Source organism: Pelodiscus sinensis, chromosome 32 (assembly GCF_049634645.1).
Source record: "Pelodiscus sinensis isolate JC-2024 chromosome 32, ASM4963464v1, whole genome shotgun sequence".
NCBI lineage: Eukaryota > Metazoa > Chordata > Testudines > Trionychidae > Pelodiscus > Pelodiscus sinensis.
Window position 1 is genome coordinate 5934433 of NC_134742.1, and position 70358 is coordinate 6004790.

Consider the following 70358-nt stretch of genomic DNA (forward strand, 5'->3'; position numbering starts at 1 on the left):
GAGCGGTGGGCAAGGCCCTCCAGGGGGACTTGCACCCCCAGATGCTCCAGGGGGACAAGGAGGGACCCAGGTCGGGGCAGGAGTCTGGCTGCAACATGGGCCCTTAACGTCCTAAGGTCTCCCCTGAACTGGGCCTAAGTCTGGCTCAGGCCTGGGGTTGCCAGATGGTCTCAACAAAACTACTGGACACACTTGACATGACATCACAATCGACATTCCGTCTCCCCAGGGAAATCCCGGCCATTCCCATTGTCTCATTTCTATTGTCTCCATTTCTTTCCCACACAGAAACCTCAGATTCTGGCCTGTCCGGTTCCAAACCGGACACTGGACACCCTGCTCAGGCCCGGCTCGGATTTGGCCCTCCCCAGGGGTTGCTGCCAGCCCACAGCCCTACCGCTTCCGGCCCTGCGGGAGCCGCCTGCCCACCCCAGGGTCCGGGGCCGGCTCAGAGGTCACTCACCTCCCATCCGGGAAATGGGGGGGGGGGGTTACAACCGGCTCTGTTGTTCCCTGGGCCTTGGCTCTCCCCTAGGACACCGTGGGTGTGATGCAGGAGCTGACGCGCTGCGGGGGAGAGAGGTAGAGCCGGGTCAATAGACCAGTGCCCAGGCTGTGCCAACAAGCCCCCCCCCCCCCCGCCAGGTGTATGGAATTTGAGGGTCCCTATCCCAAAGCCAGCCAGGCCCTGACTTCAATTTCCATCCCCTTCCCCTGTCCCGGATGGAGAAAAGGCCCAACACAGCCCTGTCCTGCCGGCCCTGCCCCAGGGTCCCCATGCCCCCCTACCCCAGTGCTAAAGGAAGACTGCCCCCACACCCCTGCTCATGCTCACCTACCAGCTCTCCTGGCACCTGTGTGGGGCTGTGCCTGCCGGTCCCCCTGCAGGGCCAGCTGGAGGCCTGGACCCCGGCCGTGCAGAGCCTGCAAAGGAAGGGCAGGGGGGTCACACCCGGGAAACCTCCTCCCTGTCCGTGGCCCCCGGCTCAGCCAATCAGCAGCGAGATTGGGAGAGGGGGGCGGGCGAGAGGTCTCCGGGGACGTCCCAAGGGCTGGCCCAGGTCACCCCCAGCAGGGTCGGTCTCAGAGCAATTCCAGCCCCACCTCTTTGGGGGGCTCCTCACACAGCCAGAAAGGGCTGGGGGGTGTCTCTGAGGCTGCCCTGCCGTGCAGCTGTCAGGGGATCTCCATGAGCTCAGCCCTTCCCTAGCCCCTCCCCTCCATAGGCCTTTGTGGTGTCATTGCCCCCCCAACCCCAGTCAGGCTGATGTCCTGCCCCCAAGCACCCCCTTAGGACACACAGAGGCCTTCCAACCGGCCACAGCCCAGCCACCACTAATGGGCACCAGCCATCAGGGATCATTGGGTCCAGCCCCCTACCCTTCCGGCAGGACCAAGCACCGTTAGAGCATCCCTGACAGGTGTCTGCTCTGAAATATCTCCCGAGTGTAACCCCCCTCACAGGAAGTTTTTCCTCATGTCCAGCCTAAACCTCCTTTGCTGCAGTTAAGCCCATTGCTTCTTGTCCTCTCCTCGGAGGCCAAGGAGAACAATTTATCTCCTCCTCCCTATAACCCCATTTTAGGCACTTGAAAACTGCTCTCGTGTCCCCTCTCAGGCCTGGTATATACTGCTGTATCACAGAAACACGCCCCCCCCCCCCCCACACACACACCTGCCCATCCCCGCCCCCGCTACATCCAGGGAACACGTTTGCTCAGCTGGAAGTGGAAACCTACTCTTTTGGAAGCCCAGTCTTCCTCCTCCCATCAGGAAGAAGGGAGCTTCCGAAAGAGGGCTTTTTGTGACATTTGGCCCTAGAAATGCCTCTTCAAAAAACAAAACAAAAACAAAACCCCGTCCTGGAAGAAAGGTATTCAAATTACGGTTCACAGTTTCCTTTTTTTCTCTTGAAATGCGATGCCCAGAACTGCACACAAAACTCCAACAGAGGCCAAATCAGCAGCGAGACTCCAACTGAGGATTAATCAGTGCACAGTAGAGCAGAAGAATGACTTCTCGAATCTTGCTCACGACATGCCTGTTAACGCCTCCCAGAATCATGTTTGCTTTTCTTGCAACAGCGTCACACTGTTGACTCCTGTTTCACTTGTGGTCCACTCTGACGCCCTAGATCCCTTCCTGCAGGACTCCTTCCTAGCCATTCAGCATGTGTGAAATGGGTGGTTCCTTTCTAAGTGGAGCGCTTTGCATTTCTCCTCATTAAACTTCATCCTGTTTACTTCAGCCCATGTCTCCAGTTTGTCCAAATCAGTTTGAAGTATGACCCTGTCCTCCAAAGCACTTGCCACCCTTCCCAGCTTGGGGTCATCTGCAAACTTAATAAGCAGACCCCTGTGGAACCCCAGGTGGAACCTCTGTGGAACCCCAGGTGTTAGGCACTTCCCGCATGGCTGGGAACTGTTAATAATGACTCCTCGAAATCGGTTTGAAAGAGAACAAAAGGCTGCAAGTGTCCTCCGTCGGTAACCACCCGCTTGGCAATTCGGGAGCGAGACTCTGGGAGCTAGGAGGTGGGGGGTGGGTCATAGCTGTCCTAACTCCCCAACACCTCCTCCTGCTTGGTGGGGCAGGGAAAGGGAAAAAGACGCAGGAGAAGGCGAGACAGAGAGAGGGAATGGGGCAAAGGGGAACCAGACTGAGCAGGCTCCAAACCTTTCCGAGGCTCCTACCTTGTCACCTGGGACAACAGGACCAGCTGCAGGGAAGGAGAAAATGTCGACGAGGCTCCTGCCCCCGCCCCTTGGTCCCACTTCTCCATCCGGCCCTGCAGAGACCCTGAGAAGGGGCCGTGCTGCTGCCAAGCCGCAGGAAACTCGGCGTTTGCCCCTGCCGTGCACCTCTGTCCTGAGTGCTTGTTGCCAGAGACTCTTTGGGTACGTCTACACTACAGCGCTAGTTCGAACTAACTTAGTTCGAATTAGTTAATTCGAACTAAGCTAGTTCGAACTAACGCATCTAGAACTAAAAACTAGTTCGAACTAGCGTTTTGCTAGTTCGAACTAGCAAGTCCACATTGAGTGGACTCTGAACAGGGCTTAATGATGGCCGGAAGCAGTGCCGGCAGGGCATAAAAGGAGGACTTAGAGCATGGAGATACTGTCTCAGGCTAGCCGAGGGCTGCGCTTAAAGGGTCCCGACCCCCACCCCGGACACACAGTTCTAAGGGGTGCCCCGCTTGCAAAGAAGTTCTGGCTTGGAGTGCCCTGAGTGCCCACACTGGGCACATCACAGCACTCGGCCATCAGCCCGGCTGCACTTGCCGCAGGCTGCCATCTGGGGAGAGGGAGTAATTGGGGGGCTGCAGGAGAGCTTCCACCCCCAGAAGCCCGCAGAGCCAGCCCAGTCCTCCCCATCGGGGGCTCGTACCCCATTCCTCCCTCACCTCCTTCCACTTGCCCTTCCCTAGCCCCCCTTCTTATTGATGTACAAAATAAAGATAACCTTTCTTCCAACATTGACTCTGTCTTTATTGAAAAAAACTGGGGGAGACTGGGAAAAGGAGGTGGGAGAGGGGAAGAGAAAGGCTGGGAGAGGGGAGGGCAACTAACATGATCAGGGGTTGGGAACAGGTCCCAGATGAAGAGAGGCTACAGAGACTGGGACTGTTCAGCTTAGAAAAGAGGAGACGGAGGGGGGACAGGATAGAGGTCTCTAAAAGCAGGGGTTGGGTGGAGAGGGTGCATTCAGAAAAGTTCTTCCTGAGTTCCCATAAAGAAGGACTAGAGGACACCAAAGGAAAGGAATGGGTAGCAGGCTACAAACTAGTAAGAGAAAGTTGTTCTTGAGAAAGCAAATAGTTAACCTGTGGAACTCCTTGCTGCAGGAGGCTGTGAAGGCTACAACTAGAACAGAGTTGAAAGGGAAGTGAGATAAAGTGATGGAGGTTGGGTCCATGGAGTCCTATTAGCCAGAGGGTAGGAGTGGTGTCCCTGCCCAAAGTTTGTGGAAGGCTGGAGAGGGATGGCACGAGACAAATGGCTTGGTCACTGTCTTCGGTCCATCCCCTCCAGGGTCCCTAGGGTTGGCCGCTGTTGGCAGACAGGCTACTGGGCTAGATGGACCTTTGGTCTGACCCAGTACGGCCATTGTAAGCTCAGGGCTCAGTGTCGGGGGTCTCAGTGGACCCCCTTGATTTTCATGCACACCTGCTCCTGGGTGGCCAGGCTGGCAGCTCTCCTGCCCTAGCCGGCCACTTTCCTGTGCCTAGTGCGGAGATCGTGGACGAGGTCCACGATGTCCGCACTAGCCCAGGAAGGTGCCCGCCTCTTGCGGTCCAGGGCAAGCTCCCGGGAGCCGCCAGCCTGGTCCCGGCAAGAGAGGGTGGGCTGGGGGGCATCGGGTGGGTGGCTCTGTGCCGTGCCAGGTGCAGGGTCTGCTAGCTGGGTGCTGGCAGGCTTGCACCTGGCACGGGCACCGTAGCCAGCCCGTGCCCCTTTAAGGGGTCCGGGGCCGGGAGGGGGGCATAGAGTTTCCCTGGTGTTGGCCAGAGTGGCCACCAGGGAAACCTGGGGAGGGCTAGCCTCCCACTAGTTCGAACTAAAGGGCTACACAGCCCTTAGTTCGAACTAGCTAGTTCGAACTAGGCGTTAGTCCTCGTAAAATGAGGTTTACCTAGTTCGAACTAAGCGCTCCGCTAGTTCGATTCAAATTCGAACTAGCGAAGCGCTAGTGTAGCGCATAGGAAAGTTAGTTCGAACTAACGTCCGTTAGTTCGAACTAACTTTCTAGTGTAGACATACCCTAAGTGAGGTCATCACTGTCCCCCAATAGGCTGTGGTCATACAATAGGCCCTTTGTGATGTCACTGCCACCTCCCACCCATCCTCTGCTAGGCTGGTGTCCTGGCCCTGGCACCCCAGAGGCTGCTCCCCATCCAGCTTTATCTTCCGAAAGATCCCGTCTAGACTGGCGCTTTTTTCCGGCAAAGCCCCAAGCAGGAAAAAAGCGGCAGCCATGTTCATGCAAATGCCATGGGGAAAATTTAAATCCCTGCGGCATTTGCAATTCGGAAGTGTCTCATTAGCATCCCTTTTCCAGAAAAGGGTGCCAATGTAGACACAGCCTATATGTGTCTGTAACCCCAAGGAGATGACCTAGATTCCTGGGGCTCTGTCTGCTGGCAGCTCAGGGACAGGCGCAGGGAGTTTGCCTTGGCTCCCCCTCGCTACCAGGGCAGAGTCTGCCCAGCAACCCATAGGGAGTGAGATGCCCCTCCCAGGGAGTTCAGGAGGGGAAGGAGGAGCCATTGGCTGGAGAGTCTGGAGCCAGCCAGGGAAGGGGAAGCTGGCTGTGAGGGAGCTAGTGAACCCCAGGCCTGCATGCAGGGTTCCCCCTGAGAACTAGCCTCTACGGACGGGAAGGCAGGATCCCTCAGCTGGGTGTTATGTCTCCACTGTTGATTCCCAGTTTGTGGAGTTTGCTGGGAGGCTTCCCCAGCGAGGCAGAGCTGGCTCTCCCGCTCCCTGGGTGAGACCAGCCACCATGGTCAGCTCTTTCCTGTCTGCTGGTTCGGGGCTGCTGCCTGCTGTGTGTGTCTGAATGCTGGGCTAGGAGATTACAGCTTGAATTTTGGTGCAGTTGTGTGGCCTGCACCTTGAGCCTGGCACCCCTTTGTGGTAATGGGAAATTCCGGGATTGAAGCACCCTGATTCTTGCCTGAAGAGGATCCCTGCCAGAAGAGAGCAGCCCCTCTGCAGTGACCGAGTCATCTCTGAACCAGAGCCTCATCCATGGAGTGTGTGAGTGCAGCATCTTTTAGTTAGTAAGGCAGGGTACGTCTACACTACAACGTTAGTTCGAACTAACTTAGTTCGAATTAGTCAATTTGAACTAAGCTAATTCGAACTAACGGATCCAGACTAAAAAACTAGTTCAAATTAGCGTGTTGCTAATTCGAACTAGCATGTCCACATTAAGTAGACCCTGAACCAGGCTTAAGGATGGCCGGAAGCAGTGCCGGCAGGGCATCAGAGGAGGACTTAGAGCGTGGAGATGCTGTCTCAGGCTAGCCAAGGGCTGCGCTTAAAGGGTCCCGACCCCACCCCGGACAGACAGTTCTCAGGGGTGCCCCGCTTGCAAAGCAGTCCTGGCTTGGAGTGCCCGGAGTGCCCACACTGGGCACATCACAGCACTCGGCCATCAGCCCGGCTGCACTTGCCGCAGGCTGCCATCTGGGGAGAGGAGGCAATTGGGGGGCTGCAGGAGAGCTTCCACCCCCAGAAGCGCGCAGAGTCAGCCCAGTCCTCCCCATCGGGGGCTCGTACCCCATTCCTCCCTCACCTCCTTCCACTTACCCTTCCCTAGCCCCCCTTCATATTGATGTACAAAATAAAGATAACGTTTCTTCCTACATTGACTCTGTCTTTATTGAACAAAACTGGGGGAGACTGGGAAAAGGAGGTGGGAGAGGGGAAGAGAAAGGCTGGGAGAGGGGAGGGCAACTAACATGATCAGGGGTTGGGAACAGGTCCCAGATCAAGAGAGGCTACAGAGACTGGGACTGTTCAGCTTAGAAAAGAGGAGATGGAGCGGGGACAGGATAGAGGTCTCTAAAAGCAGGGGTTGGGTGGAGAGGGTATATTCAGTAAAGTTCTTCATGAGTTCCCATAAAGAAGGACTAGAGGACACCAAAGGAAAGGAATGGGTAGCAGGCTTCAAACTAGTAAGAGAAAGTTGTTCTTCACAAAGCAAAGAGTCGACCTGTGGAACTCCTTGCTGCAGGAGGCTGTGAAGGCTACAACTAGAACAGAGTTGAAAGGGAAGTGAGATCAAGTCATGGAGGTTGGGTCCATGGAGTAGTCTTAGCCAGGGGGTAGGAGTGGTGTCCCTGCCCAAAGTTTGTGGAAGGCTGGAGAGGGATGGCACGAGACAAATGGCTTGGTCACTGTCTTCAGTCCATCCCCTCCGGGGTCCCTAGGGTTGGCCGCTGTCGGCACACAGGCTACTGGGCTAGATGGACCTTTGGTCTGACCCAGGACGGCCATTGTAAGCTCAGGGCTCAGGGTCGGGGGTCTCAGTGGACCCCCTTGATTTTCATGCACACCTGCTCCTGGGTGGCCAGGCTGGCAGCTCTCCTGCCCTAGACGGCCACTTTCCTGTGCCTAGTGCGGAGATCGTGGACAAGGTCCACGATGTCCGCACTAGCCCAGGAAGGTGCCCGCCTCTTGCGGTCCAGGGCAAGCTGCCGGGAGCCGCCAGCCTGGTCCCGGGAAGAGGGGGTGGGCTGGGGGACATCGGGTGGGTGACTCTGTGCCGTGCCAGGTGCAGGGTCTGCTGGCTGGGTGCTGGCAGGCTTGCACCTGGCACGGGCACCGTAGACAGCCCGTGCCCCTTTAAGGGGTCCGGGGCCGGGAGGGGGGCAATAGAGTTTCCCTGGTGTTGGCCAGAGTGGCCACCAGGGAAACCTGGGGAGGGCTAGCCTCCCACTAGTTCGAATTAAGGGACTACACACCCCTTAATTAGAACTAGTAAGTTCGAACTAGGCTTAATCCTCGTAAAATGAGGTTTTCCTAGTTCGAACTAAGCGCTCTGCTAGTCCGATTCAAATTTGAACTAGCGGAGCGCTAGTTTAGCGGCTATGAATGTTAGCTCGAACTAATGTCCGTTAGTTCGAACTAACATTGTAGTGTAGACATACCCCTAGTGAGAAGGGCTTTAAACTAGTTTTGATGGGGACAGGTGGCCAAAGCCCACAGGCAAATGAAAATCATGGAGACCTGGGAGATGGGTTGGAAATGGGAGGGAGCATGGGCTATAACAGCAGAGAGAAAGGAGGGACCAGGCAGAAGTGGGGGGCAAAATCCAATCGGTATCTTAGATGCCGGTGTACAAAGACAAGAAGGACGGGGAATAGGCAGGAAGAACTTGAAGTGCTAATAAAGAAACACAAGGATGACCCAGTTGGTATCACAGAGACTTGGTGGCATAATACACACAATTGGAATATTGATACCGAAGGGTACAGCTTGCCCAGGACTGACAGGCAGGGATAAAAGGGAGGAGGTGTTGCCGTATCTATTAAGAATGTACACGGGGCTGAGGTGGAGATAGGCATAGGAGACAGACTTGTTAAGAGTGTCTGGGTTAGGTAAAAAGAGGTCAAAAGAAGGGTGATGTCATGCTAGGGGTCCACTCCAGCCCACCAACCCAGGCAGAAGAGGGGACTGGACTTCAAAAAAGCAGACTTGGCTCCCTCAGGGAAGTGATGGGCAGGATTCCCTGAGGTGCTAACATGAAGCAGAAAGGAGTCCAGGAGAGCTGGCAGGATTTTAAAGAAGCCTTATTGAAGGCACAAGACCAAGGCATCCCGATGCACAGTAAGAAAAGCAAATATGGTGGACAACCAGATGGGCTTAGCAGGGAAATCCTTCGTGATCTTAAACACAAACAGGAAGTTTATAAGAAGTGGAAACTTGGAGAGATGACTTGGGAGGAGTCTAAATATACTTGAGAATTCAAGGGAATCGTCCTGAAGGAAAAAGCACAATTGGATTTGTAGTTAGCAAGGGATGTGATGGGTAACAAGAGAGGTTTCTACAGGCATGTGTCACGTTCCTGGATTTTGAGGGGAGCAGCCAGATCACTGCTGCACCCATGGGGGTGTTTTTGCCCCAAAAGTGGTATAAAGGGGGCCATGTGAGGAATTGAATAGAAGCTTACTGTCTGCTAATCCTATGTACGCTATTCATGTGATTGTACAATGTCTGTGTGAAATTATAAGCATGTACAGTAAACTTCTGATAATCCGATACCTTTAGGACCCAGGGGATGCCGGATTATCAGATATACCGGACTATTGGAAGGGGGGGCTATGAGGGGTCTGGGGTGGGATGGGGGGAGATGCCACTCCAGATCTGTCTTAGCCCCCCCTTCCCATGGTCCGGCTCTGCTCCATGCGTCCCCAATTCAGCTGCTGCTGGTCAGTTTCAGCAGCAGCTGAATTGGGACGCCTGCAGCAGAGCAGCCGGGGTGCTGCCAGGTTGGTCCGGTAGCGCCGCCCCTTGGCGCTGCGAGACCAACCCGGCAGCACCCCAGCTGCTCTGGGGGATGCCTGGGGCAGAGCAGCTGGGGTGCTGCCGGTTGGTCCCGCAGCCCCAAGGGGCAGCGCTATGGGACCTACCGGGCAGCACTCCAACTGCTCTGCCCCCAGCTTCCCCGATTCAGCCGCTGGTCAGTTTCAGCAGCGTCTGAATCAGGGAAGCCGGGGGCAGACCAGTTCCAATGGTCTGGCTGCCCGGAGTACTTCCGGGTTCCTGATGGTGCCGGACCATCAGGAGTGCCGGACCATCAGATGCCGGACCAATGGAGTTTTACTGTACTTTGTATGGATACTGAATATTTCTCTGAATGTGCTTGAGCATTGGGCAGAGCCTGGCCTATGGACATGCTAATTAGGGAGGCTGTGTGGAACAATGGCACTCAATAGGCCAAGGACACACCTCAAGAATGAGGCCTGACACCTAAGGGCTGCCAGCAGGGAACACAGGGATACTGTGCCAGGTGAGCTGCTGCAGCCAAGAAGAGCCCAGGAAGGAGGTATATAAATATGCCATGTGGTCCACTCCATCTTGGTACTCAGCTCAGCACTTCATCCCAGAGGCAGCAGTGCAGGGATTGAAGAGCCAGAAAGAACTGTGGACCCGTCCTGATCCTAGGATGTGCAACAAGGACTTCTAATCTCTGCTAGAGCCTGCATCAAAAACTGGGAGATTCGATGCATGGAACGTATTATACTTTAGCAACCTCACTCTCATGCTTTTCTTTCTTGTAGCAATAAACCTTTAGACGTTAGATGCTAAAGGTTTGGCTCAGTGTGATTTGTGGGTAAGGTCCAGAGGATAAATTGACCAGGGATCTGTGGCTGGTTTCTTGGAACTGGACAGAACTTGTTCAGGGTAGGTGGGATTGGGTTCTAAGACCCCTCACCTGTGTACGAGGCCCGGGGCCATGTGGGGCACGGATATCGCTGGGGTGTAGGAGGAGTTTTGCTCGTGAGGCTTCTGGCAGGCTGCTGAAGCGCTTTGTGGGAGTGGTTTGTGGCCTGTTTGAGAAGGTCTCCAGTCTGGGGGCTGTAAGGAGCACCGAATTTGAGCCATTCCCCCTGAGCAGATGCCTTCAGCTGTGCCCAGACATGGCCCGGTCCGTCACAGCATGTTAGCAATTAGAAGGTGCTCAGAGATGGCGTGGGGCACTTACTGCATGAGGGAGGTAACCTAATGACAGGTGATGTGGGAAAAGCTGAAGTACTCAATGCTTTCTTTGCCTCTGTCTTTCCAAAGAAAGTCAGCTCATAGATTATTGCACTAGGCAAGACAGTATGGGAAGGAGATGGGCAGCCCTCCGTGGAAAATGAACAGGTTAAGAAATATTTAGAAAAGCTAAACATACCCAAATCTATGGATCTGGATTTAACACATCCGAGGATACTGAGGGAGTTGGCAAATGTCATTGCAGAACTGGCCATTATTTTTGAAAACTCATAGAGATTTGGAGCGATCCTGGATGACTGGAAAAAAGCAAATGCAGTGTCTATCTTTTAAAAGGGGAAAAGGACAATCCAGGGAACTACAGACCAGTCTGCCTTATCTCAGTCCCCAGAAAAAGCATGGCGGGCATCCTCAAGGAATCCATTTTGAAGTACTTAAAAAAGAGGAAAGTGATCAGGAATAGTCAACATGGATTCCCGAAGGGCAAGTCGTGCCTCACCAATCTGATTAGCTTTTACGATGAGGTAACTGGCTCCATGGACATGGGGAAGTCAGTGGATGTGATATACCTTGACTTACCAAAACTTTTCATTTGATCTCCCACAATATTCTTGCCAGCAGTTCAGGAAGTGTGGATTGAACATATGGACTGTAATGTGGATATAAAGTGAGCTAGATTGTCGGGCCCAACAGCTAGTGATAAATTGCTTGATGTCTGGATGGCGATCGGTTTCAAGCGGAAAGCCCCAAGCATTGGTTCTAGGGCTGCTCCCGGTGCTCCTGGTCTGCTGGGGACCGTCTCCAGCAGACCAGGGCCACCAGGAGCGAAGCCGCGAAGCTCTGGCAAAGCCTCAGAAGCGCGGTACCCCGCCATGGCTGCGGCTTCGCTCCCGGTGGCCCTGGTCTGCTGGAGACGGTCCCCAGCAGACCAGGGGCACCGGGAGCAGCTTTTCTCACCCCGGAAGTCGAGGTGGTGGGACCGCTGCGCTCTGGGCGGTCCCGCCGCCTGCAAGCTCCGGGGCGAGAAAGCCTCTTTTCCTCTTTATTCGACCCTGGTGAGGCCACATCTGGAGTATTGCATCCAGTTTTGTGCCACCCACTACAGAAAGGATGTGGACACATTGGAGAGGATCCAGCCAAGGGCAACCAAAATGATGAGGGGGCTGGAGCACATGGCCTATGAGGAGAGACTGAGGGATTTGGGCTTATTTAGTCTACAGAAGAGAAGAGTGAGGGGGGATTTGATAGCAGCCTGCAACTTCCTGTAGAGAGGTTCCAAAGTGGATGGAGAGAGGCTGTTCTCGGTAGTGATGGAAGACTGAACAAGGAGCAATGGTCTCAAGTTTCTGTGGGGGAGATCTACGTTGGCTATTAGGAAAAACTATTTTACTAGGAGAGTTGTGAAGCACTGGAATCCGTTACCTTGGGAAGTGGTAGAATCTCCATCCTTAGAGCTTTGTAAGCCCTGGCTTGACAATGCCCTGGCTGGGATGATTGAGTTGGGGTTGCTCCTGTATTGGGCCGGGGCGCTGGACTCAATAACCTCCTGAAGTCTCTTCCAGCCCTAGGATTCGATGATTCTAGGTGGATGAGGCTGTTTTAAAAGAATTCACAAAAACATCCCAAAGCACAGGATTTGGTGGTGATGGGGGACTTCAACGATCCATACACATGTTGGGAGACTAACACAGCAAGGCACAGATTAGCCAATACATTCCTGGACTGCATTGGAGACAATTTTTTATTTCAGAAGGCTGAGAAAGCTGCTCTAGATTTGATTTCAACAAATAGAGAGGAACTGGTTGAAATTTGAAAGTGGAAGGCAGCTTGGGTGATAGAGATCATGAAATCATAGAGGTCCCGATTCTAAGGTAGAAAAGAGAAAAGCAAAATAGAGACAGTGGATTTCAGGAAGGCAGATTTTAGTGATGTTCACTTCAGTCATACTAGGGAAAAACAATGGTGTTGCCACACAACTCAAGCAGGGCATCCCATATTTAACAGCACAACCCTGCATGGCCCATCGAGAAGACCTGGGTTTAGCGGATGCGTGGAACCAAGTGCCAATGCTGAAAAAAGGAGAGACCCTTTTTAAGACTGTTTATAGGGTCTTTTGCAGCTCCTCAGTCCAAGGAGGATAATTTGTGGAAAGAGCAAATGTCACAGAAAATGAGACTGTATCATTGAAACCTCTCACTGAAGTACGGTGGCCATCTAGACATTTGGCTGTGTAATTATGAGCCCCTTCTTAAATATTTGGAACAAGAAATCTGACATTAACAAAGTGCTGCCTGAATAAGCTCTCTGACAATAATTGCCACGTCACTGCAGCTGTATTAAATGATGTCTCACGCAAATTAGCAGAACTGACCAGACGCTGGCAGAAGTGAAGCTGTAACAAGTGAAGCTGTAAAATTAGCAAGGGCTCAGATCCACAGGATGAGAGGGCAGGATATCGGGGAAACAGTCTTTTGGAGCAACAGTGTGAAAAATCGAACCAAATCAAGCACAACCGATGAACATTCAGCAGTGAACCTGTTCTATGTTTCATCTCCCTGCTGTGTAAGCCTCTGCATAAGAGGTTTCCAGAGAATGAACTAAATGAATGGGCAGCTTTGCCTCACTTTCCACACATCAATTCAGGGATGAATTTGGCACTGAAATCATTAGCAAGCGAGCTAACAAATACAGAACAATTTGGGGCAGTAGTCAAGTGAAATCATCAGCCGAAAGACCACAGAGGAGGAGGAGGAGTTCATTGCAAACCAGAACAAGGGCTACAAATAAATCATTGCAGAGAAATAATGAAGCAAAGCTCATGACAAATTTGCAGGAAATGGGGACTTTATGGTGACAGAATGTAGGACAATGCAATGCAGTGTCACAACTAGTGGATACACGGGCAACATTTCAAACTTCCAGTGCTGTCTGTGAGCCTGGCTTTAGTCTTCTCTAGAATATCCAAACTATCTCTGTATAAACTTTTGTCATTTTGGTCTTAAGTGTGCCTCGGTGATCACTTACACACACACACACACCCTGCACAGTGATCGATATTTGTCACACACACGCAGTGATCACATACTCACATACACACTGCAGGCCATGTTCAGCACACACAGATATACACCAGTGATAACATACACACATACTCTACAGGCCACAGTGTTCTCACAAGCATACTGACATACACACACATTGCAGGCCACCATGATCTAATGATCTCTCTCTCTCTCTCTCTCTCTCTCTCACACACACACACACACACACACACACACACGGGCAGCCCGTGCCTATAGGCATACTAGGCAGCTGCCTAGGGTACCAAGTTGCATGGAGCGCCAAATTCTAAACTCTGCCCCTTCCATTTCCCATTCCCTTTGCTGTGCCTCACATACACACATACACACTGCAGGCCATGTTCAGCACACACAGATATACACCACAGTGATCACATATACACAGTCTACAGGCCACTGTGATCTCACAAGCATACTGACATACACACACATTGCAGGCCACAATGATCTCTCTCTCTCTCTCTCTCTCTCTCTCTCTCTCTCTCTCTCTCACACACACACACACACACACACACACACACACACACACACACACACACACACACACACACACACACACCTGTGCCTATAGGCATACTAGGCAGCTGCCTAGGGTGCCAAGTTGCATGGAGCACCAAATTCTAAACTCTGCCCCTTCCATGTCCCATTCCCTTTGCCGTGCCTTAGCTGGAGCATGGCTTCCCTGCGGCCAGGAGGGGGAATGTCCTGGGAGTGGGAGCGCACGGGTGGGGTGGGGGTGTTTCCCCTGTGCCGTGGGGGGGGGGGGTGAGCTCCGGAGGAGGAGGAATACGTGGGGGGGGGGTTCCCCTGTGCCGCAGGAAGGGTCGTCCCCAGGGGAGGAGGAATGCGGGGGGGTCGGCCCCGGGGGAGGAGGAACATGGGGGGTTTCTCTCTGGGGGGGTGGGATCTTGGGGGGAGGCGGGTGCAGGGGACTCTGTCCCCCGGCTGGCACCCTGTTCCCTCTCCCCAGCCATCCCCGGGCCCGCAGCCACCAGCCCCAGCCCCCTGGCCCAAAGCCCCCAACCCCCTGGCCCCAAGCCAGAGAACTCCATCCCCAACCCCTGTCCCCCAGCCCCAGAACTCCAACTTCATCCCCAACCCCCTGGCTCCTAGCCCCCAGCCCGCAGCCCCCGAACTCCAACTCCATCCCCAAACTCCCAACCCCAACCCCCTAGCCCCCAGCCACAGAACTCCATCCCCAGCCCCCCTCTCCCCAGCACAGAACCAAAACCCTCAGTCAATACCTGCCTTTGGGGTGGGGGGGGCGCCTACTGCATTGATCTCCTAGGGCGCCAGTTGGTGGCAGTTAGTCTAGGGCAGCCCCCCCCCCCCACACACACACACTCTGCAGGCCACAGGGGTATCACTCACACACCCAGAACTCACGGTGAGCTCTCTCTCTCTCTCTCTCTCTCTCTCTCTCTCTCACACACACACACACACACACATATACACACACATGCACATGCCTGCAGGAGCTGCTGCAGGAGCTGGTGCGGGCGGTCAGCACGTGCTCATGAGGGTCCAATTGAAAATCACGTGACAGACAGACAAGAACTGTGATTAGTGCTCTTCTACATACAGCAAATAAATGAAGTGATTTTTTTGTGTTAAAACCAAATGATTTAGTTTTTGTTTCACAAGTCACAACGACAGAGACTCTCTAACACTGTTGCCCGTAGAAAGATTTTTCATGTGCATCAAGCCAAGAGACATAATCTTTAATTTCAAGCATAAACTGTAACACATTTTTTCATTTAATATGTCAGTACAAATGATAACAGATTTTGTTTGCTATGCCAAGAAATAGCAGTTTTGTGTTATGCCTCAGAGGAACAGGACACCTGTAAGATACCAAATGGCTACTGAAAACAATGTATTTGATTTCATAGTAAACAAACATTTAAAGTCAGGCACCTTGCCAACGATCCCTTGTTGTAGTATTCTTTCTTCCATAACATTTTAAATATATCTAAGGTATTTGTTAGTAACTGCTGGTGCCACAGTGGCACAAATCCAAACAAGCGCACACGACCTCATTCTTGGTGCACAAGACAAAACTTGTTGCTGGAGAATCTTAGAGGGATCACTGGTCCCATCTATTTTCTATGATTCTCAGCTGGGCCTTCTCTCAAACCCCACAGCTTTGTGCTCAGAATGTTGGGACTCTGGCTACAGATAGGGGCCAAGCTGAAAATGAGGAACCCTCTGTTCCCATCAAACCCAGTAAAAGGAATAAAAGATTGTTAAGTAGTGGGGACGAAGCCCTGCAAGGACAGAGTATCAGCTGCAAATGTGTTTAATTCCTGTCAAGTATTTCAAAATCTGGATTTTGTTAGCAGGGGGAAAAGAACCAGTGAGCATTCAATGAAGAGTTTTACACACTATTTAGAACATCGAATCAGAACTGAGGTCACCAAAAAATTACAAAGAAAACACACCGAGACTCGTGACAAAATGAGGTAGCAGTTTATTTCAACCCGTTACCTGGAATGGAATGTCAGAGGGAATTTACACAGATATTTTATAGGCTGGAGGGGGTAGAGGACAATTCCTATGGGGTTTTGAGTTTCTGAGAGAACTACCCTCATGAGAGCTTGGGACTGGCTATGGAGCTGTAGCACTTTCAATATAATTAAAATAGCACTTTGTTATTCTAATTCTGTACATTCTGAGCTGGATGTTGTCTGAACACACTGATATTGGACAATCATTACTTGACACCAAACATTTCTCTACCCACCCTGAAGGCAGGGGATGCCTTAGGGGCACCTCCAAGAGGAATAAGCTCCATGGAGAAATAAACACAAATTCTACTCAAGTTTTGCTACGTTCCCTTTAAGTAAGAAACATGGAAATTCATCCCCAGTGGTCGGCAGGGAGGGAAAATCATCCCCATCTGCCTCAGGAGCACGGGAAAGGCTGAAGCAGAAGGAGAGGGGAAGATGCCCCGAGTCAAATCAAAACAGAGTGTTGGGAACTGACTGTTGCAGCCTCTGCCCCCACCCGTCCTAGGCCGAGGAGGCTCCAATCTCCAAGGTGGGCTCTCGGGGGCAGGGAAAGACTCCGGGAATTACCTTCTGTACAGACTCATCCTCTCTCACGCCCGCGGGGACAGCGGCTTCCTGAGGTTCTTGACAGATGCTCAGTTCACGTCTCTCAGATCCTTGGGCACCAGCCGTTGCCAACCAGTTGGACTGGAGGCAGGACAAGAATGCTGCAGCCACATTCTTTGTTGTTGTCACACATGACATCACAATTTACTCAGGCCTCCATACAGAGACACCCCCTGCCCAGGTAGCTCATCCCATCACACGGCCAGGCAGGGGGAAGCGCTAACACCCACAGCTGGTTCGTACTGGAAAGCTACTGGGAAGGAAGGCAGGAGGCAGAACCTTCCCTTGACCTAGCTCTGTCCCTTCTCCTCCATGCGTGCTGGGTACCAGCGGGTGACAACAGAAATTCACAGAGGTGGGGGGCTGTGATTTTTGCTAAGCTGGCTGCTGTGGATTCTGGGCTCTCTGCTTTTTCTGGAACACGTCTCACTCAGACAAAAGCTGCCTTTCTTCTCTTGCCCTGCCTCAGGAGGGCACAGACACAGAGGGAAGCCAGACAAGAATAATTTCCTGAGTTCTCACTCCAGTCCTCCACTCTCCCACCTGAGCTACTGAAAGCAGCCCCAAGGGTTACCGCTGCTGCTTTGCCCTTAATAATGGTGGAGGGAGTTAGAAGAGGCAGCAGAATCCGATAGCTCTGGATTGGGACCCAGAATGCTGGGGGTGCTGGGCTTTGCGATGTACCTGCCATTGCCCCAGTGGGCGACTGTGGCACGGCCCAGTAATAAATAAGACTCTGCTCCATTTGTAGACAGGGTGGTCCATGACAGGAAAGGCTCCATCAGAAGAGGGCATCCTAGTGGAATAAACCAATTCCTGAGGCATCCAGCAGGTGGCGCTGCCCATGGGGAGTGAACCCCATTGCAGGGCCTGAGACCTTTCTGGCCAATCTCCACTCAGCAAGACCCAGGTGCTCTCTCAGCCCATCTAGGCATCTGGCACTTACTGGGGCACTTTGCAGCTCCCACCACAGTTCAATCGTCACTTTACTTTGCCGTAGACAGGGGGAAATGCAGGTCTTTACTCCAGGTGGAATTAAACCCATGATCTCCAGGTCCGGTGACCCCAGGCAGGAATGAGGCAGGAAGCGAGTCAAGCTGAGGGAAGCCGGCAAAACTCATCTTGCCTCACAGGGCCCCTTGCAACAGCTTCTTCCTGGTGTGCTATGGCCTAGAGACTCCCCCCGCTCATCTGAGGTGGTGACCAAAGCACTTGGGCAGCTCCTTCTGAGGTAGCTCCGTTGGGCCCATGTTAGACTGAAGAGCAAAAGGCCCCTGCTTGAGTCCCAGGGCTTGGCTGGGCTCTTTCTCCCCTGACCCTCTAGGGCTGGGCTCTTTACAGCATCACAGCTGTGCCCCTGGGCTGCTGAGAATTCCTGCCCTTCAGCAGCTCCCTGGAAGCACCTTGCCTGCCCTGCTGCTCCCCCTAGGGCCCAGCATGTCCTGCCTTCCTCCCCCTGCCCTGCCTCAGCCAGGGAGGGGAAAGAAACTCTCCTTCAAGCCGAACCAGCCACGTCAGGATAACTTGCTGTGACCCCACTTCCGTTTTCCACGCTGCCAGCTGAGCTATGAAGGGCAGCTGCTGGTGTTGTCTCTGCTGCTTTGCCCTTAATAATGGAGAAGAGAGTTAGGCAGCAGGTGCAGAATCCAATAGCCTGGACTGGGACCCAGAGTAGCGGGGGGTCTGGGGCTTGCAATATTGTGAGATACCTGCCCCTCCCCACGAAATAACTAGATTGTGCCACAGCCGAGTCATAAAGAAGACACTGAAAGATCCCTTCTCCCTCGGAGCTTTGCCAGAAAAAAGCGCCAGTCTAGAGACGGATCTTTCGGAAAATAAAGCCTTTTCCAGAAGATCCCTTATCCCTTATTTTAAGAGGGATAAGGGATCTTTCAGAAAAGGCTTTATTTTCCGAAAGATCCGCATCTAGACTAGCGCTTTTTTCCGGCAAAGCTCCGAGCCGGAAAAAAGCGGCAGCCATTTTTATGCTAATGAAGCGGAGGAGATTTAAATCCCCGCTTCATTTGCAATTGCGATATGTCTAATTTGCATCCTTTTATGAGAAAGGGATGCAGTCTAGACACAGCCGTTCTGCTTCTTCCTCTTTCAATTCTTCTGCTGCTGCTACTTCTGCTCCTTCCGCTGCTCTGCCTTCTTCTTCTCCTGCTGCTGCTCTTCTTCTGATGTTCATGCTACTTCTGCTGCTGCTTCTTCCACTGTGTCTGCTTCTTCTGCTTCTTGTTCTTCTGCTGTTTCTTTTCTTCTGTCGCTGCTGTTTCTTCTGTTGTTTCTTTTGTTGATTCTTCTTATGCTGCTTTTGCTCCTCCTTCCTTTGTTGCTACTACTTATTCTGCTGCTAGTTTTCTTCTTCTGCCACGGCTTCTTCTGCTGAGTTTCTTCCACTGCTGTAGCTGCTACCACCAATTTCTTCTGCTCTTTTCCTGTGCTGCTGTTTCTCCTTCTGCTGCTATTTCTTCTTCTCCTCCTGCCACATTTCTTCTGCTACTTCTCCTACTGTTTCTGCTGCTGCTGCTGCTTCATCAGCTTCTGTTCCTGCAACTTTCCCTGCCCCAACTTCTTTTCAGGCTGCTTCTTCTGTTTGTTCTTCTGTTTCTTATTCCATTGCATCTTCTACTGCTGCTGCTTTACTGTTGCTGCCACTGCTTCTTCCTATATTTCTCCTGCTGCTTCATCTGCTTCTGCTCCTCCATCCTTTTTTGTTGCTTCTTCTAGTCTTGCTACTGCTGCTGCTACTTTTGCTTCAATCTGCTGCTGTCTCTTCTTCTGCTGCTGCTGATTCTGAGGCTGTTTCTTTCCTGTTTCTGCTTCCTTTCAATCTGTTACTGATTCTTCTGCTACTGATGCTTTTACTGTTCCTCCTTCTTCTGCTTTTTCTCCTGCTGCTGCTACTTTTCTTCTTGTGCCACTGCTGCTTCTTTTAATTTTTCTTCTTCTGCTACTACGTCCTGTTTCTTCTACTATTCTTTTTCTACTACTTCTTCTGCCCCTACTTTTTTCATGCTTCTTCTTCTTTTGTTTGTGCTACTGCACTTCTTTTCCTGTTGTTCCTCTTTCTGCTGTACCTTCTGTTGTTGTTACTTCTTCTGCTTCTTCCTCTTTTGATTCTTCTGCTGATGCTACTTCTGCTGCTCCGCCGCCTTCTGCTGCTGCTTTTGCTGCTGCTTCTGTTCTTCTCTAGCTGCTGGTTTTACTGCTCTCGGGTTTGTCTACGCTGAGAGGTTTTTGCAGCAGAGAGTATGCTAATGAGGGACAAATGTTTTTTGCACAAGGGGGCTTTTGCACAAAAAGAAGCAGTGTAGTCGTTTCTGTTTTGCTCAAAACCTCCTTTTTGCACAAGATCCTTATGCCTCTCCGGATCATGTGCAAAAGGGCTTTATGGTGAAAAACGGAAGTGGCTACACTGTTCCTTTTTGCGCAAAAACCCCTTGTGCAAAAAAGCACAAAATATGCTAATGACATCACAACTCATGCTAATGAGTCATTAGCATACTCTCTGCTGCAAAAACTTGCAGCCTAGACTCAGCCTCACTCGATAAGGAGCAGCTAGAGCTCATGACTCAGGGATGCTCCCCATAGCCTGGTCCTACCCCTGTAGTGCAGCTGGCTCCTCAGGGGCTGGGCCTGGGCATCTCCTCTCAGGAGGCAGGGACAGCCCCGTGCCCAGCAGGGATCTGGCTCCATCCCAGTGGCTGTCCGGGCCCTTGCCCTGCTCTGCCCTGGCTGGAGGAGGGGAGGGGAAATCAGGGGCTGAGGTTATAAGAGAGCATTTTCCTCCCTCCCATTTAACTCATCATTGACAGCAACAACAGAGTGGGAAGGGCTTCCAAAGGATGTCACAGAACTAGTTTCAGAGGGGCAGCCCTGGGAGTCTGTAACTTTAAAAGACAAGGACTTGTCCTGTAGCACCTTAGGGTGTGTCTACACAGCTCCCTGAACTCAAAATAAGAGATGTGCCAAAGATACAAAGATGCTAATTCCCTTGCCCATTATAATGATAGCTCCCCACTCATCAGCCCCTGATTAGCCTTTCATTAACAGCTATTCCCTCCCTTCCTCTCCCTCACCCCACCTTCTGTACTTAATCTAATTTAGGTTAATAATGTGTTCACTTTTTTCATTCTATTCCTTTGGTGTATATGGTAATGCCAATTCTCTTCCAGAATATGATCTGAGGAAGTGGGTCTGGCCCCAAGACAGTGAACGCAGAGAACCACCAACCTTAGCGAAACATCTCCTTGGGTCTGACATACTGGCTCAGACTTGCACAAGGACAAGGACCTGAGACTCCTCCCCGTCAATGCCCCTGTCCTGCCAATCGGAGAGACTGAGGGAGGGCGGTGGAACATTCTCACCAAAGAGCCCAAAGCATGGCCCACATCATGGGGGCGATCCCAGTCAGAGCACTATTTCTGCCCCACGTTTCTGGTTTGACTCCCGGGAGACCAGCTCTTCATGTGGGGTGGGGAGCAGAAGAGGACAAAAGAGACAAGAAAAGAAGAGAAATGCGGGCGGGACGGAGGGAAAGAGAAACCAAACAGGAGAAACCCCCACGGCCCCAGTGGTTCTAAGGGACAAAGCCCCAGGTGGGGAATAAAATTCCGACCCTTTCACCCAGTGTTCCGTGCCTAGAATCCAGCCAGGACCAGGTGGATCAGACTGAGCAGTTCCCACCCCCTTGGAGGCTCTTACCTTCTCCACAGGGATGTCTGGGCTGTAGGGAAATCAGGAGGAGGAGCAGGAAGCTCGACAGAGGTTCCCTCCAGGCGCTCACGTGCAGGAACCCTCAGAGAGACATCGCGAGACAGAGATTTGCCTTAGCAAATGCCACAGGGGTCTGCGAGGTCATCCCGGCCTTGCCCCTCTTGTGCCTGGCTGATGTCACCATCTCTCAGTGAGGTCACCACCTCCCCACCATCTTTGCCTAATATGGGGAGGGCCTGCCAAAGGCCTGTGTGATGTCACAGCCGCCCCCTCCCCCCACACTGCATTTGCAATTCCGACTTGTCTAATCCGCATCCCTGTTCCAGAAAAGAGTGCCAGTGTAGACGTAGCCTGTGTGTGTAGTTAGGAATCTGTAATCTGTATGGAGACTGGAAGTCTCTCTGAATGTGGTTGAGCAGTGGGCAGAGCCCGGACTATGGACATGCTGATTAGTGAGGCCCTGTGGGACAATAGCACTCAATGGGCCAAGGACACAGCTCGGGAATGGTGACCGACACCTAAGGGTTGCCAGCAGGGAACACAGTGATAGGCCACTGGCCAGGTGACCTGTTGCAGCCAAGAAGAGACCAGGAAGGATGTATAAAGAGGCCAGTGGTGGACTCCATCTTGGTACTCAGCTCAGCACTTCATCCCAGAGGCAGCAGTGCAGGGATCGAAGAGCTGGAAAGAACTGAGGACCCGTCTTAACCTAGGATGTACAACAAGGACTTCCAAGCCAGCAGCTATAACTTCTCTGCTAGAGCCTGCATCGAGAGCTGGGAGATGCAATGCGTGTAGCGTATGATATTTTAGCACCCTCACTCTCATGCTTTTCTTTCTGGTAGCAATAAACCTTTAGATGTCAGATGCTAAAGGATTGGCTCAGTGTGATTTGTGGTAAGGTCCAGACGGTAAATTGACCAGGGATCTGTGGCTGGTTTCTTGGAACCGGACAGAACTTGTTCGGGGTAGGTGAAATTGGGTTCTAAGACCCCTCACCTGAATATGAGGCCCAGGGCCACCTGGGGCACGGATATTGCGGGGGTGTTGGAGGGGTTTTGCTCGTGAGGCTTCAGGCAAGCAGCTGAAGTGCTCTGTGGGACTGGTTTGCAGCCTGTTTGGGAAGGTCTCCAGTCTGGGGTCTGTAAGGAGCCCCAAAGTGGAGCAATTCGCCCTGAGTGGACACCTTCAACTGTGCCCAGGCCGGTCCAGTACGTCACCCCCCCCTTCCTGAGACATCTGTCCGTTCTCAAACTCCTGCTGCACCTGAATTCCCTCCCAGAGTTTACATCTCTCATCCCTTCCCACACCCAAATCCCCCATTCCCACCTCAGAGCCCGCACCTCCTGTCTCAACCCAGGGAGAGTGCGTAAGGGCCGGGGACAGCAAGTGATGGAGAGGAGGGGAATGGAGAGGATGGGGCCTCAGGGAAGGGATGGGTGCTTGGGGAAGGTGGTGGGTGCTTGGGGTAGATCTTGGCTTGCCCTGACATTGAAGAAGGGATCTTGGGTGTAAAAGGTTGGAGAGAACTGATAACGAAACTGAGAGGCTCATTGAATCCCTTGACTCTGGGAGCTGGGGCTGAAAAGCAAATGACAAAGTTCACAGGATGCATGAGAAAAAGACGACAAATGGCCACACAGTGTGCAGGGGGCCAATGTGAGAAGTAAATGCTCCAGTTCCAGTCACAGGGCTCAGGAGGCAGAAGGTGATTCCAGTCACACCTAGAATAGCTGAAATTCAAAGCTGGTTCCGGGAAGAATTTCATGTTGAAAAAAGGCCGTTTTTTTCTCAGCCAGGTCTCCTCCTGCCCACCCCAGGAAAGCCAAGTTCAGACACTGGGGCGATGTGTTTAGTAGCTGAGAATCTGTTTAACGGGCTGTGATGCTTCAGGTGCAGGAGCAGTGATCTACTGTCCCCCCCAACTCCTCAGCCAGTTTTCATCTCTGTCCGTGTCAGGTGGTGGGTGCCAGGTAAATGCTGCGGCTGCTTTGTCCAATGTCAATGGGATTATTTCACTCGGACATCATCAGTGGTGCCAGGGGAGGAAAATCACTTACACAGGGCTAGAGCTGTGTCCACACTGGGGGGTTTCCACTGCCCCAGCAACACTTCCTGATGCGGACCAGGCTGAGGGTGCTGCCTTGGCTCCCACTGCCATAGTGATCACCTCCTGGGCATCGCTGTACTGATCCTCTCACCTGTCTGTGAGGCAGGGCAGGGCTATTAGCCCCGTGCTACAGGTGGGGGGAACCGAAGCACGACACGACTATGGGATTCACAGAGCTGTGTAGGTGCCTGACACTGACTGACCTTAAGGGGAGTTGGGTTGGGAATCCCAGCCCAGTGACTTACCCCGAGTGTCCCAGGAACCAGCCCAGAGCAGGGAGCTGAACCCAGCTCAGTTCTCTAACCACTGAACCAGCCTTCCTCTGTCACCTGTGTCATGAATCATGGGTTGTGTGAATGGTTAGCACGAGTGCATGAGTGAATCAACAGTAAGTGAGCTGAAGAGAGGCCATGCCGAGGTCCAGGCAAGCACCCCAGAGAATTATGGACTTGTTTGTTCTGGACAAAACCCCTGGAGGATCATGGACGTGTTTACAACTTTAAGAAGAAGGACCGTGGGAAATAAAAGAACTCTGTGTATGTGGCTGAGGCAGCATTTCCAGCATTGCCAGATAAGAAAAGTAACAAGAGAAGAGTCTAACCAAGGACAGACCATTGTTTCTCACTAGTGGTGAGGCAAGTGGTGCAAAAACCGGATATTTCTGGATCGGTCGTGGACACACCAGTAAGAAGAAGGGGGTGTCACTAACGGACATCACCCCACCTGGACTGTGTGCAGTCAGTGGATGCATCCCACCGGCCTGGCCCCTGCCGAGGGGATATATACCGCACCATTTCCCCCCAGGAGTCGGAGTCCATCGATTCGGCATATTGGGGTGATGTGCACATTGGACTTCCACCTCAACCAAATTAACCAACATTCCCTGGGGTCTGGCCAGCCCCAGAGGGTGAGTGTGTGTGAGTGTGTTAAATTGAATTAAGAATTAAGCTGCTAAATTGGGTTAAGGAGTAGATGTAGATTGTTATTCCATTTAAATATTGCTCTTAATGCCTTTTAATGCTTGTGATGCCTTTTAATGTTGTTTTAATTGCTTAGTACTAAATATACATGTAGCGCCCCTCTCCACCTGGTTACCTTCTTTAAGGCCAATCTGCTTACAGGTTTTGATGGAGAGGTCTGGGTTCTTCTGCATCCCGCCACCCACTCAACTTTATTTTTTCCGATGGATTTATTTGGCGGTGCCTCCACCCCCCTCACTCCTTCCTGGCAGGGTCACCAGGGCAGCTTGGGAGAAAAATTCTAACCCAGGGGAATCCCCACATACTTGCCAGGTAGTTGGAGACTCCCAGAAAATAACACAAACACATGCACTATAATAAACACAGTTATATTAAACAGGAGACAAATAGAACAGGGTAAAACACTATTTTTAAGTTCACCGGTGCCCAGCAACTGTAAGGTCAGTGTCCCGTTGGTACGCGTGCTTTGTTGGGGCCCTTGATGACTTTTGACCACAAAATTCTTCTCTGCAGTGGTTTAGCAGTGGGGCTGACTGGGTCCAGTACAGCCCAAAGGACTCACAAGCGGGAGAAGGTGGTAAATCCCCCACAGGTTTAATATGCAGCAGGTAAAAAAATCCCCAAACAAATTCCCTGACTTACTAACTAAAAGATGCTGCACTCACACACTCCATGGATGAGCCTCAGGTTCAGAGATGACTCGGTCACTGCAGAGGGGCTGCTCTCTTCTGGCAGGGATCCTCCTCAGGCAGGAATCAGGCAGGAATCAGGCTGCTTCAATCCCGGAATTTCCCATTACCACAAAGGGGTGCCGGGCTTAAGGTGCAGGCCACACAACTGCACCAAAATTCAAACTATAACCTCCTACCCCAGCACTCAGACACACGCACAGCAGGCAGCAGCCTCCAACCAGCAGACAGGGCAGAGCTGACCATGGTGGCTTGTCTCACCCAGGGAGCGGGAGAGCCAGCTCTGCCTCGCTGGGGAAACCTCCCAGCAAACTCCACAAACTGGGAATCAACAGTGGAGACATAACACCCAGCTGAGGGATCCTGCCTTCCGGTCCCTAGAGGCTAGTTCTCAGGGGGAACCCTGCATGCAGGCCTGGGGTTCACTAGCTCCCACACAGCCAGCTTCCCCTTCCCTGGCTGGCTCCAGACTCTCCAGCCAATGGCTCCTCCTTCCCCTCCTGAACTCCCTGGGAGGGGCATCTCACTCCCTATGGGTTGCTGGGCAGACTCTGTCCCTGGTAGGGAGGGGGAGCCAAGGCAAACTCCCTGCGCCTGTCCCTGAGCTGCCAGCAGACAGAGCCCCAGGAATCCAGGTCATCTCCTTGGGGTTCCATCCACATACATAGAGAGCTTTTCAAACTGCTCCTGAACTGAGTGCAGTAAAACTCGTTACAGGGATGTCTGAGATACTGAGGAAGACTCTTTTGCTCTGGGAATGATGATCCAAATGCCTTGTGTGACATGGCTTGATCAACCGGATCACAGCGCCCTCTAGTGACACCTGTTGGCTGCTCGGCACTGGCAGCTGGAGGCTGCGCCATGACACCGCTGCACCAAACATGGACACAACCCCTGCTGTGCCAGGGGGACGTGGTGGTTGGCGTCCCAGTCTCTCCCCCTGGTGCCCGTTGGAGAGACACTTACCCAGCCCTCACCTCTGCCTGTCCCCAGCCCCGCTGTTAGTTCTGTCCCTGCCCAGCCCCCACCTCTGCACTTGAGGGCCTGTCTGCTCCCTGGGGCTGAAGTAGGTTCCTTCCACCTCCCTTGTCCGGATCTGTGAGGGGAGGGAGGAGGCTTCAGGATAATAGAGAGGAGGAGCCAAGGGCTGGGTACAGGGGAGTCCTCCAGGGTCACAGACACTGGGGGTTATGACTACACTACAAAGTTAGTTTGAACTAACGTCCGTTAGTTCGAACTAACTTTCATAGGCGCTACACTAGCGCTCCGTTAGTTCGAATTTAGTTCAAACTAACAGAGTGCTTAGTTCGAAATAGGTAATCCTCATTCCACAAGGATTAAGCCTAGTTCGAACTTACTAGTTCGAATTAAGGGCTGTGTAGACCCTTAATTCGAACTAGTGGGAGGCTAGCCCTCCCCAGGTTTCCCTGGTGGCCACTCTGGCCAACACCAGGGAAACTCTACTGCCTCCCTCCCAGCCCCGGACCCCTTAAAGGGGCACAGGCTGGCTACAGTGCCCGTGCCAGGTGCAAGCCTGCCAGAACCCAGCCAGCAGACCCTGCACCTGGCATGGCTCGAGCCACCCACCCGATGCCCCCCAGCCCTCCCCCTCTTCCCGGGACCAGGCTGGCGGCTCCCGGGAGCTTGCCCGGGACCGCAAGAGGCGGGCACCCGCCTGGGCTAGTGCGGACATCGTGGACCTCGTCCACGATCTCCACTCTAGGCACAGGAAAGTGGCCAGCTAGGGCAGGAGAGCTGCCAGCCTGGCCACCCAGGAGCAGGTGTGCATGAAAATCAAGGGGGTCCACTGAGACCCCCGACCCTGAGCCCTGAGCTTACAATGGCCGTCCTGGGTCAGACCAAAGGTCCATCTAGCCCAGTAGCCTGTCTGCCGACAGCGGCCAACCCTAGGGACCCTGGAGGGCATGGACCGAAGACAGTGACCAAGCCATTTGTCTTGTGCCATCCCTCCAGCCTTCCACAAACCTTGGACAGGGACACCACTCCTACCCCCTGGCTAATATCACTCCATGGACCCAGCCACTTCCCTTTCAACTCTGTTCTAGTTGTAGCCTTCACAGCCTCCTGCAGCAAGGAGTTCCACAGGTTGACTCTTTGCTTTGTGAAGAACAACTTTCTGTTACTAGTTTGAAGCCTGCTACCCATTCATTTCCTTTGGTGTCCTCTAGTCCTTCTTTATGGGAACTAATGAAGAACTTTTCTGTATGCACCCTCTCCACCCAACTCCTGCTTTTAGAGACCTCTATCCTGTCCCCCCTCCGTCTCCTCTTTTCTAAGCTGAAAAGTCCCAGTCTCTTTAGCCTCTCTTCATATGGGACCTGTTCCCAACCCCTGATCATTTTAGTTGCCCTCCCCTCTCCCAGCCTCTCTCTTCCCGTCTCCCACCTCCTTTTCCCAGTCTCCCCCAGTTTAGTTCAATAAAGACAGATTCCATTTTTGAACACTATTGTCCTTTATTTTGTACATCAAGAAAAGGGGCTAGGGAAGGGTAAGTGGAAGGAGGTGAGGGAGGAATGGGGTACGCACCTCCGATGGGGAGGACTGGGCTGGCTCTGCAGGCTTCTGGGGGTGGAAGCTCTCCTGCAGCCCCCCAATTGCCCCCTCTCCCCAGTTGGCAGCCTGCGGCAAGTGCAGCCGGGCTGATGGCCGAGTGCTGTGATGTGCCCAGTGTGGGTACTCCGGGGACTCCAAGCCAGGACTGCTTCGCAAGCGGGGCACCCCTGAGAACTGTCTGTCCGGGGTGGGGGTCGGGTCCCTTTAAGCGCAGCCCTCGGCTAGCCTGAGACAGCAGCTCCACGCTCTAAGTCCTCATCTGATGCCCTGCCGGCACTGCTTCTGGCCATCCTTAAGCCCGGTTCAGGGTCTACTTAATGTGGACATGCTAGTTCGAATTAGCAAAACGCTAATTCTAACTAGTTTTTTAGTCTGGATGCATTAGTTCGAATTAGCTTAGTTCGAATTAACTAATTCGAACTAAGTTAGTTCGAATTAGTGCTGTAGTGTAGACATACCCACAGTAGTGGCAACTGCTGGGGAGGGATCTCAGGGAGGCACTGGCCACATGATTGTCCCTACATGTGACTCCTTCCTGCACCAGCCACAGAGCCCAGGGGAGGGCCCCACCTTGTTCATTCCCTCCCCTACTCCATCCCTGCCCGGTCCCGCCTGCTCCCCATCCCCCCTCCCACTCCTTCTTGTCCCCTCCCCCAAGTAGAGATGTTAAATTGCATTGAATCAGCTAATCAAGTAGTAGATGGAGTTTCTGAGGGTCAGTAGCCCCTGACCCAAAAGAGGTTGCCCATCCCTGGTCTAGACACTATAGCTGAGATCAGGGTCCTGAGTGCCAGGCACTTCACAGACACACAGCAAGAGACAACCCTGCCTCCTCTGCTACATAGATCCCAGAGGTGGGAGGGGAGGGGGCGTGCAGTCACTGCCTTGGTTCCCGGGCCCAGCTGGAGAAGGGCTGCCCTTCTGGGGCTCTGTCTTTCCCGCCTTGTCCTGCATTGTCCCCAGGCAGAGTGACAGTCAGGCAAGGAAGCAGGTGTGGGGCAGGGCTAACCTGCTGGAGCGGAAACCACAGAGAGCGGCCCATTGTGAGACTACACAGGAAACTGAGTCTGTGCTACAGATGTGTGTGTGCAGCAGGGGCCAGTCAGCCCCACCAGCCTCAGCTCCACCTCTCTGCTCGATCAGGTCCTGGCTCAACCACACGAGCGTCAGCAGCCAGCCTTGGACACCCCATCCCCCCACCACTGCAGCCACCCTGATAGCTCAGTGAGGGGCACAGTCTATACATCCCTACTAGACCCTGTAACTCCAGCCCCCATAGCCATGTGCTGAGCCTCTGCCACCCAGCGAGAGATCATCATCCCTGTCACACAGCAGCAGGGAGTCTATGAACATGTGGCAGCCGTGCTACAGGCAAAGAAGCCGGCTCTATGATGAACCCTGCTAAATGCAACTGTGGGAGAGATGGAACCACCTACTTGGGCTACACTGTGGGGGAAGGCATTGTCCAACCCCTGATTGGAAAGGTCCAAGCCCTCCAGCGATTTGCCCCTCAGTCTTCAAAAACACAAGTATGGCAGGTTTGGGGCCTAGATGGTTTCTGTCCCTGCCTCATCCCGGGGTTCTCCTCCATCAAGCATTAGTCTAAACAGGATCCTGTGGACTAAGGCCGGTGAGGAAGCTTTACAAGCCCTAAAGGCTCAGCTTTGTGGAGAACACACCTTGCATAGCCCTGACTTCACAAGGAGTTCTTATTACAAAGGGGTGCGTCTGGCGTGGGCTAGAAGCCGTTCTCTCCCAGCTAGTGAGAGGTGAACACCCGCTCCTATGCACCAGTAGGAAGCTGTTTCTGAGGGATAAAAGCCTGTTCTAAAATCAAGAGGAGAAGGAAGTGCTAGCGGTCCACTATTTCCTTCTGGGCAGACACTTTCCCCTCATCACAGCCCATGCCCCTGTTCTCTGGCTCCATGGACACAACCCCCCAGACTCATGCAGCGGCACCTCCCCCGCCAACCCTTCTCTTCCCGGCTCCAACATTGGGCAGGAAGGGCCTATGTAAATGGAGACTTCTTTTCTTGGGAGGTGGAGTGTAGCTGTGCATGGGAGGGAAAGGGGGGAATGACGAAAAAAGGAGTTTTTGGGGAGGATGTGGGAGGGAGTGCAGAAAGAAGGGCCTGGCATCACAGGAGTTAAAGAAGCCTTTGCACCCAGCTCACCCTGCCCCACTTGACCTGCAGCCAAGGTCTGTCCCGGAGGGAGGAGAAGGGGAAGGAGCCCAGCCCAGTCTGGGGCTGACTAGCACCGAGGCAGGCGCATGGTTCCACAATCTACAGGACACTAACCAGAGCCTGTCCACTCGGTCTCCACGGGTACGTCTACACTACCCTCCTAGTTCGAACTAGGAGGGTAATGTAGGCATACCGCACTTGCTAATGAAGCCCGGGATTTGAATTTCCCAGGCTTCATTAGCATAAGCGGGGAGCCGCCATTTTTAAATCCCCGCTGCTTCGAACCCCGTGCAGCGCGGCTACATGGGGCTCGAACTAGGTAGTTCGGACTAGGGTGCCTATTCCGATCTACCGGTACACCTCGTTTCACGAGGAGTAATGGTAGTTCGGAATAGGACCCTAGTCCGAACTACCTAGTTCGAGCCCCGTGTAGCCGCGCTGCACGGGGTTCGAACCAGCGGGGTTTTAAAAATGGCGGCTCCCCGCTTATGCTAATGAAGCCCGGGAAATTCAAATCCCGGGCTTCATTAGCAAGTGCGGTATGCCTACATTACCCTCCTAGTTCGAACTAGTGGGGTAGTGTAGACATACCCCACGGGAGTAAGTAACCCCCGACCTCACCCTTCTGGGAAAAGGGGAGAACCTACCGAGAAGCCCCAATTAAGGGGAGTCTGGACTCATAGGGTCATGCTCAAGCATAGGGACTTGACTAGGCCGTGAATTGGAGTTGATGGGCCAGCAGCACAGATAGAGCAGAGAGGCGGAGCTGTGGTCAGTGGGGCTGACTGGCCCCGGCCATACACACCTGTCTGGAGCAGAGGCTCAGTTTCCTGTGCAAGCTCACGCCTAGGTCGGTCTCAGTGGCTTCCGCTCCAGCAGGAAGACAGCTCTGCCTCACACCCACTCCCCTGTGTAGCTGGACTGCTGCTCTTTCTAGGGATGATGCAGGATAAGGAGGGATACATGGAGCTGGAGATACTGCCTCAGAGGGACAGCCCCTCCACACAGCCTGGGAACCAAGGTAGGGACTCCAAGCCGTCTGCCTTCCCTTCCCCTTCCCCCTATCAATGGGATCCGTGTACCAGCTGGGGCAGGGACTGTCACTCGCTGTGTCTGTACAGCGCCCGGCACAACGGGGCCCTGATCTCAGCTGGGGTGTGTAGCCTCTACTGTAATAATAATGGAATTTTTTACCCCTGTAATTTCAATGAAACAAATCTGCAACTCTTTGAGTCGTATCAGGTTTTACTGACGTGAATGTAGCACTTGAATAATTCAGGCCAGCTGGGATCGGGCCCCATGATTGATTGACACTGGCTGGGATGTGACCAGACGTCTTTAAGAGAAAACATGCCTCTGTGAAAACTGACACTGTGGAGCACAATCAGTTGGCAGCAACTGAGGATCTGCCTCCAGTGCTAGCAATGACATAGCTCTGATCCTGCTTTGGCAGCTGCTGACCCTGTGCTCTGAACCCCTCTGTTCCAGCTCCCTCGCCTGCTCGCCCCAGGTTCCGACACTGCCTAGTGGTACTGGGCGCCGGGTGTGTCTCTCTGGCCTTGGCTGTGATCGTGCTGAGCCGTGTGCGTAAGTGACTGGAAACAGACCCATGTCCTGGTCTCTGAGCCTAGAGATATTGTCAGACATGGTGTGTCCCATATCTCCTGCCTTCAGTGCTGCCCGAGGAATGCTGTGTGTTCGGTATACTCCCTATGGTCACCTGGCAGGCCTTTTATGGGCACAAGCTGGTGTAAATATTTCCAGGTGAAACGGAATAAGAGAAAAATGGCCTTTTTTTAAAAAAATCAAAGTGGAAAAGCTTTTTATCAAACTTTTTGGAAAAGTTTCTTTTTCCTTATTTTCCTTTTTACTGTAATGTCTAAAAAACCCTGATTTCTCTTTTAAAAATCCTAGTTTCTTTTCAGAATTGATGTAAAAAAAGGAAAGATGGGGGGCGGGAAAGAAATACATGGAACAAAATATCAAAGCATGAACATAAAAAATGGCTAACTAAAATAATCACAAACATCTTCTAAAAGAAACAAAATAAAAAACACCCTAAAACAACTGGACCGCCCATCCAAATGACACAAACCAAATGAACCCTCTCCCAATAGAACCCCCAAACCTTTGATTCTCCCCAAAGCTCCACCCAGAATATCCAAAAACAAAGGAGAAAAGGAACCAAAGAAAAAAATGTACAGGTAACACCCCCTTTCCCCCAAGACAGAAAACCTCAGCAAAATTATAACAGTCACTTTGTACCTCAAATCCTCAAGAAACTAAACAAACAAACCTCCAAACATTTCATAACCATTGAAAATTGGCTCCATTTTGTACCCTGCCAAACTGGAAACAACTTCCAAATTTTGAAATTTTTGTACAGCTCTGTTGCTTTGCTGTTCCACAGCCAGGCAGAGGGGGAGGGGGCAGATGTAACCAAGGGCTTGTCTAGCACAGAAAGTCAAACTTCCCAGGTCTGGACAACATCACTTTTGTGGGAGGTGGGAGGCTACAGCAAGGAAGGGTTCCTGGCTATGAGGGCAGGTTTGCCTGAGCAGTGATGATGCTCCCACCAGAGCCGGTGGCAAGTTTTGCCAGGAGCAGCAATCGGAGCAGGATGGAGACATGGACACAGAATTAGCCTGCAGTAGAAAATGTTCAAACGTAATTTTCCATAGGCACATGCTATATTTCCTCACTGGGAAACCCCACTGGCTTGTGCTGGTGGAGAGCAGAAGTAACCAGAACAGGGTCTGCGCAGTTAGTCACATTCAGGGCTTTACGGGAATGTCCCTGGCCTTGGGACCCAGAGCCCTCCACATCCCCATCTGCCCTTGGGTCCCCTGGATCTGAGCTGTGTCGTCCCATGTGGGGCCCCATTCAGACACTGCCAGGTTGGTTCCTAACTCCCATTAACTCAGTTGCTCTCGGGAAGGTTTGCAGGGCTGCCCTCAGGGACATCAGACCAGGCTGGCCTCACCTGGCGCAGAGGACGACAGTGATGCCCAGGGATCAGGAAGTGGAGCAGAAGGCAGCCACAGACTGCAGAGTCTCCGCTCTCACCTGAGAGAGAGTCTGTGTGAGCAGCCGCAGGACAGTGCAGCAGGTAACCTCAGTTCCCCCTGCCTCCGAGCTGTTTCTGCGTTTGGGGGCCTCGAGCATCAGCTGTGGTTTTGCAGCAGCAACATCTAGTGGCTGGCCAGGGCAGGTCTATAGACTCTCTGGTGAAATAGCAGCATCATGGCACCGTCTAATAATCTCCTACTCAGCAGGGATGTAAAACCCCATGTATTTGGTGCACCAGTTAAACGTGATGTTAACCAATAAAAAGGCCCCGCTCCAGACCCTATTGTGGTCAGGTGGGAGTGACCCACCACTGCAGACAGGGGCTGCGCCTGCTACAGACCCCCAGAGCATCCTTAGCCTGAAACTTGCCCAGGCCTGCCATGGACATTGTGCAGGGTGATGCCCACCGGTTACCCACACACATGCCTACAGCTCACAGCGTTTCGGTCCCAAAGCACCTGTCACTCTGCCCAGGGGAATGAGAGCCCTGAAATGCAGCCCTGAAATGCAGCCCCATCTGGGGCAGGGAGTGGCATGTGCTCAGCAGTGCACAGGGTTAGGCCGGGGTGCGAAGGATTCCTCATCCAACTGAAGCTTCCCAGGGGCAAAAATGGAGCCGCCAGAGGTTGGATTGGGCCGGGATACCGGGGTTGACATTTCTAGCTCCTGGGGAAACTGCTGGGGGATCTCTCGTTACTCGCAGGGGGTAGGCCCTTGGCTTTACATCACACCAGAGAGATGAAACACCCGGCAGCGCCCTCTAGTGCCATGCTGGGGCACTGGGGTCAGCTCCAATTGCCAGAGGAGAGTGCCCCCTACTGATCCCTCCACCCTGTTTCTTGCAGCATAGCGCCCCCTACTGCTGCACTGGGGCATCAGGGCCAGCACTGAGCACGTAGGGAGGAGACCCCCTATTGAACCCCCTACTCACTCCCAGCAGCACAGCGCCCCCTAGCGCATTAGTGAGGTATCGGTGTCATTGAGTCAGAGCATCCAGTTATAGCCCAGTCCTGCCCACACAAGGCCAACGTGCTGAGCACCATCTTGCCATCACACAGTGTTAGGGCTCCGCTATCTCTGCAGTGAAGGGCTGGCCCCTTAACGACATCTTTGTGCCATTTCCCATGCAGGGGGTGCCAGGTGCAAACTCTGCCCCAGTCACTGGGTGAAGCACAGGGACAAGTGCTACTGGCTGTCTGATGGCAGTAAGTACTGGAGCGGGAGCCGGGACGACTGCACACAGAGGAGATCTCACCTGCTAGTGATCCAGGACCAGGAGGAGATGGTAAAGAACGTGCCATTTTTATCACCATTAAAATCACTCAGTTTCTAAAACAGGAAGGGTGAACTGGAACTGGGTTAATACTAGGTCCTCAGACCCAGATATTTATTTAAATCAAATAATAGACTATTGAAAAAAATAAATCCCAAGGCACTTTATATTCCAACAATGAAATACCATCCATGTACAAGGATCATTCGCCCAGCAGTGAAATGCAGCCACCTCTGGGATGGGGTATGGCAGCTGATTGACAGGCAGCCAGGGATGGCTCAGCTTGTGCTGAAATGCAGCTGCATCTAGGGTGGAGCCTGGCAGCTGTGGGCATGCTAGAAATATTGCACAAGTCTCTTTGCCTTAATTATCTGTAAAAGAGAGACACTTGCTCTGATCCTCATTTGAACAGCACAGAGATGTGATTATTGTTATTATTAACAATCATAAGATTGTTCATCTTCATCTCATAAGAGTAGATGAAGGAACAAACACCCTATAATGAAATCAGATGATGAGTCAGCATTTGTTTACCTTCAGCGGGATGTGTCTGGTGTCCCTCCTGGTGCCGTTAGTTTTGTCACCTTGGCTGTAAGCGTCGGTTTTCACTTTGAAGCTACAGTTAAGAATCAGGCTTAAAAACTAGCGCCCAGAGTGTCCAGTGTTTATTGCCTAGCTGCTGCCATTGAGACAAGAGAAATTTATCCCTCGCCTGTCACTGGGCACAATGAGGGCTGCTGGGGACTGGTCACGTTACAAAACCCAGCAACGTTCCTGTAGGCGCCCCCATGGGAGTTGAGCTCTTAGAACTTGGGCCTTGGTTTCATTGGAGAAAAGGAGTGGAGCATTCTCCCGCCGGCTGTTCATGCTGGCGAGTCGTCCATTTCACAGGTGTTCATACAGAATATTATAGGAGATCAAAATCCGGTGTGGATTGGACTCAACATCACGTCCCCAGAGAGGAAGTGGACCTGGGTGGATGGTTCCCCGTTAAATCAAGCACTGTGAGTGATTCCTGACGCTCTTTACTTTTCAGTAAATCTGCAATAATGTAGGATAGGATAAAACTTAAAAAACAATAAATCGTTCTGCAGCCCCTGTAGGCTATGTCTACACTACAGGGTTTTTGTGAAAAAAATCCGGGGAACGTCCACACCTTAAGCGCATTTTTGCACAAGAAAATGTACAGTAGAATGGCAGAACAGAGGGCTTTTTGAGGTATAGGTATACCTCTTTCTACGAGGAATAACTCCTTTTTGCACAAGAGTTCTTGTGCAAAAAGGTGTGTGTGGATGCTCAACAGGGGTTTCTTGTGCAAAAAGAGCCTATCCAAAAAAGCACAGATGCTCTGATGGCCATTCTGTGAATGGTGATCAGAACTTTCTTGTGCAAGGGTATCCATGCTTTTGAGGTGTGGAAGCACTTTTGCACAAGAAGTTTTTGCGGAAGTGCTCTTCTGCAAATAGCTTCTTGCGCAACAACCCTGCAGTGTAGACAAAGCCTTAGAGACTAAAATGAGCTTTCAAGGGCACAACCCATTTCTTCAGATGAATGGAATTAAAGGATCCAGGGTACAGATAAACAGCAGAGAAAAAGAGGGGATGGGGAGGAAAAGAGAAAGAAAAAATAGAAACAAATCTTGTCTATTAGAGTGTTGATGCTAAATGAGGCTACTAGAACAAAAGGAAAAGCTATGTTGCTCTTTAAAAAGTAACAAGATGTGGGCTGTAAGTATCCGGTGCTTGGCTTATGATGTCATTAGGATGTGGAATGTTGCAGCCCATCCAGGTTGGGTCTTTGTTCAGACCTTGATTACAGGTGTCAAGCTTGTAAACGAAACCGAGTTCTGCAGCCTCTCTCTCCAGCTGGTTTTTGAAATTGCTTTGTAATAGTACAGTCACTTTTACATCCATCAGTGAGTGCACAGACAAGGACGAGGGGTCTGACTCCAGCTCAATTTTTGGTTTCCATGGGCAGCTACTTCAGAGAAAGGGTCAGGCCACCCTGTAATACAGGGGTGATGTGTGGGTGTGGGTGTGAGTGATACAAAGGGTCATGTACCCGAAATGCCATGGGAGGGGTTGTCAAACCATCCAAGGCCCTGCGCTTTGGGGGCCTCTGTGTGATCCAGGGTGGGGACCCTGGCACCGGCAACAGAGAGGCTGGGGGGAAGTGGATGACCCTATCTCAGGTGAGGTGGTTTGATGGAAGGGGTGTAACCACCCCCTGCATTTACCAGCAGCAGGAAGCAGAGCAAAGTGGACTTCCTTGATCCTCTATGATGGGTTGGATTAGAAGTCTCCTTGGGGCTGTGACACAGTGTGCTGATCATACCACTGATCCCACTTTCCTGCCCACTTGGGTGCTCCACCACCCTGTCCGGCTGGGCCAGAAGCTCTGGTCAACCCTAGCCAAAGCAAAGAGTTACCCCTGCAGAGTAACACACACTCTGAACCAGCTTAATTCTGGGAGGGCCAGGATTTTTTGACATTGTCACCAGCTCAAATGGTCATGTAGGAAAAAGCAGTGGGTACCTGAAAGTCTAGGGCATCAAACATCTGTAAATCAGAAAGTGTAAAAAAAAAATCCCATAGCAATTGACTGAGATTAAAACGTTGGATGGTAAGTGACTGCAGATCCCTGCGATGACTCACCCTGGAGATATTCTGAAGGAAAAGGCCTCTCGGCCATGTCTGTATCTGTCTCCCTCCCTTCACACTGACTGTACCGATTGTCTAGGCTCTGGAGCGACACACATACAAGTGGCACATCATCTTCTGAGGAAGAACGGCTGTGCTAGATCACCATTGTAATTCTAAGCACAAACCATGACTATCTCCTTCACTCCTTAGCTTCTACCGTGCTATTACGGTATTGGGACCTGCATATGAGTACAGCTGTGCTGCACTAAGGAAGAATCAGATCCAGCCTGAAATCTGCCACACTGACTTAAAATGGATTTGCCAGAAGGCAGCTGTGCTCATTTAAATCACATTTCCCAGAACTCAGCCCCTGGAAACACACCTGCTGGGCAAAGACTTTGAACCAGGGGAGGATGATCCCAAGCTGGAAGGCAGGTCCAGCCTCTGTATTGGAGAACTGTGATCTGTTTGTATCATCCATCAGGGTGAGATATTGCTTGACTGAAATCACATTTAGTTAATAGAACTCAGGCTACGCATTTATTCTTGTTTCTTCGATAATCAGCTCATCTCTACAATTGCTACTTGTAATCATTTCAAATCGATCTTTCAGTAGTAAATACGTTTGTTTTATATCTGACTAATAGCAGTGTGTTTTGGTTGAAGTGCTTAGGAAATCTCAGCTCAGGTTACAAAGATCCTGTCCACACTGAGGGTATGTCTACACTACCCCGCTAGTTCGAACTAGCGGGGTAATGTAGGCATACCGCACTTGCAAATGAAGCCCGGGATTTGAATTTCCCAGGCTTCATTTGCATAAGCTGGCCGGCGCCATTTTTAAATGCCGGCTTGTTCGAACCCCGTGCCGCGCGGCTACACGCGGCACGGGCTAGATAGTTCGAACTACGTAGTTATTCCGAACTATCTGTACGCCTCGTGGAACGAGGTGTACAGATAGTTCGGAATGGCTTGCTAGTTCAAACTATCTAGCCCGTGCCGCATGTAGCCGCGCGGCACGGGGTTCGAACAAGCCGGCATTTAAAAATTGCGCCGGCCAGCTTATGCAAATGAAGCCCGGGAAATTCAAATCCTGGGCTTCATTTGCAAGTGCATTACCCCGCTAGTTCGAACTAGTGGGGTAGTGTAGACATACCCTGAGGGAGTTGTACAGGAGGTCATGAGAGCACACTGGGCAGGTTTCTGACCAGAACAAGAAGGTTCAGTTCTTGGGTGCAAGGCTGGGGTGCTGGAGGGAACTGGCTGGAGTTTCCCTATGGTTGGTTCGTGAGTGGCTGGGAGACAGTTCATGTAACTCAGTTGGGTGTGCCTCTGTATGTGGATGTCTGTGACAGTGCAGTATCTGCCAGAGATCTGTGGCATGGGGAATGGCATCCATGTAGGAAGGATGCCATCAGGGGTTTCACAGACCAGGCTGCACCCCGGGAACTCTGTCACATAGAGCCTTGAGGGTTTATTTTGAAAGAAAAATAAATCAAATTTCCCATGTTCAGTCCAATATTTTTTCAAGAAAATTTGGCTAAATGGCAAAAATAATTTTTCAGTGAAAAACCAGGCTTAAGAGATCAGTTTTTACCAGGCCTATGCAGAAAGAGACAGTCTTCTCAAAAATGTGAGTTTTTGCTGGGAATCTGAGCAATTGCCCAGTTCATCACTTTTCAGCAGTTGGGATATGGACAATTAATGGGTTTGGGCTGAACCTGTTCAGGTTTTTGTGCCCGAAGAGTTTTCATTGCGTGGCTTTTGGGTAAGTGCCAATTTTCCATGGAAATCAAACTCATTTTCTGCCCAGCTATGTCTGTAAATATTTAGTCTGGTGCTTCTCTGACAAAGCCTGCAGCGTGTTTGAGAATGAAACTTGGGTAACGTGCTTTAGCTTCCTCTTGGAAACGTAGCCACCATTTTGTTCCATTCAGGTTTTCTGGGAGCCCAGAAGGGAATTTGGTTTCTTCTTCTCAGCAGCACATGGCTTGTTTCTTAGCCTTTGTATCTCTGAAAGTCTCCTGGGATCCCACACTGGAGTAGAGTTGCCAGATATTTTAAAAGACAAAACCAAACATGGAGGAAAAAAAATTGATTGAGCAAAAAAGACACAAAAGAAAGACACACAGTGCCTTTAAATCCCCATGCTCACTGCTCTCCCCATCACACCAGATGCGGCCCGGGGGTGGGGGGGAGGGAATGTCTTAAGAGGCCTTCTATCTGAGAAAAACAAAAAATACTGGCCATTGTACATTTCCGGTATGTTCTGTTTTTTTCCTCAAATACCAGACTGTTTGGGCCACTACCAGATGCCTGCCAACCCTAAACTGGAGGCATGGTCACCTCCTTTTCAATATTTGGAGTGAATTTGGCCAAAATACCTCGACCAGCCAGGCTGGGTCTGAGCCATGGTCCAACAAGCTCTGCTTGGCGCTGCTTTTATCCTCAGGGCCAGCCCAACCTCGGCAGCTGCCAACCAAACCAACTCCAGATGCTGAATGATCCCGGCTCCGTGTCTCTGCCCTGGTGCCCGGTGGAGGCTGGGCTGGAGGTTCCTGTGGAGAGAATTGCCAGGTCACTCGGGCTGGCTGGTGTCGCTGGTTTATCTGCCCAGCCCCAGCCCTGCACAGCTGGGGCAGGTGGAGCCAACAGAGCTGCCCTGGTCTCTCTGCAACCTCTGTCGGCTGAAGGCTCCCTAAGCGCCTGACCAACACCGGGAGGCGCCTGCTGGATGGGCCGGTTCCATGGACAGAGAGGGGGGCAAGGCCCTTGGCGGGAGTGACCTGGGGCAGCCCCACTGAAATCCCTGAGCCCAGCCCCCCAGCTGGTGAAATGAGCCAGAGCCCCTCTGGGGTCAATGGGGCCTGAACCCCAGCTCTGATTGGTGATATCTGTAGAGTTGCTACCAGTGCTCCTGAATGAACAGGAATGATCCCTGCCCCATGCAAATAGTTACAGGAAGTTGTTAGGATTCAATCTGAGAACGAAGCAGGGAGCCCTTCCTGCTGGTGGCCCTAGGGAGCTGCCCCATGAAGCCCCTGCACACCGGGCAGGGCAGGGATGGGGAAGGAGCAGCCACACAGACATTCCCAGAAGGGCCTGTGACAGCAGCAGAGCGGCTACCTGAATAGACCTGACAGGAGCCTCCCACCCTCTAACCCCAGCCAGCACCAGCTGCTTCCACAGGAGGGGCAGGACACCCCTGCACAAGACAATGATGGAATAATCTGCCCCAGAGACCAATTTCTCCCTTACTGGTTACACTCCAGGTTATTGTGTAATACTGAAGGTTATTACTCTGCATGGTCCCATTAGCCCTGTAAATGCGAAGAGCTAGGCAAGATTCAGAAAAGAATAATCAATAAGATCTTGTGGCAGTGAGTTCCATGGGTTAGTAGAGCCTTGTATGAAAATGTATTCCCTATGCCTGCTGCCTTTCTGAGGAGAAGGGAAGTGCTTTCAGATGCAGGTTTCTCAGGGAAACAGACTTGCCAGCACTTGCCCCTAGTGGAAATGAAATTCATTTTAGTCAGTCCAGCAACAGTTCCGTCAAGGAGCCAGTCAAAGGCAGCTAAACACCTGGCCCCTCCCCCCTCTGGAGCATTAGCAGAGCAGTTGGGTAATGGGGGAAGTGGAAGATCTAGGGAGTTGCCAAACTTCTGCAGTTGGTGTTATCACGTTACAAGGCAGGAATGCGGGAACCAGAAGTTGCAGCAGCTTCCCCAGGTAGATTCTCCAGTGCACACACAGGGACTTGGGTTCTCCCCTGCCTGGCCCCTTGTATCATCCCTGTCCCCTGCCTGGAGGTGTGCAATGCCCCTGGGTTAGAATTCTCTCCTCGCTGCCACTCACCTGCCTCCCCACCAGCCCCCTGGCAGCTACACCTGGCCTGGGCCGTACCAGTGAGTCACTAGGGTACGTCTACACTGCACTGCCAGCCCAGCTCTGGGGGACCCAGCTTGGGGACTCAGGTCCAAGCCCAGGCACGATTGTCCGCACTGCACAGCAAACCTGGGTTTGCAATCACTGGCCCTGGATCTCCCAGCCGGTCCAATGGGCCACACGGTGCCACACAGACCTTCTGACAGGTCCACAGCCTTAAGCTGTATCCACACTGCAGAATGACAGAGCTCAGACCAGAGTCACACCGGGACACAGGCTCAGACTCAGGTCCTGTGCACTGCTTGAGCTGAGTCAGACTGCTCTGTGTGTGGACAAAAAGGGGCCTAGACTCACACCGGGGCTGCCTGTGCTGTGTGTGTTATGCTTACACAAAGCACACAAGATCTTTTATGGGGGAAAAGGCAGTACGCCGCATTGATTGAGAATACAACAGCTGCATATGGTTTTCAAACACACACACACAAAACATGCATACATCATCCTGCCAAATGATATCATAGTTACCAGTCCAGAGTCTGTGTCAAACTAGTGGCCAGCTAGATAGAACACAGGGGGGAGTGGGGCTGTTTGTCGGTCACAAACCGATGCTCCTCTCGGGATGGTGTCTTGGCAAGATGAAACCCAAAGTTCCATAGCAAAGCACCCTGCTTTATATAGTCCTTCTTCTCTATTAAAATCCATAGATCCTGCTCTGTCAGCTTGTGACCGGAATGTTATCTTGTTGATGTCAATCATTCCCAAAACATCTCTCAAGGCTCATCCTGTAATCAGTCGTCTTTTCGGCGTGCCTTCTCCGCTTCAAGGTTCGTCAATCTGCCAATCTGATTAATTCTTTGACTGTGGGTACGCACTGACGGTTTCTCTACTCTTCGCAGTATGTCTTTTATAGTTTGTCTTCACCCCACATTCTCCCCCTTTTCTGGCCATCTGGCTCTAACAATGACCTTCACACCATATCTCATTCATACAAACAGTCTCTCACACAGAATCCTTCAAAGGTAAACAATACTGTTTTATATTAAGCAAAAGCAAAATCAAAACAATTCACATTGAAATATCGGGCCTTTGATATTTCTAATCTCTTTAACATAGTCACCATACCCAGAATTCTGTCTCTTTATGCACTACACTTTAAAACAAGGAGATATAGGAGATATATGCTTAACTAAAAGGACTTAATTTAATACAATATTAAATATACATTGAGATATATATATATTACTATATTGCCAAACCTAAAATGCAAATATAAAAAGAATAAAGCTGTCAGCCCTAACATGTGGACACACCTGGAGATTCACTTTCTCCCACCAGGAAGCAGAACAAGGAAAGATCTTAGCTGTTGGTCTCTGCCTCTGCGGAGCTTCTGCCTAGAGCTGTCCCCAACCCCTCCTGTGTCCTTTCCCCTGCACAGTGACAGGAGTAGCCCCCTCCCCACAACCTCCCTGCCTTAAGGAGCACTTGTCCCTCGCTGCTCCCAGGATCCCGGCTCTGCAGATTGGGAGGAATTTCATTTGCAAATCACATCACAGATCCATACAGACTGACACAGCAAACAACCCCCATGCGTCTTGTGGGACCGCGGTTTCCCAGCAGAGCAGCGGCCAACACCCCAGGGTCTGTGTCATGCAGACACGCCCTTTACTGGGGACAGTAAAATGATTGTGCAGCAGAAGGCCATTTGTTCATGGGCCCACACATCCAGTTACGATGCAGATGAAACAGCTGGAGGATCAGGTCACTTTCAAACTCTGGGAAACACACGCCCATGCACTTTGAATACCCTGTGGGCAACTTTGAAGTGAGATATTGATGTGTGATGCAATCTATTGTATGTTCGAGAGAGTTTGTCTCTCTGTGTGTCTGTGCATCTATCTCTCCATTTGTTAAAGAACTCTTCATAAATGCTAAGAGCTCGGACCAACACATTTGGTAGCAGCTTCCTCTTCTCATAACTTACAGCAGGGTCAGGGACTGGTTGTGCCAGGAAACTAGGAGGTGCCTGGAATGGGACAGTGTCTCATACAACCCTAGAGAAAAGAGAGAGAATCACCAGGCAGATGACAGGGACTAGCAGGGGGAAAGGCCTCCTCTCTCCCTCAGGACTGCCTCAGCCCTGACCCTCCCAAGCCCGATGCCCTTTAGCTGAAGTTCCTCTCCCGCCTCCCCGCCAGATACATATGGGGACATTGCGGGCTGTTTCCCTTCATCAGGGAGCAAAGGGAAAGTGCCCAGTTTGCTGCAGCACCCCTGGGCTCCTGGCCTAGTGCCCACAGACTGCTGCCAGCCCCATGCGCTGGATACTGACCGCTGGATACTCACCAGTCCTCAGCCCCGCCCCCCTTACACATATTCCTGCGCCACTGACCCCTTTTGTCTAAATCAAAACATTGTGACAAACTTTATGAAATTTCCAGTTTTTTGGGGATGGGGGTGTTTGAGTAACAGCCAAACGCCCTGAGAGGAGGGCTGGAAACCCAACTTGCTGCATTTTAATCAGCCTGTTCCAATGTTATCAACCCACCCGAAATGAAACCTTTGAGGGACTCCATAGTGCAGGCAGCATGGTCATGGGTTTTCTGTCAGAATGCCAGGCAGGGTTCAAGCCCAATTGCCTTTCAGTGGGGGCTCAGCATACAGGACTCCTGCTCCCAGAGGCTGCTGAAAATACCTCCCCCCTGCAGCCCAATTTCCCTGCTCTGAAGCTGCAGAGTTAAGTTAATTGTTATGTCAGGTTTCCTTTGAAAAAAGCTTCACGGGGGACCCCAGTTAGTCTTGTACAGGAGAAACTTTAAAAGCAACAAATGGTCTGGTATCCAAACGCAGAGGTGCTAGCAGCAGACTAGCAGTTGCTGCATTGCTGTGCTTTGTTGAAGATAGTTGTCAAGCTTCTAAGCTAAGGTACCACCTGCCCAAATGGAAAAGACGGGGCTGCTTTCAGAGCACCCATTCTTTCTGGAGGCAGAGGTGAACCAACTACCTTTTTTTCCTGAAGCATCAGAGGGGTAGCCGAGTTAGTCTGTGACTGAAAAAAACTTAAACAAGGAGCAGTCTAGCAGCACCTTAAAGACATCTGAAGAAGTGGGCTGGGCCCACAAATACTCGTGATCCCATCAACATGTTTTGTTAGACTTTAAGGTGCTGTGAGACTATTGGTTGTTTTCTAAAGTTTTTCTTTTCAGAGTTAGCCTTTTAAAGGGAATGCACCTCTCTTCCTAACGTCGTTTGCTTTTCTGACTGCTGCTGTACATTGACTGGGTGGTTTCAGAGAACTATCCACAATGTCAAGTTCTCTCTTGTGTCCTAATAGCTATTTAGTTCTCACCGTTTTGTGCATATAGTTGGGTTCCCCCCCCCCATTTTGCATTATTTTGTATTTAGCAGCGTTAAAATTCATTTGCCACTTTGTTGCCCAACCTCTCAGTGAGGACCCTCTCACACGATTTCGTCTGTCTCCCCCACCTCCACGTTGCTTCAACTCCCCGGAACAGGAGATTACACTTAAAGAGTCTCTCCTGGCCTCTCTTCCTACTCAATACATACAGAACTCTGAACTACAAACAAATGAAGACGTACGCTTTTAGATATTCTTTTTAAAAGTGACTTTTGTCATCTGTGTGGGAAAAGGACATTGATAATTTTCTCATTTGGCTTCATTGCTTTAAGAAGAAAATGGGACAAATGATCTCTACTTCTCTATACTCATCCTACAAAGAGTTTAATATAATTCATTCAAATCATGAATCTTGTTTTAACAAGTGTAATTGTGAAATCACAGGATATATACAACTCAGGGAACCAACTGACACATTATCAACTTGTCAGGCTATATGGCAGTCTTAGGGTATGTCTACACTACCCCGCTAGTGCGAACTAGCGGGGTAATGTATGCATACCGAACGTGCAAATGAAGCCCGGGATTTGAATTTCCCGGGCTTTATTTGCATAAGCCGGCCGGTGCCATTTTTAAATGCCGGCTTGTTCGAACCCCGTGCCGCGCGGCTACACGCGGCACGGGCTAGATAGTTTGGACTAGCAAGCTATTCCGAACTATCTGTACGCCTCATGGAACGAGGTGTACAGATAGTTCGGAATGGCTTGCTAGTCCGAACTATCTAGCCCGTGCCGTGTGTAGCCGCGCAGCACGGGGTTCAAACAAGCCGGCATTTAAAAATGGCGCCGGCTGGCTTATGCAAATAAAGCCCGGGAAATTCAAATCCCGGGCTTCATTTGCACGTTCGGTATGCATACATTACCCCGCTAGTTCGCACTAGCGGGGTAGTGTAGACATAACCTTAGTTATTATCTACCTTGAATACCTAACTATGTGGGTTGGAGGCCAACTGGAGTACCTCTATCAGATGATTTAGCCTGCTACCACTTGGTTATCTAGTTGACCAAATAAAAGACAGAAGACTATAGTTTGTCTGTTTTTGACATTTAACGTCCCCCCCCCCCAAGAATGTCATTCTGATATGTTGCAGGATATTTAATGAGATGGAGATCCATTCTTTCCTATCGATCTTGACGTCTACCTTTTCACCAACTACAGTGTTCAATCTTCATCACTACTTATTTCTTGAACAGCTTAAAAGGCATATGACAATTTCAGCTGGAAAAGATGCATGTCTTTCTGATCTCATTTTTATTAAGTCTTCTGAGTTCAAATAATTTCAAAAAATTATCTTTGGGAGGATATATTTCCTTGTTTTCCTCCTGTGTGCTCTGCCTCCATAGTTTACCTATACTGAATTAGTGGTGAACACTGCGTAAACTGAGTTTTATTACTATCTCACCTTTTTTATTCATTCCCCTTTTAAACTTGACTTTACTTCTTTTAGGCCTAACTTTTTTATTTAAACACAAACTTGAAAGAAACTCACATGCCTCCCTAACCCCACACCACAGTGCCTGAGGGTATGTCTACACTACAAAGTTAGTTCGAACTAACGGACGTTAGTTCGAACTAACTTTCATAGGCGCTACACTAGTGCTCCGTTAGTTCGAACTTAATTCGAACTAATGGAGCGCTTAGTTCGAACTAGGTAATCCTCATTCCACGAGGATTAAGCCTAGTTCGAACTTGCTAGTTCGAATTAAGGGCTGTGTAGACCCTTAATTCGAACTAGTGGGAGGCTAGCCCTTCCCAGGTTGCCCTGGTGGCCACTCTGGCCAACACCAGGGAAACTCTACTGCCCCCCTCCCGGCCACAGACCCCTTAAAGGGGCACGGGCTGGCTACGGTGCCCGTACCAGGTGCAAGCCTGCCAGCACCCAGCCAGCAGACCCTGCACCTGGCATGGATCGAGCCACCCACCCAATGCCCCCCAGCCCTCCCCCTCTTCCCAGGACCAGGCTGGCGGCTTCCGGGAGCTTGCTCGGGACCGCAAGAGGCGGGTGCCCGCCTGGGCTAGTGCGGACATCGTGGACCTCGTCCACGATCTCTGCACTAGGCACAGAAAAGTCGCCAGCTAGGGCAGGATAGCTGCCAGCCTGGCCACCCAGGAGCAGGTGTGAATGAAAATCAAGGGGGTCCACTGAGACCCCCGACCCTGAGCCCTGAGCTTACAATGGCCGTCCTGGGTCAGACCAAAGGTCCATCTAGCCCAGTAGCCTGTCTGCCGACAGCGGCCAACCCTAGGGACCCTGGAGGGGATGGACCGAAGACAGTGACCAAGCCATTTGTCTCATGCCATCCCTCTCCAGCCTTCCACAAACCTTGGGCAGGGACACCACTCCTACCCCATGGCTAATACCACTCCATGGACCCAACCTCCATGACTTGATCTCACTTCCCTTTAAACTCTGTTCTAGTTGTAGCCTTCACAGCCTCCTGCAGCAAGGAGTCCCACAGGTTGACACTTTGCTTTGTGAAGAACAACTTTCTGTTACTAGTTTGAAGCCTGCTACCCATTCATTTCCTTTGGTGTCCTCTAGTCCTTCTTTATGGGAACTAATGAAGAACTTTTCTTTATGCACCCTCTCCACCCAACTCCTGCTTTTAGAGACTTCTATCCTGTCCCCCCTCCGTCTCCTCTTTTCTAAGCTGAAAAGTGCCAGTCTCTTTAGCCTCTCTTCATATGGGATCTGTTCCCAACCCCTGATCATTGTAGTTGCCCTCCCCTCTCCCAGCCTCTCTCTTCCCCTCTCCCACCTACTTTTCCCGGTCTCCCCCAGTTTTGTTCAATAAAGACAGATTCCATTTTTGAACACAATTGTCCTTTATTTTGTACATCAAGAAAAGGGGCTAGGGAAGGGTAAGTGGAAGGAGGTGAGGGAGGAATGGGGTACGAGCCCCCGATGGGGAGGACTGGGCTGGCTCTGTGGGCTTCCGGGGGTGGAAGCTCTCCTGCAGCCCCCCAATTGCCCACTCTCCCCAGATGGCAGCCTGCGGCAAGTGCAGCCGGGCTGATGGCCGAGTGGTGTGATGTGCCCTGTGTGGGTACTCAGGGCACTCCAAGCCAGGACTGCTTCACAAGCGGGGCACCCCTGAGAACTGTCTGTCCGGGATGTGGGTCGGGACCCTTTAAGCGCAGCCCTCGGCTAGCCTGAGACAGCAGCTCCACGCTCTAAGTTCTCATCTGATGCCCTGCCGGCACTGCTTTCGGCCATCCTTAAGCCTGGTTCAGGGTCCACTTAATGTGGACATGCTAGTTCGAATTAGCAAAATGCTAATTCGAACTAGTTTTTAGTTCTAGACGCGTTAGTTCGAATTAGCTTAGTTCGAATTAGTGCTGTAGTGTAGACGTACCCTGAGATACTGACTTATTCTTTTGTTTCAACCTAGAGAAAAAGCAAGTTGTCAGCATACAGCACAAAGGATGAAGTTTTATATTTTTAATACACATCATTTAACAAATTAATTAAATACTGTTGCCTTGACAGCCCCTCCAGTCAAATATAGAACATGGTAACAGTGGGGCTAATTTGCCTGATACTCAGTAGCTATTTACTAATTTTAATAAATGCATATGTATAAAACCACTTGTGTGTACTTAACTGTTGTTTTGCCATCTAGTTTGTAAATCTATTCAAGGTAGTAATTACAGTAGGTCAGATGAATTTTAGTTGTGTAACCACCAACAACTCAAAGCTTAAAAAGTCCTCATAAAGATTTGATGCTGCACTACAGAAATGATTTGTGTGAGCCACACAAAATACGCAAGTGAAGACTCTGCTTAACCACTTGTAACTCCTTTAATTCTGCACTTGTACTTAACAAGATCACACTTCACCAGGACTTAACACAAGTTACGTAATTCTTCACAAACCAAGCTGCGCAATCCAACACTACACATTTAACTTCTGCACTAAACTAGAAAAATAACTTTTCCCTCGAACAGATGAAGTTAAGTCCATTAGGGCCAGAAGTGGTGTGTGAGAAAGGGTATCCTCTCCCAGTTTGAAGCCAAACAAAACTGTGCTTACACTGATCATGACTAAACCCAATAAAACCTCATCTGGCAAAGCACAGAAAGCAGTTACCTGGCCTACTATTCTCCAGAGCTCGCCTGAGCGCAACCAGTTCTCTGCGATTTCACACTCCACCCTAGTGGAGCACACTGTGATAGTCTGCCCCCTCAGGCAACAATACAGCAGCGCTCTCTTTCCCGCCCCACAAGGGCACCTCGCTGAACACAGAAACGCTGCCGCAAAGCAATATCACTGCACTCTACTCCCTGTTTGTGCACGAAGCCCAGCTCCTCAACAGGGAAACAGCCAGGCTACATCTAGACTGGCATGATTTTGCGCAAATGCTTTTAACGGAAGTTTTTCCATTAAAAGCATTTGCGCAAAAGCGCATCTAGATTGGCACGGATGCTTTTACGCAAAAGCGCTTTTGAGCAAAAGCATCCATGTCCAATCTAGACATGGTTTTGTGCAAAAAAGCTCCGATTGCCATTTTAGCCATCAGGGCTTTTTTGCGCAAAACAATTCTGGGTTGTCTACACTGGTTCTCTTGCGCAAAAGCATTTGCACAACAGGGCTTTTGCTCGAGCGGGAGCGTCATTGTATTTGCGCAAGAAGCAATGATTTTGTACATTACAAAGTCAGTGCTCTTGCGCAAATTCAAGTGGCCAGTGTAGACAGCTGGCAAGTTTTTGAGCAAAAGCAACTGCTTTTGCGCAAAAACTTGCCAGTCTAGACGCAGCCCAAGTGGTGCCTAGCTGCAGTGGCTTCTTTAGGTACTTGCACTGCTCTGGAAAGTAACATAACTACTGCTCTGTAAATGGCTCTCTTAAAACTCACCAATCTCATGTCCCCTTTCTTCCTTTATCCCCACGTAACTCCCACTGAGGCCAGGCTCTGCCTTCCCTTTCTTTTCCAGTAAGACAACCAGGCAGCTGTGGATTCAACTACTCTCCGCAAGAGCGGATTTGGGAAGGGGGAGAAGAGTGTCACTTCTCCCCCCAGGGTCACAACAAACCACAGGTGGGACTCGGTTTTTTCAACCCCAACTCTCAATACCAGGGGCCGCAGATTCAGGGCGAAGGGTGCGTGTGATGGCTTTGGAGGAAACAAAAGAGCGCTTCCCCCAGGCTTGAACAAGTATAACCCCCCCCCGCCCCCCTTCCTTCTAAACAAACACTGTTAGCAAAGGTAAGAGGGGAGGGAGGGAAGCGTTCAATGAGAGTGTCAGAATCCGAGGAACATTTCTACACCTCTAAGGGCAGGGGTAGGCAGTAATTTTTGCCCAGTGAAGGAGCCCCCGGCCATCCAGTTGGGGCAGAGCCCAAATAGGAAGGAGTGGGGCTACCCCACCCCCAGACCATGATAGGAGGCCATTTGCCCCCCTCCTTCCCATTAGGCCCCATGCCCTGGAAGAGGCATGGCATGCTCCCCCCACCCCCAGGCCAATCAGGACTGGGAGGGAGGGGCAGGGGAGCACAGGAAGCCTCCTCCCCCCTGCCAGGAGCTCAGGGCACTCGGAGTCAGCAGCTCCCCCGCCCCAGGCCCTGACTGGCGGTGGGGGGAGGGGACAAGCACGTGAAGCCTCCTACGCCCTGCGAGCAGCGACCTGCTCCTGCACCTGGCAGGGTGGGAGGAGGCTTCGCGCGCTCCAAGGCCCCGCCTGGGCTGGGGGCGGGGGAGCAGCAGGGTCTCCGTGGGCCGGAGCTACCTGCTCAGCGGGCCGGATCCGGCCCGCGCAGGCCCCTTTGTCCTCCCATCCACGCACGTGTAGACCCACTCGCAGGCACCGGGCCGCGCGTGGAAAGAGGATGGGACCGTCCCCACCCCAGCTGGCCACGCGCACCTCGCAGCATGGGGGACACACCGAACATAGCACCTAGCGGGGGGGGGGGGGGGATTTACAGCCCCACGTGCCGAGGCGGCCGCAGGAGGAATCTGACCCCAAACCCCCTGCCCGGCAGCTTGTATCCCAGCAGCGCCGGGCACCGCCCGCCCCCAACGCGCCCGGGGTGTGTGTGTGGGGGGGGTGTCCTGGCCAGGCTCTGCCTCCCCACCCCTTCCTGGCCACGAGCCCCCAACCAGCGCGGGCCCCGCGGCACAAACTTTCGCCCAACTCCGGCCCCCGGGGAAGACGCGTCGCTCACCGCAGCCCAGGAGCAGCCCAAGCCCCAGCAGCCGCCCCGCGCTGGGCAGAGCCGGGAGCCGCCGCCAGCCCAGGGAGGAGGCGCCGCCCGCGGAAAGTCCCCCGCGGGTGGGAGGAGAAGCCGCTGGGAGAGCGGCCGCCGTGATCCCCGCCATGCTCCGGACTCTCAGCCCGCCCCGACCGGCCACCGCCCCCCCGGGGCTGCTCGGGGCGTCCGGCCCCTCCCCGCTCACCACTGGAGGAGGGCTGGGGGGAGATCAGGGCGGCACCCTCGCCCCCGGGCTAGAACTGGCTCTCCTGTCTTGCCCTGCTTCTCCCCGCAGCCCCTCTGCCGCTCTGCCCTGCTCTCTGGCCTCCTCCTTCCCCTGCTTCCTCCGGGTCCCCCCCCAGCCTCCTACTTGCCCCCCTTTGCTGTTCTTTGCAGCTTATTCTGTGGCTTCGACGGCCCCTCACCTTAGTGGGTAGGAGGGCGACCGCACACTGACAAAGCCCTCCCTCCCCACACATACACACATACACACATACACACACACTCAGGAGGACTCTTGGGCCAGCTGAGTAACAACCCTGTTTCCCCTGAGAGAGGAAGGGGATTCCTTAGCAGAGGTGCGGACAGACACACCTGTACATCCAGAAACATGGCAGGAAAGCAAATGTGTAAGTGCACAGCCCTTCAAATTGGGGCGAAAGGAGGTCTAAGTTGGATATTAGAAAATCTATTTCCTAGGAGGGTGATGAAACACTGGGCTGGGTTCCCGAGGGAGGTGGCAGAATCTCCATCCCTAGAGGTTTTTAAGTCTGGGCTTGACAAAGGCCTGGCTGGGTCAATTAACTTGGGATTGGTCCTGCTTGGGGTAGGGGACTGGGCTTGATGACCTCCTGAGGTCTCTTCCAGCTCTATGATTCTTCCAGGGATCAGCTGTGTGACAATGGGGCTTCCTCATTCCCAAGTCCTGTCATTCCCTGAGGTGGCTCCAAGTAATCCACCTGAGGTGAGCATCAGCATAACCATGCAACAAGTGCCCATTGCTGCTAAGAAATGTGTTTTCTAGAGATGAAGATAATTCATTCTCCTTCTCCATTCTGTAGTTGGCATCTCTGCTGAGCATACCAGCCAGGGTACAAATTTGTACTTGCTGTAAGTGTGATTTTGTGATGCACCTGCCCTCCACAGAGTGGTCTGAACCTAAACTGGTTTCACAGAGTCCATCAAAGGCATCAAATGATACCAAGTTTCATTCATTGCTGTTCTGGGGAAACAGATTAGAACTGGCATCAGTGAAAGGCATTGTATCATGTTTCCAATCCCCTTAGCCATCCAGATTGCTTAACAAATAAATGTTTTTGCGGAGATGCCTGTGGCTTAAAGATGAAGTAATGATATTTCTAAAGTACAATATATAAAGAATTCTTATGTTCCTCATATGGATGCTATAGCTGCTTTTAAATTTTAGTCATGTTATTCGCTTTCATGAGCCTGATCCTGCTAGGTAGCCTTTAGTTCTGTTAACTTCAGTAGACTTTAAAGGGCTTATTGCCTCTTATATTTTATGACACTTTGAGAAAAAGTACTCACAATAGAGAATTATCTATTATTTACAAATGAGGTACAGAATAGTTGATGAATGAACTTAATGATTGATGATTCAAGCATTAGAGGAACCAGTGTACAACTTTTCTGTATGCATTTATTATACCATGTAAGTAAAAGTTCACAAAGCTAAATCAAGTTTATATTGCAGAAACAAACAGATTATTAAGGTCCCTTCTTCAGATGTCTAGATGGTGTCAAAATAATATGAAGTATTAATTATTAGTTTAATGAAAGTATCATACATCTTGTCAAGAAGTTTTTATTTGGCTAGTTATTTTTTACTACAGAATCATAGAATCATAGAGCTGGAAGAGACCTCAGGAGGTCAAGTCCAGCCCTCTGCCTAAGGCAGGACCAATCCCAACTAAATCAACCCAGCCAGGGCTTGATCAAGCCAAGACTTAAAAACTTCTAGGGTTCGGGGTTCCACCACCTCCCTAGGTAACCCATTCCAGTATCTCACCATCTTCCTAGTGAATTGGTTTTTCCTAATATCCAACCTAGACCTCCCCCACTGTAACATTATCTGTAAGTTAATCACCAATTTTCTCTTCAGACTTAAATCATATAACTTTCCCAATTGTTGAATGTTATATATTATTGGAGCATCAGATATACACTTTACTAGATCTGTTACACCTACAATTCATCAACATGCTTGCTGTGTTGCACATCAAAGGCATTGATGAATTGTAGGTATAAGAGATACAGTACACGTATCCATACATATATTTGCCTCAAGAACTTTAGAAACAGGCACAGATAGATAAAAAACACAGTCATTGTCTTAAGTTTGCAAGTAATGCACAAAGAACTCTGGGATTCATTTTGGCAATGCACAGGGATCATAGGAACTGTAACCACTTGCAGAAAAATTCCCTGCATAGAAGTCAGTTCAGGCCACAATGCAACCCTCTGCAATTCCTCATAGCACTCAGATAGAATCCATGTTAGGACATGAGGCAAGAAGAAGGGTACTAGAGGTAGAAACCAGAGTATCTGCAGCACTAAGCGCAACTGAGATTCTTGGCAATGGCACAGCTCATAGGTTATCTGACTAAAACTGTCGTAAATTAGAGCAGATCCCACCAACCCAAAATCCAGACAGTGCAAAAGAGGTAGTGCTAAGGCTGCATCTTCTGTGCCTTGGTATTGTCCCATTGATCTGAATGTGACTTCTGCATACAGGTCAGATTCAGATAAAAATATGTGCATTTATAACACACACCTTCCCCTTCCCCACCTCTAATATCATTAACTCACTGGCATTCACCTTCCTTCTCCCTCCCTCCCCCAAATCCCCCTTCTGTTCTGTAATGTGATTTGTCCTTTTCATGTGTGTTCATTTTTTTTAAATTGTATCCTTTGGTATATATGGTTGTGACTATTTTCTTCCATTATTTGATCTGAGGAAGTGGGTCTGGCCCACGAAAGCTCATCATCTAATAAACCATCTTGTTAGTCTTTAAAGTGCTACATAGTCCTGTATCTTGAAAGTTCAGTTTCTTTGAGGTCTGCATTTGTTTTCATCTGTTTCTCATGGATTGCCATTAAAACACTGCATGGAAAATACAACAAGGTTATCATACACATATAGGCACCTATGCAGTTGAGAATTGTGAGGAAAATATTTATTTCATTTAATTGTCTAGTGTAGGTTAGCTATAGGCTTTCTACATAGTGTACAATACAGTGTAACCTTAGTCAATGGTGAAAATGACCTATCATGTTTCTCTAAAATGTACTCATGGGTTAAGTTCACACCCACTCTAGGAAACTGTGTTCATCCAATCTTCAACTAAATTGAATGCTCACTAATTAACAGGCATCCCTAATTTGTAACTGAAAAATAAAACAAAGATCAGGCAAAGAGTCACTGGTGGCAAATTATTAACAGAAATGGACTTTCTGCATTCAGCTATATTTTGGTGTGTATATTTGCCTAAAGGATGGGGGTCATTGTCAGTCTTTAAACGTTTTGCTGTATCATTTTATTTCTCTAGGATGGATCCTCGGCTGATGTAAAACTGTACCCATATTGTTTTATTTTACCCCAAAACTGAGTGGATGGAAATCAGGAGAGCTCATATACAGTGGAAGAATCTAGCACAAATATGTGCATACAAGATTGAAGTCTATTTAATTAAAAATACAATGAATATTTTAAAGAAATCAGCCTAGAGTTATTCTAAACTTTAGTGCCTGAATCTTCATTGTATTACTGGATTATTTTGCTACTCTAATTTAACTGAATAGTGTAATCTATTACTGTACTAAAACTGGAGTAATGCCAGTTGTGAATTAGGCACACTTGGTCTGATTCTTATTTATACTAAGGGCTCTTCTACGCAAGGAAATTGACTGTAATAGCTACCATAGAATGACTGTACTGCTGTAACTTTGTATAACCCCACATTTTCAGAGCTGGCAGTAGGCGTAAGTAGACTAAGCAATTGCTTAGGGCCCCAGGTGGCTCCAGTGGCCCCCTGTTAATTATTATTATGTATTGTGGGAAGGGGAAAATATTCTTGCTTAGGGAATCCAATAGCCTAACACTGGCATTTCTATTTTATAATTTATTCTTCTGTAACTTTATAATGTTATTCTCAACTCTACTATCTTTACTCATAGGCTACATGTGTCTACACGGCACATTGTTGCACAAATAGATATGCAAATGAGGCATGGAAATGAATATTGCCGTGCCTTATTTGCATACTTTATAAGCTGCCATTGTTCACAAGGCGCTTTTGCACAAGAAGGAGCAGTGTAGTACAAAACCCCTCTCTTGCACAGGAGGGGAAAATAAGCGGCAGAAGGACTCTTGCTCGAGGGGGGGAGGTTGCGCAAGAAGGAGCAGTATAGACTTCTCCTTCTTGCGCAAAAGCCTCTTGCGCAAAAATGGTGGCTCATTAAGTATGCAAATAAGGCACGGCAATATTCATTGCTGTGCCTCATTTGCATATGTTCTTGCTGAAGACTGGGCAGTGTAGACATGGCCTTGTAGTGTAGAAATAGCCTCCGAGACCCTGGAACTTCATTTGCATATCCATGATGCATCGCACAGTGTGACCCGTGTCCCTGGTCTGCAATGTCACACAAGGCGACGCCAGAGCAGTCCAGAAAGTGGACTGATGGAGACACACTGATGTCCCTTGCGCAGCAGGACAAGCCATACAAACGATGCTCCAGGGGACAGACCAGCCCCCACAGGTGTCTCCTAAGCAGGGACCAGCCACCTAGGGCAGGTCTGAGCACACTGCTGCCTTATCCCCTGTCCATGTGCCATGCCTGGGCTGCTGCAATCCGGCAGCAACTATCCCCATAGCTTCTCCTGGTCTTCCCTCGGCCGTTCAGGGTCAGGTGCAAATCACCACGTGGGTGATAGTTCACATCACAGGACCACTGGATGTCTCCACGCTAGCACTCCACAAGGCCACCTGAGCCTTGGAAGAGGTTTGGGGTCCCTAAGAGGAACAGGAAATAGAGCAAGAATGTGGCTGCAAAAAGGATGGAGATGGATGTTTCTGCCACAACATCCTCTGGCAAGGAGTTCCACAAGTTGACTTTGTGCTATGTGAAGAAATACTTCCTTTGGCTTATTTGAAATTTGCTCCCTATAAATGTCATTTGGTCTCCATCTAGTTCTCGTGTCCTGGGAAGAAGTAAATAACACTTCTTTATGATTTTTCTCCATTGATTATAGGATTGTAATTTGTTTACTTGATAGTAATTTCTCCTTTAGTCTTCCACTTGGAGAAACCTAAAATGTTTCAGCCATGGAAGTGTTTCTACTGAGAAATTGGCTGTAATACAAAACATCATATTTCCCCTTGGAAAACTTGATCTGCAACTAGAAAAAATCCAGTTTTTGACAGGAAGTGTTTACAATGACCAAACCCATTTATTTTCATTTCAAATTGAAAAGTTCATTCTGGTTTTACAAAGCAGGACTGTCGCTGCTCCCTTTGTTCGAACGACTGAACTGCCCTGACAGTAGGTCCTGCCATGGGAAAGGGATCCAGGCGACTCCCCAGACCCCCAGGCAGAGCATTGCCACTTCACTGTGCCAGCAGCGGGTGTATTGTGGGAACAGGTGAATCCCACTTCTCTAGCCACGTGTTCATGCACCTTTTGTCCTTTGATAGACACCCCTCAGATCCCGTGTTAGCTGCCTCGTCTCTAAGTTGTGCAGCGTGATACTTTTAATTGCTCCTCGTCCGGACCCACTCCATGCTCTTTGTCATCCCTGGCCCTGGCTCTGAATTTTTTCTGTTCCCCCAGGGTCCTTTAAGTCACCAGCCACTAGATCCTGAAGAACCCATGCTCAGAGGGACACTAATATGGCCCTTTCTGATTAAGCGGCATGTTTCCAGCCACAGATTGGGACTCAACAGACCTGGATCTACCAGTTTCCAGTGGGGTGACTTTGGGCAAAACACCGCCCCTTTCCCTGCCTCAGTTTCCCCTTCTGCAGAATGAGGATAATGAACCTTCTCTCCTTTGGAAAGTAGGGTGAGTGCTGCTGATGAGACAAGCTAGAGATGCTTTGCCAATGTATCAACTGTCGTTAATGTGGGGAAAGGAAAAAACTACCAGGGAATTGGTCCCACCTGTGTGAAAGAGTTTCTAGCAGGAGCTGATTCCAGCTCAGGACCTACATTCAAGTCTAGGAAGAGAAGGGTCCATTATAGTATCCACGCTAGGGCTTAGACCAGTCCTATTAACAATTCTCCCCAGCCCCCCAACTTGTTACAGTGGCCTAATGTCTCAGGTGTTGGGGGAGGGGCAACTTTTATTGACCCACGAATGGGCTTGTCTGGCCTGACACTCTGCTAAGGACCGACAAGCTGGGTGGGGCCGAGGGAGCAGCCCCGGGGGCGTTACTGCCCAGCCCACTCGGCCCCAGGCCCAGCTGCCATTCAGTGGGGTCCCAGGGGAACCCCTCAAACATCCAGAGGGGCCGGCCAGGGCCAGGACACCAGCCTTTGGTGGTGGGTGTGGCAGTGACATCACAAAGGCCTGTGGCAGGACCTCAGCCTATTGGGGGACAGGGATGACCTCACAGAGAGACTCTGACAACAGCCAATCAGGACAGAGGTGCAAGGCCAGGGCAAGCTCAGAGATTCCCGCGGTTTGGCAGCAGCGCGGCCCCTTCCCAGGGTCTCTGCGGGGCCAGGATGGAGAATTGGGACCGAGGGGCGGGGGCAGGAGGAGCCTCGTCGGCGTTTTCTACTTCCCTGCGGCCGGCAGTGTCGGACCTGGAGAGACAGTGGGAGCCTCAGAGAGGTATGGAGCCTGCTCAGTTTGGTTCCCCTTTGCCCCCTCCCCTCCCTCTGTCTCGTCTTTTTCTGCATCTTCCCTCCTTTCCCTGCTCCACCAAGCAGGGTGGGTGGGTGTTGGGGCGGTCAGAGGCCTCACTCAGAGCTGAGCTGGCAGAGCGCTGGGAGCTGGAGGTGACCTGGCCCGTCCTTTCGGACATCTGTTGAGCCCTCTCCCCTCCCCCTGCTGCCTCTGAGCTTCCAGTCTCGCTGTGGATTGGTCGAGTGGGTGGTTACTGACAGGGGAGACTCGCGGCCTTTTGTTCTCTTTAAAACTGTTCTCGGTGAGTCATTATTAATTGTTCCCAGCCATGCTGGAAGGGCCTAACACATGGGGCTCTGCAGGGGTCTGTTCTGGGACGGTTCTCTTCAATCTCCATCAGTGATTTAGATATTGGCATGGAGAGGGCGCTTATTAAGTTTGCAGATGATACAAAGCTGGGAGGGGTGGCAAGTGCTTTGGAGGAAGGGTCAGAATTCAAAGTGATCTGGACAAACTGGAAAAATGGTCTGAGGTAAATAGGATGAAGCTTAATAAAGACAAATGCAACGTGCTCCACTTCGGAAGGGACAATCCACGTCACACACACAGAACAGGAAGTGACTCTCTAGGAAGGAGTCCTGCAGAAAGGGATCTAGGGGTCAGAGTGGACCACAAGCTAAATAGGAGTCAAAAGTGTGACACTTGCAAAAAAAAGCAACCATGATTCTGGGAGGCACTAACAGGAGTGTGGTGAGCAAGACAGGAGAAGTCGTTCTTCCGCTCTGCTCTGTGCTGATTAGGCCTCACTTGGAGTCTTGTCTCCAGTTCTGGGCACCATGTTTTAAGCATGAATTGGAGAAATTGGAGAAGGCCTGGAGAAGAGCAAGAAAAATGTGGAACAGTTTAGAAAACATGCGAATGAAAGAACTGGGCTTGTTTAGTCTGGAAAGGAGAAGACTGAGAGGGGACATGAGAGTGGTTTTCACGTACCCAAAAGGGTGTCACAAGGAGGAGGGAGACAAACTGTTCCCCTTGGCCTCTGAGGACGGGACAAGGAGCAATGGGCTGAAACTGCAGCAAGGGAGGTTTAGGTTGGACATTAGGAAAATGTTTCTGCCTGTTGGGAAAACTTCCTGTCAGTGTTGTGAAACACTGGAACAAATTGCCCTTGCAGGTTGTGGAATCTCCATCACTGGGGATATTTCAGAGCAGGATGCACAGACACCTGTCAGGGATGATCTAGACGGAGCTGGGTCCTGCCGTGAGGGCAGGGAACTGGACTTGATGGCTTCTCAATGTCCCTTCCCATTCTACTGTTCTGTGATTCTGTGATTCCCAGACCAGACGGATCAGTCCCAGACCAGCAGAGCTGGCGGGGAAGAGGAGGGGTGGTGGTCAAGCTGTTTCTCTACCGTATCTATCTCTGGGCAGTTCCTGAGTCTCTAAGGGCAGGGCCCATGAGCAGTGGTTGAGTTGTCCAAATGTCCCAAGGTGCTGGCTGGGGGCAGAACACCAGCCATATGGGGGGAGGGGACGGTGAAGCCACAAAGGCCTGGGGGGGAAGGAGCTGGGGAGGGGCTGAGCTCATGGAGATCCCCTGACATCAGCTGCAAGGCAGGGCAGCCTCAGAAATATCCCCCCCTCCCCAGCCCTTTCTGGCTGTGTGGGAGCCCCCCAAAGAGGCGGGGCTGGAGACCGACCCCTCGGGGGGTGACCTGGGCCAACCCTTGGGACATCGCCTGAGACCTTTCGGCCGCCCCCTCTCCCAGTCTCACTGCTGATTGGCTGAGCAGGGGGCCATGGAGAGGGAGGAGGTTTCTCAGCGGTGACCCCAGCTCCTCTTCCTTTGCAGGCTCTGCACGGCGGGGTCTGGCCTCGGGCATGGGAGGTGAGTGACCTCTGAGCCTCTCTGGCCCGGGGTGAGCAGGCGGCTCCCACAGGCCGCAGGGCCGGCAGCGAAAGGACTGTGGGCTGGGAGTGACCCCTGGGGAGGGTAGAGTCAGAGCCGGGCGTGACCCAGACTTGGGCCCAGCTCATCTTCTCCTGGCTCAGGGGAGATCCGGGGACGATAAGGTTCCTATCTGGCCATGGGCCCCTCCTTGTCCCCTGGTAGGGTTACCAGATGGGTTTGAAAAACATCCCAGACACACGTGATCTCAGAACGGGAAGGGGGGGCCTGGCTGGGAGGGGAGTGAGGCTGGGATGGGGATGGGGGAACGGGGCTGGCGCGGGGAGATTGGGGGCGGGGAAGACCAGCCAGTGGGAAGCAGGGCTGGCTGGGAGGAGGTCGGGAGGAGCAGGGCTGACGAAGGGAGAACTGGGAGCGGGGAGGGGAGGGAAGGGACCAGCCAGCCTGAAGGGGGGGGCTAATTGGGATGGAGTTTGGGGGAGCGGGTCTGGCCAAGGGGGGAACGGCCAGTGGGGAGCGGGGCTGGCCCAGGTGCACACAGATCCCGGGTCGCTGCCTGTCCCACGCCCCTCTCCCAGGCACCCCCCTACTCCGCCAGGCTTCCGTCGGGCGCCTAGCTGGAAAACCAGAAAGTCCCGACATTGCTCATGCCCGGTGTGTTCTGACTGTTCTCACGGGGCAGGGGGCCCAAAAACTGGACTGTCTGGTCGAACACTGGACACCTGGGAACCTGAATGGGAGCCCTGGGGCAGCCGGATGCTGTGGGGGAACAGCTGGCATGGGGGGGAGGGGCGAGGCGGTAGCAGCTCCTGCAGTGATAGGCCAGAGGGGTCTGGCTCTGGGGGCCCTAGAGAGGCGCCGCCCAGGGCCAAGCCCCCACTGCCCCCTGGGTCCCGGGCCCCGCATATGACAGGCCCTTGCTGTCTTGGGACAGGAGGAGCCCGGCCATGGGGATGCACCAGCTCCCCCATCCCCAGCTTGGCTCCAGGGCCGGTGTTGCCTGCAGGGAAGGAGCTGCCAGCGGGAGTAGGAGCATCAGTCGGAGCTTTTCCTGCTCACGCCGGGACTGGAGCCACGGACCCGACCCAGCCCTGGACCGGGCACCAGGGGAGAAGGAGGAGCTGCCCCTCCCCCCCGCGGGGGATAGAACCTCCCCTCCCCCATCTCCTTTCCCTGGACAGAGGCCTGCACAGCCCAGTGAGTCAGGGCCAGATTATGGACTGTAGCCATTGGGCTGCACAGCCCTGACTAAAGGGGCAAGGTACCGACACTGGCCATTGGGCCACACTGCCCTTAGAAAAGGGGCAAAGTGCTGACACTGGCCATTGGGCCACTCTGCCCTTAGAAAAGGGGCAAGGTACTGACTCTGGCCATTGGGCCACACTGCCCTTAGAAAAGGGGCCAGTTACAGACTCCAGCCACTAGGCCGCCCTGCCCTAAGGGAAGCTCTTCCAGAGGGGAGTTTGGGGCTTTGAGGCGGGAGACGTTGCCGTCACCTCAGAATCAGGCGCAGTCTGGATCCAGTGACCCAACAGAGAAGATTCCAGCTCAGAGACGGGGAGTGTCACGGTGCAGACTGAAGACTGAACAACCCGCCCAGCAGCCAGGACCAGGCGAGGTCACACACGGGACCAGGGCAGCAAAGGAGGAAACCGGCCGGCCAGGGCAGAGAGGCCAGACGGGGGCTCACCTCGGGGACCTGATGTAGCTGGATCAGACCAAGGGGTCTCCCCGTCGCGCCGCTTCCCCCAGAGCCTGAACTCGGGCTGCCGGTGCCCTTCAGCCAGGGAGTCGGGCAGAGAAGCCACAGAAACCACAGCGCCTCACAGCCCTGCCCTGGGCTCTCGTGGCCTGGCCAGGCCCTTCCCAGGGAGACTCCCATCCAGTGCAGATCCCTACGGCGGGGGTGGGGAACCTTAGGCGCAGGGGCCAGATGCAGCCCCGGCTGGCGGGGATCCAGCCCCTGAAGGTCGGGGCTCCCCCCTGCATTGGGGGCCCATGCTGGGGAGGGGAGGGGGGCTGTTTCTCACTTGTGTGCAGCCCCCCCATAGATTTCTCTGTGGGTAATTAGCCCCGACCCAACAAAGGTTCCCCACCCCTGCTCTGTGGGGGGTAAAGGTCCCTGGGAACCTGACTAGGGCCCCACCCATTTCACAGCCAGGAGACGTGCAACGGGGGGAGAGGAGGGGATGGGGGAATGGCGAGGGGAGTCTGAGCTCCCCACGTGGCGAGGGGCCTGGGGCGTCAGCTGCTCCCTGACCTGGCTGGGATGGGACAGGAGTTGTCCTGCCCCAACACGGGCACTCGCGAAGGGGGCAGATCAGAGCCACCCTGAGGGGCAGGGAGAAGTGAGGGTGGAACGGCTCAAGCTCTGCCCCACAGGCTACTGGGAAGTGAAATTGGCACTCTTGGGACGCCCCCACCCCCATTGCACACAATCCTAGTTTGGGCCAGGACCCAGCCGGTCAGAGAGCCGGGAAATTTCCCAGGGAAGCCCCCGGGAGTGTGCCAGGGAGCAGCGTGGACACGGTCTGGCTGTGAAATGGGCGAGGTTGCAGGGGGACGCGATGGGGCCCTAGTTCCGGCGTATTCCCTAGAAGTTGTGGGAAAGGGTCTGCCAGAAACTCCTGGCCCTGTTGGTCTCCAGGGTCATTGGGGAATCCCCTAGTGCAGCCTTTCTCCAGCTGGGGCTCCCCACCCAAAAGGGGGTCCCAGGGCCAGGGGAGGGGGCTCGCGAGCAGGGTCACTGGCCGCCTGGGTTTTCCCAGCCATGACCTCGTCTTCAGGCCCCAAATCTTCCTCTGGGCAGATGTTTGGAAATATTAAAAACTGTCGGATTTCTCCCGGCTTTCCCAGCTGAGTGGCTGGAGAGCAGCGGCTACTGTCTGGCCATCCGGTTTGGGGGCAGCCCCATTGACAGCAGCAGCACAGGAGGAAGGGAGGCCTGGTCCGGTGTTGCCACCCTTCCTTCTGCACTGCTGCTGGCGGGGGGGCTGCCTTTCCATCTGGGTGGCTGCAGAGCAGTGGCCCCTGGCAGGTCACCCAGCTCAAAAGTCAGCGCCACCACCAGCTGCAGCGCAGAGGGAAGGGGGCAGTGCTGCAGGGTGTGGGGCTGCCTTCTGAGCTGGATGGCTGGAGAGCAGTGGCTGTTGGCCAGGGGCCCAGATCAGAGGACGGCGTCCCTGCCAGCAGCAGCACAGAAGCAGGGTGGCTCCGTGTGGTGTCACTCCTACTTCTGCACCACTGCTGGCGGTGGCCCTGTCCTCCGAGCTGGGCGCCCCAGGAGCAGCCACGACTCTCTGGTCACCCGCTCGGCCGTCAGTGCTGCCCCAAGAGCGGTGCAGCAGGAAGTGCAGGAGGGGCGGGATTGCAGCACTTCCTTCAGCACCGCGGCGGGTGTCAGCCCTGCCTCCCAAACCGGGTGACCAGAGAGTGGGTGCCACTGGCCAGGGGCTACCTCAGAGGGCAGCGCCGATACCAGCAGCAGCACAAACTAGGGGTGTCAACGTGTGTAGCTGGCTTCACGATTAACCGATACGTCTGGGCTTATTGGTTAATCCTGTCGCCTCCACACACCCCTCCCCCGGCTGCCTCAGGAACAGAAGCAGCAAGAGGGGGGGAAAGTGGGAGCTGGTGTCTGCGGGGATCCAGCTATTAAGCTGCCTCCCCATGAGCACCAGATCCCATGGAGCTGCCTGGCCCACACCATGGGCTGCTGCCTCTCATAGAGATGCAGCAACACGGAGGGTGAGGGAGTCAGGCAGGAGCTGGTGCACACGGGAAGCAGCTTTTAAGAAAGCTCCCCATGTGTATCAGCTCCTATGGACCCACGTCTCACCCATCCCCCTCCACTGCTGCCTCCCTATCAGCGTGGGGGCAGGGCAGACATGAGATGAGATGTTCGGGGAACTATCTTCTAAGCCGGCTCTCCACACAGGCCAGCTCCATGGAGCCCCCTTTCCTCCCTCGCTGTCTCACATAGAGGCGAGGGGGATGGGGGGCTGCTCGAGGGGAGCTGACTTAAAATCTAGTTCTCCGTGAGCACCAGTTCTGCGGAGCTGCCTGCTCCTGCCTCTCACACTCCAGAGGAGGCTGCTGCAGAGCAGCCTCTGTCCGGGGCTGGCACAAGCTCTCGTCGCACAGAGGCTGCTGTGTGGGATGCCGGTGCAGCCTCTGTCTGCTGTGTGGGATGCCGGTGCAGCCCCTCATTGCTGACTCAGGCACCAGGGACTATCGAATAATCGTGGAATTGCTACAGTTTGATGCAGTGACATGATTGTTCAGTGACTCCCTGTCTGACATCCCTAGCAAAAAGGGAGGGCGGCCCTGGACGGTGCTCCCTTCGTCCTTCTCTGCCATCGCTGGCAACAGCGCCGCCACTCCCGCCGGGCAGCTGGACAGTCCGTGCTGTCTCCGGTAACAGTGCAGAAGGCAGGTGGGCTGCTGCAGCTTTGCCTCCCTGCCTTCCGCGCCGCTGCTGCTGGGTAAGGATGTTACATAACGATTCATGGACAAGTTGAGGAGTCGATGGAATTTCCATTGGCTCCTCGACTAGTCGATGGGCACTTTCTGCACTTTGAACTGGACAAGGGCCCCAGCAGGGCCTCCTGTGCACTTCAAAACGGGAACTCCGTGTGCAGCCCGGGGCCAGCAGGAAGTTCCACTGACTCGGCTTTACGAGGGTCCTTCCGCTTTGAAAGGCTCAGGATCCTGGAGGCTCTTGTGCATTTCTGAGTGGAAGCACCTGCATGGAGCCTGGAGTCAGTGGGGGACTCAGACCCCTGGCAACTCCGAGGTCCATGCGGCGCTGCTCCTTTGGAGAACCCCCTTTTCACACCTTTTCCCATGAGCAGGCAGCGCCAGCACCACCAGCAGTGCAGAAGGGAGGGCGGCCTGGTGTGGCGGTTCCTCCCTTCCCTCTGCACTGCTGCGGGCAGAGGCTCTGCCTACTAATGGGGAGGCTGGGGGCAGTTATAAGGGGTCAGGTGCCCAACCTGGATGGCAACCCCACCGCCAGCAACAGCGCAGGAGGGAGGGAAGCTGGTCTGATATCGCCACCCTCCCTGCTGTGCCGCTGCTGGCCGTGCCTCTCACTTCTCAGCTGGGCAGCTAGAGAGCGCAGGCACCATGTGCACAAGGCCGCCTGACCCAGCAGAACCACCCTCCTTTCCGTGCCACTGCTGGGGGCAGTCCTGCCTGCCACACTGAGGGTACGTCTAGACTACAGGCTTCTGTCCTCATCCCACGAGGAATAACGGGGCTGCCGACAAAGGGCTTTGATGTCGGCAGGGGAGCGTCCAGACTAGTGCGCTGAGCCGACAAACAGCTGATCAGTTGTTTGTCAGCTCAGCGCGGTAGCCATGTAAATTTAAATGAAGCTGCGATTATTTAAATCGTGGCTTCATTTCCCTTTGCCTATCTGTCTAATCTACATGCCTCCATCGACGGAGCCATGTAGTCTAGACACAGCCATATTGTCGAGAAAGCTTCTGTCGACAAAGAGTGTCTAGACTAAATCTAGTTCTGTCGACAAAGCAAGCCGCTTTGTTAACATGACAGTGTAGACGCAAAGGACAGTGTAGCTGCAATAGCGCCTTCTGGTGACAGAACTCTCTCGCCAAAAGGCGTTATTCCTCGTAGAATGAGGTTTACAGCCCTCGACAAAACTGCTGAGCTCTGTCGACGTTGTTTCGACAGAATTCAGTGGCAGTGTAGATGAAGTCCACATTTGTCGACAAAACCCTGTAGTCTAGACACACCGCCTACGTCTACATTGGCACCCTTTTCCGGAAAAGCTTAAAACGGAACAGTTTTCCATTATAAGTATTTCCGGAAAAAGAGCGTCTACATTGGCAGGATGCTTTTCCGGAAAAGCCCTTTTTCCAGAAAAGCGTCCGTGGCCAATGCAGATGCGCTTTTCCAGAAAAAAGCCCTGATCGTCATTTTTGCGATCAGGGCTTTTTTGCGGAAAAGACTACTGTGCTGTCTACTCTGGCCCTTTTCCAGAACAGTTTTTCCAGAAAAAGGACTTTTGCCCGAGTGGGAGCAGCATAGTTTTTCCAGAAAAACAATGACGATTTTACATTAGATCATCATTGCTTTTCCGGAAAAGCAAGCAGCCAGTGTAGACAGCTGGCAGCTTATTTCGGAAAAGCGCCTGCTTTTCCGGAATAAGTGGCCCAGTGTAGACACAGCCACCCTGAGTGGCCTGAGAGTGGCCCATGCTGGCAGGACTCCCAGCTGCAAAGTGAGCACCAGCAGCAGCACAGGAGGAAGGGAGGCCTGGTCTGGTATCTCAGCCCTTCCTTCTGTGCCGCTGCAGGCGGTGGCGCTGCCTTTGGACCTGGGCGGCAGCAGAGCAGCGGCTGCTGTTGTGGGGCCCAGATCGGAGGGGGCCCCACTGAGCAGCGAGTGAGGGGTGGCCACTGACGGGTCCCCCAGCTCAGAAGTCAACGCCGCCCCAGCAGCAGCGCAGAGGCAGGGTGGCCTGGCATGTTGTTGCCACCGTTCCTTCCGCACTGCTGCTGGCCGGGCTGCCTTCTCCGCTGGGGCCACAGAGCAGGGGCCACAGGGGAGGTGCCCAGCTCGGAGGGCAGCTCCGCTCCCAGCAGCAGCGCAGAAGGAAGGGGGTGTGGCTGCCATTGCATCCTTCCCTCTGCCCCCTGCTGGGGGCATCGCTCCCTTCCAAGCTGGGTGGCCAGAGCGAGCGGGATCCCAGCTGTGGGGTCAGTGCCAGCAGCAGCAGCAGCGCAGGAGAAGTGGAGGCAGCGATGCCGTTGCCACCCTTCCGTCTGCGCCGCTGCTGGCCAGGTTGGGGGCAGAGAGCAGCTGCCCCTCCAGCCGCCCAGCTGGGGAGGCCAGGAGAGATCAGGGACATTTCTTCTTATTTCCAAACTCCGCCGGGATGGGGACCTGGGGACCTGGGGACTGAACACGAGGCCACGGCTGGGAAAGCCCAAACATCCGGTGCCCCCGTGAGCGACCCTCCTGCCCTCGCCTTGCCGCCCCCTTCTGGGCAGGGACCCCCAGGGGGAGAAACGCTGCACTAGGGGATTCCTCTACGACCCCGAGGGCCACCACGGCCAGGAGTTCCCGGCAGCCCCTTTCCCACCACTTCCAGGGAGGAGGCGGCAGGTTCTCAGGGGAGGTTTCCCCAAATCAGAGATCTGCCTGGATGGAGAGTGGAGGAGCAAAGGGAGGGCCTGGCCAGGAACGCCCAGGGCCAGGGCAGGGCTCACACGGCAGCACCCACGGCAGGGAGTGGCCAGAGACTCCTGGGAACCGACGGGTGCGAAAAGAAACCTGCTGCTCAGCCAGGCCCGAAACTCTGTGTCTGCCGGCCACTGGGGCCAGCCCAGATGTATCCAGCCTCCCGCTGACTTTGGAGTCCCTGCTGCCTCATCCTGCATTGCCGGGAAGAGGAGAAGTGATTCGTGGTGTCCGAGAGATGCTCCCTCGATGCCAAAATCTCCACCCACCTCAGGAGCCAAGTAAAAGAATGTGAGACTGGTTTAAAATAAAGAGATTGAAGAGAAATAACCCGATCATTGATTGTACGAGCTTTGCTTTCTTGCCCTTAAGCACATGCTCGGGTTGGTCTCAGCCATTCTCTGCAAACCAGAGGACTTGAAAAACTTTTCTTGTGACAGCTGAGGGGGAGGCTGCACCCCAGGGCCTGTGGGGACAGAGCAGTGCATGCAGCCCACAGGCACAGAAGGGGAGTTGCCTCAGGAAAAGCCCTTCCAGACTCCTGGCTGGAGCAGTCATGCCTAGCAGTCAGAGCAGGGGCTGTGGGTCACAGCTGGGGTCAGGAGTCCCAGAGCAGCCCAGAGGCCGGTCTCATGGGCTCAGATTTGAAGGGCCAAAGGAATCATCATGCTCATCTGATCTGAGCTCCTGCACCTTGCAGACCCCAGAACCTTCCCCACCCCTCCGGTCCCAGCCCCACTTGCCCTGGCTGAGTTACTGACGCCCTCACGTCACGGCTCAGTGATGGCAAGGGATGGAGAATCCCCCATTGCACGACTTGGTCTCTGCAGAGGGAGGCAGCCGCATCCACCCAACCCCCACAGGCTCTGCCCGTCTGACCCCTTGACAAGCCCTCCCCCCCCCCCAACACGGGGTCAGTAGGAGCAGGCGTGTTCTGGCCGGAGCCCCCAGCCACACGGCGGGGAAAGAATTGTCTGAGCAGCTCAGCACTGGGGAGCCCCCGTTTCCCTCTGCGGAGCGCGGGGCAGCCGGTCCAATTCCTCCCACCCATGTCAGTCCAAGGGCCGCCGATGGGAGCTGGCAGCACAAACGCTCCCATTCCCGCCCCGTCGCCTGAGCCCCCGTGTCCCTGGGCCCAAGCCCTGGGCCCTGCTGGCCGAGGAGCAGGGACTCCGACCGCCACACTCTGAGCCCCCAGGAACAATCCCCGCCCTGGGCCCCTTCCTAGCAGCCCTGGCGTCTCTCCCCTCACACGGCCTGTGGGCACGGCCCGTCCGAGGGCCTCCCTGGCCACGGCTGCTGCTGGAGGCTCCTGCCCCCTCGGCGCCCCTGGGCCCGGAGCTCCCTGCGCATCCTCCTCCTCCTGCAGTCGGCCCGGCCTGAGCGGCTCCAGAGGCTTTTCTACTCCGCTCCCTCGGGGGGCAGGCCCAGCAGGACTGGGGTGAGGCCCATTCAGCCAGGTGGACCAGGCATCGCTCTGTCACACCGCAACACCTGTCTGAAGATGACAACTCATGGCTTCCTGTAACTTAATGTTTGGTGCGGGAGGGGGAGGGGAATTTGCAGGAGTGTGATATTGCTGCAGCCAGATGGGGGCTGGGTCCGAACTGGGGGCTTGTGTCCAGGCTTCATTTTTAATACAGTAAAATATTCTGTCCCACATCAAAGCTTTCAACATTGTCTGTAGTGAGGAAAGGGCTGGGGAACCTTTTCTGGGCCAGGGGTCTCTGTCCTACAGAAAAGTTAGTTGGGAACTGATGTGGCCCCCAACGGAGCCCCCTTCAGCAGCCCACCCACCCCCCGGACACCCCTCAGCCTCACACCCTCTGCCTGCCACCCCCTCATTCTTGCACCTGCTGCCCAGTGCCCCCTCAGCCTCCCAACCTCTGTCCGGCCTTCCCCTCAGCCTGGCACCGCTCCAGCCTCGCATCCTCTGCCTGGCACCCCCTCATGTCCCACCCCCTCAGGTCCTGGCGGCCCCTACAGCCTAACACTCTCCCCCAGTGAACCCTCAGCCTTGCACCCACCACTCGGTGCCCCCCCCCGTATGGGCCGGTGCCTGGGGGTCTCCAGGGACGAGTATCTCTGGCAGGGTCTGCTGATGGGCATGCTCAGTGCTCAGGAGTAGCACAGTCTCCCAAGCAGGAGCTGTCCACGTTACACGGGCACCAGGCCTCTGTCACGGGACAGGCGCCCAGAGCAGACTCCAGCCTCATCCGTCTTCTCTTAGGGTATGTCTACACTACAGCGCTAATTCGAACTAAGCTAATTTGAACTAACGCATCTAGAACTAAAAACTAGTTCGAATTAGCGTTTTGCTAATTCGAACTAGCAAGTCCACATTGAGCGGACTCTGAACAGGGCTTAAGGATGGCCGGAAGCAGTGCCGGCAGGGCATCAGAGGAGGACTTAGAGCGTGGAGCTGCTGTCTCAGGCTAGCCGAGGGCTGTGCTTAAAGGGTCCCGACCCCCACCCCGGACAGACAGTTCTCAGGGGCGCCCCGCTTGCAAAGCAGTCCTGGCTTGGATTGCCCGGAGTACCCACACTGGGCACATCACACCACTCGGCCATCAGCCCGGCTGCACTTGCCGCAGGCTGCCATCTGGGGAGAGGGGGCAATCGGGGGGCTGCAGGAGAGCTTCCACCCCCAGAAGCCCGCAGAGCCAGCCCAGTCCTCCCCATCGGGGGCTCGTACCCCATTCCTCCCTCACCTCCTTCCACGTCCGTTAGTTCGAACTAACATTGTCGAGTAGACATACCCTTAGACGCCAGCGCCAGGCCCTTCGCCAGCGCCCCCCCCAGCGGGACCAGGGCCCCTGGAGTTTCCCCTGTAGGGCAGCAGGCGACAAACAGCCAGCACCGGCCTGCCCAGCGGGAGCGAGCGCCATGCCCAGCAGCCTCCACATGCACACAATCACCCCTTCCCTTAAGCCCCGCCCCACTCCACCCTGCCCCTCACATGCCCCCTCACCCCATCTATCCCTTCCCCTAAGCCCTGCCCCACTCCACCCTGCCCCTCACATGCCCCCTCCCACACCATCTACCCCTTCCCCTAAGCCCTGCCCCGCTCCACCCTGCCCCTCACATGCCCCCTCCCACCCATCTACCCTTTCCCCTAAGTCCCGCCCAGCTCCACCCTGCCCCTCACATGCCCCCTCCCACCCATCTACCCCTTCCCCTAAGCCCCGCTCCGCTCCACCCTGCCCCTCACATGCCCCCTCCCACCCCATCTACCCCTTCCCCTAAGCCCCGCCCCACTCCACCCTGCCCCTCACATGCCCCCTCCCACCTCCATCTACCCCTTCCCCTAAGCCCTGCCCCACTCCACCCTGCCCCTCACATGCCCCCTCCCACCCATCTACCCCTTCCCCTAAGCCCCACCCCGCTCCACCCTGCCCCTCACATGCCCCCTCCCACCCATCTACCCCTTCCCCTAAGCCCCGCCCCACTCCACCCTGCCCCTCACATGCCCCCTCCCAGCCCATCTACCCTTTCCCCTAAGCCCTGCCCCGTTCCACCCTGCCCCTCACATGCCCCCTCCCACCCATCTACCCCTTCCCCTAAGTCCCGCTCAGCTCCACCCTGCCCCTCACATGCCCCCTCCCACCCATCTACCCCTTCCCCTAAGCCCCGCTCCGCTCCACCCTGCCCCTCACATGCCCCCTCCCATCCCATCTACCCCTTCCCCTAAGCCCCGCCCCACTCCACCCTGCCCCTCACATGCCCCCTCCCACACATCTACCCCTTCCCCTAAGCCCCACCCCGCTCCACCCTGCCCCTCACATGCCCCCTCCCACCCATCTACCCCTTCCCCTAAGCCCTGCCCCGCTCCACCCTGCCCCTCACACGCCCCCTCCCACCCATCTACCCCTTCCCCTAAGTCCCGCCCAGCTCCACCCTGCCCCTCACATGCCCCCTCCCACCCATCTACCCCTTCCCCTAAGCCCCGCCCCACTCCACCCTGCCCCTCACATGCCCCCTCCCACCCCATCTACCCCTTCCCCTAAGCCCTGCCCCACTCCACCCTGCGGCTCACATGCCCCCTCCCACCCATCTACCCCTTCCCCTAAGCCCCACCCCGCTCCACCCTGCCCCTCACATGCCCCCTCCCACCTCCATCTTCCCCTAAGCCCCGCCCCGCTCCACCCTGCCCCTCACATGCCCCCTCCCACCCATCTACCCCTTCCCCTAAGCCCTGCCCCACTCCACCCTGC

The 70358-nt window shown here is 53.0% G+C and overlaps 1 protein-coding gene and 1 long non-coding RNA gene across 3 annotated transcripts; one reads left to right on the top strand and one right to left on the bottom strand.

Moving 5' to 3' along the window:
• The first annotated feature begins 24000 nt into the window (after nucleotides 1–24000).
• On the top strand, nucleotides 24001–37379 carry LOC142823106 (killer cell lectin-like receptor subfamily B member 1C). 2 transcript variants are annotated; one of them, XM_075913419.1, is made up of 7 exons: nucleotides 24001–24164; nucleotides 30603–30707; nucleotides 31175–31273; nucleotides 32625–32795; nucleotides 33886–34040; nucleotides 34920–35032; nucleotides 36881–37379. In XM_075913419.1, exons 2-7 carry the CDS (start codon nucleotides 30626–30628, stop codon nucleotides 37014–37016), a joined length of 756 nt encoding a protein of 251 aa, XP_075769534.1. In that variant the 5' UTR covers nucleotides 24001–24164; nucleotides 30603–30625; the 3' UTR covers nucleotides 37017–37379. The 2 variants fall into 2 exon arrangements, with proteins under 2 accessions (XP_075769534.1, XP_075769533.1); XM_075913418.1 differs by having other exon boundaries at nucleotides 36768–37036.
• On the bottom strand, nucleotides 32682–50482 carry LOC142823108 (uncharacterized). The gene is made up of 3 exons (XR_012898435.1): nucleotides 50130–50482; nucleotides 39052–39225; nucleotides 32682–35069 (listed from the first exon to the last, which is right to left on the bottom strand). It is a non-coding gene; the product is annotated as an uncharacterized LOC142823108 (long non-coding RNA).
• Nucleotides 50483–70358: the final 19876 nt, after the last annotated feature.

Excerpts from the sequence above, each read along its gene's own strand:
- LOC142823106 (XM_075913419.1), top strand. The coding sequence starts at position 30,626 with ATGATGCAGGATAAGGAGGGATACATGGAGCTGGAGATACTGCCTCAG. Across the intron at positions 30,708-31,174 it reads CACACAGCCTGGGAACCAAG|CTCCCTCGCCTGCTCGCCCC; the intron begins GTAGGGACTCCA and ends CCTCTGTTCCAG. Across the intron at positions 32,796-33,885 it reads GCCGCAGGACAGTGCAGCAG|GGGGTGCCAGGTGCAAACTC; the intron begins GTAACCTCAGTT and ends TTTCCCATGCAG.